The 64,852-nt window shown below is 45.0% G+C and overlaps 1 protein-coding gene and 3 non-coding genes across 7 annotated transcripts; 3 read left to right on the forward strand and 1 right to left on the reverse strand.

The window, feature by feature from the left end:
- Nucleotides 1–5,555: 5,555 nt before the first annotated feature.
- Nucleotides 5,556–5,648, forward strand: trnar-ucg (transfer RNA arginine (anticodon UCG)). Its single transcript has 2 exons — nucleotides 5,556–5,592; nucleotides 5,613–5,648. It is a non-coding gene; the product is annotated as a tRNA-Arg (tRNA).
- Nucleotides 5,649–8,156: 2,508 nt separating this feature from the next.
- Nucleotides 8,157–8,228, forward strand: trnae-cuc (transfer RNA glutamic acid (anticodon CUC)). Its single transcript has one exon. It is a non-coding gene; the product is annotated as a tRNA-Glu (tRNA).
- Nucleotides 8,229–13,632: 5,404 nt separating this feature from the next.
- On the reverse strand, nucleotides 13,633–13,714 carry trnas-uga (transfer RNA serine (anticodon UGA)). Its single transcript has one exon. It is a non-coding gene; the product is annotated as a tRNA-Ser (tRNA).
- Nucleotides 13,715–30,169: 16,455 nt separating this feature from the next.
- LOC140206921 (uncharacterized) lies at nucleotides 30,170–60,413 on the forward strand. Of its 4 annotated transcripts, none has more exons than XR_011888427.1 (3): nucleotides 30,170–30,300; nucleotides 33,412–33,579; nucleotides 57,976–60,413. XR_011888427.1 is itself a non-coding variant. In XM_072275204.1 (3 exons), exon 3 carries the CDS (start codon nucleotides 45,877–45,879, stop codon nucleotides 47,431–47,433), a length of 1,557 nt encoding a protein of 518 aa, XP_072131305.1. In that variant the 5' UTR covers nucleotides 30,170–30,300; nucleotides 33,412–33,579; nucleotides 45,558–45,876; the 3' UTR covers nucleotides 47,434–50,464. The 4 variants fall into 4 exon arrangements, 2 of the variants coding, with proteins under 2 accessions (XP_072131305.1, XP_072131306.1); XR_011888428.1 differs by lacking the exon at nucleotides 57,976–60,413 and adding an exon at nucleotides 50,474–55,066; XM_072275204.1 differs by lacking the exon at nucleotides 57,976–60,413 and adding an exon at nucleotides 45,558–50,464.
- The last annotated feature ends 4,439 nt before the right edge of the window (nucleotides 60,414–64,852 follow it).

The raw sequence follows: 64,852 nt of genomic DNA on the forward strand, positions 1-64,852 counted from the left end.
GAGTGACCAAAACTCTGATCATCCAGGTACTGAAGAAGATTGTGAGAAAAAGAGAGGTTCGATTATGAAAGGCCATTCTACGGGTGGATGTGGTCATGCATGGGTGCATACCACACAGTGTGTTCAACATTATTGTATGGGGTTTGATTTTGTGGATGTATGCCCCGCTCGCTCTATATCTGCCCAACAGGGACATTGTGCTGGTGTGGGGGGATTTATCCTGTGCACTGCCATTTTCCACAGGGAAATGTTGCCATTATATTCCTGGGAACTCAGCTGATATCTCCAGCTCTCGTGGAGCCTTCTTCACACATGGAGATGGTTCCTATAAATTCAGCTCAATATTTATTTTCAAAGGGACGCTGTCTAATTGCATAAGGAGAGATGGGAACAGTTAATGTGACCGTCACTTGAAAGGGGCGTGGTTAATGTAGCTGGTACAGATTACAAAGGCAGGCTGGGTCTGCCTGGTTTGAATGGGCTGTTACTGCGTGAGTACATTTATTAAAATTGATAATAAATTCCTACCCCACGACGCAGTCAATTGCCGCAGTTGATCCACCTATGATCTTGCTTCGAGCACTTTGAATTTCTTGCTGCCTGTTACAGTTTCCATAGGTCATTTTCCAATCGGAATCAGATATATCGTCACTGACCTGTCAGTCGTAAAACTATTTGTTTTGCGGCAGCAGTATTTACCTATGCGGTGTTTGTTACACGAAGTTGTCAGACAGAGAAAGATGGAGTCACCAAGCGGAACACAGAGACAGAGACAACATCTGGTGAAAATTCACAAAACCATTGAGCAGTATGGAGACATGAGAGACTCCAGATACGTAAATCAAAAATATCAAATTGCTGCAGAAACTCAGAAGGTCAGGCAACTAATCCGTACGGGGGGAATGGACTATGAATAGTTTGTGTCCAGACACTTCCCAAAGACTTTGAACAACCGATACAAATGAGACTGAGGTGAAAGAGGGACGATGGACTGGGAGAGGTGTGATTTCCCTCTGGATATCGCTGCTGCCCAGCCCTGTTTACTTTATCATCCTGGAGGTAAATCCTCCAACCCTTCCCTTCAAGTCCTTGTGTTCTGAGTTACCAGCCGAGATCCCTCTTTCTCTTTAGACAGGAACATAAACAAATAAATGCAACTGTAGGCTGTTCAGCCCATCAAACCAGCCCTGCGAGTCGATACAATCTATGAATCTTTCTCCTCTCACAATTTTTCTCCTCTATGATGTCCACATTGTTTTAAATCCCTAGTCTTTGAAAATGTATCCTCTATTTCATTATGTACAGCCAGTGATCTAATCTCAGCAAACCTCTAAGGTAGAGAATTCCAGCCATTCGCTCTTTCTGTAGGAAGAAATTACGAACTACCTCAGTTGTAAATCAGACCCGTTATGTCCATTTTTGAAAGCTGTACTGCAAATGGAAACATATCCCTTTGGTGGGAGTAAGTGGAGATTACACGAAATTCGCGTGATGACAGGTGTTTAACCTCGATGTCCCAGTTTCCTCCAACATCCCAAATTTATGTGTGATTTTGACTTACTTTATGCGTCGCTTTAAATGTAGGTGAGCGGCAGCATGCAGACAAGAATAAGTGGTCATGTAAGGGGAATATAAAGGACTGGGACATATTTAGATTTATAATAGTCCTTGATGGCTATCATGAAGTTTACAGGTTGAGGAGCCCATTTCCATGCTATTAATCTCACTGCTTCCTTCTCAACATACACCCTGCTGCGTCCTCTCAGCTTCTGTCTGGTTCAGATAGATCACCCCTCATTCCATCGTCCTTAGCCATTCGTGATAGGACAACACCTTTGATCCAGGAACCTGCTGAGGTAATATCTTCTAGACTGTCAACGTGAACGTATTCTCTCTTAAATAAGGAATTCAGAACCGTACATAGTGGTCGAGGTGTAGCTGTGCTAATACTCTGTACAGTTGTATTCCCAATCCCCAGCCCTGTTGTAATAAATACCATTGTGGCATTTGCTGCCTTGACTGATTGATGCACAATCAAACTAACTATTCTATATCTCAGACGCAAGAACATCCCTTTGAACATCACTTACGTGCAATCTTCTCTACTTGATTCTTCTTCCCTCACATTTGCCACCATTAACCTCCACATGCCGACTTTTCACTTACTGTTTCTATCTATCAGAACATAAGTCCAAATTTGTGCGTTAAAACCGGCCCCCTCACCTTCTTTCGAGTTATCAGAAAACTTGGAAACACACTCTAAGTCAAATGGAAATACAGACGACGCCGGTGTCGGGTACTGGCCGAATCGAAGCGACGAAATCCGATCTCGAGGGCGATCGAAGTAACAGAGAGCGAGGAATGTCACAAAGTTTTGACAATTTGAGAAAAAGGCTGGATAGAAATGGCCCGTTGTTACAGGCAAGGGACTGCTCGGCTCCGCTTATTGCTCCGCGGGGTTTTGCTCGTCTCTGTGTTAGCCTGAGGCTGTGAACTGCAACTGGTGGATTGTTTGTCCGGCTGCAGTGATGCCTGGCTTTGTGACCTGAAAACTGTTTTCGTGGTTTTATTTTTCTACGATATATTTCTCTCTCTCTGCACACTGGGTGTTTGACAGTCCTCTGTTGTTTTAATGAGTTTTATTAGGTTTATTTTCTTCGTGGCTGACCGTATGCAGCCGAATCCCAGGGCTGTATAAAGTCTCCACACTTTGATGATAAATGAAGGGACAGACACAGAGAGAGCGAAAAAGAGAAACTAATCGCCATGGCATATCGTGTCGACATTCACGCCAATCTACTTCTCCCAAGATATTGTGGAGGCATTTATAGTGATCCTTCGAGAAGCACAACATTCTCGAATAGTTTTGAAAATTGGAAACGTCATTCACTCGTTAAGAAGGGAGGGAAGCAAAAGAGAGAATATCAGCCTGTTAGCGCGACCTCAGTGTTTGAGACGATGTTGCAGGCTATTATTAACGATGAAGTTTCACGGCACTTTGAGGCACATAATAAAATAGGCCGAAGTCACCACGGTTTCCTCAAGGGGTAATCTAGCCTGACAAATCGCTTCAAATTCTTTGAGGAAATAACAGGCAGAATATGCAAAGGAGAGTCACTGAATGTTGTTTACTTGGATTTTCAGGAGGTCATCGACAAAGTGCAGCACACGAGTCTGTTAAAAAATGATAAAGGCTCCTCATAATACTGCAAAGATACCGCCGTAGATAAATGGATCATTCTTTGGGTGGAAACAGTTAGAATAAAAGGGACTTTTTCTGGTCGTGTTCAAATGGTTAAGGCGTTCGTCTAGTTGCCTCAACGTCGCTAGTTCGAGCCTCAGCTGTGGCAGCGTGTTTGTGCCCTTGAGCAAGGCACTTAATCACACATTGCTCTAATCTGTGCGAGGAGTGGCGCCCCACACACACTTCCAATCTGCGCCTTGTAAGGCATGAAAATGCCCGACACAGGCCTCACATGGTCTGAGTCGGCGTTCCCTCCCCTCCCTCCCTCCCCTTCCTTTTCTGGTCGGGATGCCGGTGACTAGTCGGTATTAGGGCCGCATCTTTTCAATTTATATGCCAGAAATTGGTGACTTTGCCGCCAAAATTGCGGACAATCCAACGAAGGTTGAAGGGTAGGTGGTCTTGAGGAAGCAAAAAATTTGCGGAAGACCTTGGTCAGATGAAGAGATAGGCAATGAAGTGTCAGATGGACTATACGGTAGAAAGGGAGGCAAATGGAATGTCAAGATTTATTTCTAGAGAACTAGAAAATAAAAACAAATATGTAATGCGGAGCCTTTATAAGACTTTCATGTGACTGCAGCTGGAATATGGCGAACGGTTCGGGTCCCTTATCTAAAACGGATGTGCCGGCGAAGGAGATAGTCCAGAGGACCGTCACGGTAATGATGCCCGGAATAAAAGAGTTACATGTGAGAAATATTTTAGGACCTTGGGCTTTGGTCGATGGAATTTCGAAGAATGAGTCGGGGATCTCAGTGAAATCTATCGAATATTGACAAGTCGAGTTAGAATGGACCTGGAGAGGATTTTGATGTCGTGCTAGAGTCGAGGACCAGCGGGCACAACCTCAGATAAGGACGTCCCTTAAGAAAAGGGACGAGAATCAATTTCTGTAGCCAGAAAGTTATGGATTTGTGGAATTTATTGCCACGCATAGCCGTGAAAAGCAAGTAACTGGGTATATTTAAAGCGGCAGTTGAGGAGGTGGACAGGTAGTAAGGGTGTCAAATGTGACAAGGAGAAGGCAGGGGAATTGAGTTGAGAGGAATGATATGCATGACCATAAGAGCATAAGAAATAGGAGCAGAATTCGGCCATCTGGCCCATCGAGTCTGCTCCGCCATTCAATCATGGCTGATCTTTTTTTTCTCTCTCCTCATGAACTCCAGCTCCCAGCACTCTCCTCATAACCTTTGGTGCCATGTCTAGTCAAAAACCTACCAATCTCTACCTTAAATACGCCCAGCGACCTGTCCTCCACAACTGGATGTGGCAATAAATTCCACACATTCACCACCATTTGGCCAAATAAATCTCTACGCATCTCTGTTTTGAAAGGGCGCCCCTCTATCCTGACGCTGTGCCCCCTTGTCCTAGACTCCCCTACCATGGGAATCACCCTTTCCACATCTACTCTGTCTAGTCCTTTCAACACTCGAATAGTTTCAATTAGATCCCCCTCTCATCCTTCTGAATTCCAGCGAGTACAGTCCCGGAGTCATCAATCATCCTTGTGAACGTCCTCTAGACTCTCTCCAGTGCTAGCCCATATTTTCTAAGATGAGACACCCAAAACTGTTCACAATACTCAAGGTGAGGCGTCAGCAGTGATGCAATGGCGGAGATCGGTGAGCCGAATAGCCTAATTTTGCTCCGATATTTTGCGGTATTGAGGCCAAATTTGGTGATAAATGAATGATGAATATCGCTTTTCATGACTCACATAACAAACCGCCTGGCGTCCCTGTGACAAAATTTGGAAGCTTGGATGTTTTAAAGTGACAGTTTCAAAAGTGGTCCTCCCGATTAACACTTCGCGGCGAGGATGGGATTCGAACCCACGCGTGCAGAGCACAATGGATTAGCAGTCCATCGCCTTAACTTCTCGGCCACCTCGTCTGCTCTTCTCTCTCTTGTGCTCCGAAGTTCTGATTTTCTTCACAGCATTTAAAACTTCTGCTTTAGGCCCACCCATGTGTGTTCAGATTCTAGGCCGAATTACTTTGCTCGCCGTGCTTACCAGAATTCATGGAGTTGGATAAGGACAGTTTAGAGAGATATGTGCCAACCACAGGAAACATGGAAATAGGTATTTCATGCACTTTGGACCCCATGGACGTGCTGTGGCATACCTATCGAATCCGTGCTCTGTAACTCGGAGAAACTGTGAATGTTTGGAGTTGTAAAATGAGATAAATTTATGTCGAATTAAATAAAATTTGATTAGCTTTGTTAGCTCGGTCAGGAAGCCACTTAACAGGTGGAAACTCCTTGCAGCATTCAGCATGTTCCCTTTCTCACAAAATACGGCCGTGTGGCCTAATGGATAAGGCGTCTGACTTCGGTGCTTGACATGGTGGAAGTTATCAGAAGATTGCAGGTTCGAGTCCTGCCACGGTCGTTTTGAAAACCTGGCGGATTCGGTTCCATTCTGTCTCTCACTCCCTGCAGCCAACTGATTTTCTCAATTCCGCGTGAGGATTAACCGGAGTACTACACCCTCGGTGAAAACGTAATGCCTCATCTTCACAACATATAATATTATGTGGTATTTCTGCAGACACTTTCATAAACAATTGGTTGGAGCTTCTCAGACGCTCAGGCGGTGCTGCTGGGAAGGTGAAGTTTATTTCCCATTGATCTCCGTCTCCGAGCACACCTTATCGGCGAGGGTTCACCACCCAGCAGTGACGGTACATTGTCCTGTCTCCAACCCTCCTCCTCTTCTTGGACTCAGCGCACTGGTCCTCTGCCTGTTCTGGGATATCTTCATCACTAATTGCCAACTAGACATCAACCGCCTCAGCATCAGGTCACCCTCTGAATACGCTGCCCTCCCGAATCTCAACCCCCATCCCCAAATTTACCTTCAATCATGCAGACAAAGTGCTGCTGTTGTAGAGTGGCGGACTGACCTCTACCTTGCTGAGACAAGGCGGGAACTCTCAGACACGTCTTCATCCGTACACCTTGAATAATCCCGACTGCGGACAATCACAGAACTGTCTCCGGGGTGCGGACGATCACAGAACTGTCTCCGACATTATTACAGACGTCATCAACTCTGGAGAACCTGCATTCACTGTAGAAAACTCATGGTTCCATTGCCCTGAACTGCTCGCTCTACCTCCTACTCGATTCACAAATCTGATTGTCCAGGTAGGCTCATTGTCTCGGCCTACTCCTGCCCCACTGATCCTGCGTTCTCATAGCTCCAGTCCGTCCTATGCCCCATACTCAGTCCCTTCCCACCTGCATTCGCGAACCTTCCCGAGCTCTTGATCGACTCACCAAATTCCAGTTCCCTGACTATGACCGTCTCATATTCTCTGTGAACGTCCAGTCCCCGTATTAAAAGGCCTTAAAAATCTCCACATTTCTCAAGGAAAGAACCAACCAGTTCCCCTCTATCATCACCATCCTCCGTCTGGCAGAGCTGGTCCTCACCTCAACAGTTTCTGCTTCGGTTCCTCCTACTAACTCCAAATTCAATGTGTAGCCATGGACACTCGCATGAGTCCAGACATGTCTCCCATTTCGTTGGCTAAGTAAAACAGTCCATGTACCTGTGATGGTCCGGTCCGTGAAATCCGCATTCCCGTTCACAGTCCGGTTCATCGATCCTTATTCCGGGTTTTCCTGTGTTCCCTTGTTCCATTGAGTGCCTTAATTGAGGCGCCTGATTCTAGTTTTGGGCTGGCACATAAATACCTCTGGAAACCAAGGATTGGCTGCCGGATTGTTCCCTTACCCTCCCAGTTTGAAACCCTCACAGTACCTCGACGGTTTCCTCGGCAGTCACCTCGGCAAGTATCCTCGACAGTTATCCCGGCACTGCGTCCTAGAAGGGACCCGCCTGTGTGTCCCAGAAGGGTTCCCGCCCTGCGTCCTGGAAGGGTCCGTACATTGTGTCCTAGAAGTGTCCCGGCCCTGCACCTTAAAAGTGTCCCGGCCTTGCGCCCTGGAAAGGTCCCTGCCCTGCGTCCTAGAAGGGTCCCGGCCCTGCGCTCCAAGGAGGGTCCCGGCCCCGTACGTAAGAGTCTAATCAAGCCGAGTCCAAGAACAGAGCCAAATCTACTCCAAGAGCCACGTCCTGCGCTGGATTTCCTCGTCCTGCGCTGCAGCTCCTCGCCCAGCCCAGGAGTCGCCGCCATTCCAGGAAAGCCTACCATTCCATCCCCAGACCATATTTCGGGCATTCTGTACGTCTGCTTTTCTTTCTCCTACCTCCATCCAGGCGGAGGGATGCTCACAAAGCGCGTTGGCCACTTGCGTAGGTTACGGCGTCGAATTGACGCAGAAGTATAAATCAGCCTTTAGGAAGAAGCCACCAGATGTATCGGCAACAGTGATGTGGTTGCAGGATCGTAGGGCCGACCACTGAATTGCTTCCAGGCGATAGACAGAAATAAAAATGACCCAGGGCTCATAAGAGAATCTGAATGTCACAATCTTTATAACGACACGGAGAACGAGTGTTTACCTCAGATTCATTCAGAGTCCAGAGTGTTCCTTAACCAGAAGCACTGGATGAACAAGGGATCTGCAAAATGCTGAGCGGTGGATTTGTGGCAATACTTATCACATTTACTCATTATTATTATTTATCTATAGGATTTGTTTTATATTGACCCGCATCTGGGCCGTACCCTCCAAATATCCGGACCTGCCTCTCGTTTTTTTTGCACTACCTTACTTTCCATTTTTCTATTTTCTATTTATGATTTATAATTTTGTTTTTAATATTTACTATTGATTTGTAATCCAAGGAGCGGGAAGTGCACAATCAAACATCGCTGTGATGATTGTACGTTCTAGTATCAATTGTTTGGCGACAATAAAGTATGAAGTATAAAGTATTTTGCTCATTTGATAGTTGTCTATTGTTGTGTGCAGCGCTTTATCAGCTTCCCTGGTGGTCTAGTGGTTAGGATTCGGCGCTCTCACCGCCGCGGCCCGGGTTCGATTCCCGGTCAGGGAATCAAAATATTGCCTGCTGTAATTTAATGTGCTAATTTTAAATTATGGTGTGGATTAGCCTGCTTCCACTATAACCCCATTCCTGTCTATGCTTAACCTGCATTGGCCTGAGTCAGCATCATAAAACCACAAAATATAGGAGCAGAATTAGGCCCTCGGGCACATCGGGTTTGCTTCGACATTTCCTCTGAGCCCCATTCTCCTGCTTTTGTATCATTTCATGCCCTGATCAATCAACAATCTATCGATCTCTGACAATTATACAAAAAGACTTGCACTCCACAGGGGCTCGTGGCAACGAATTCAACAGATTTACCGCTCTATGGCTAAAGAACTCACTCCTCATCTCTGTTCTAAAAGGACGGTCCCCTATCGCGAGGCTGCGTCCTTTGGTCTTATTTTCTCCCACCATAGGAAACATCCTCTCAACATCCGCCCTATCAAGGCCTTTCACCATTCGATAGGTTTCAATGAGGTCACCGCGCAACCTACTGAATTCCAGTGAATGCGGGCCCGGTGCCAGCAAACGCTCTTCATATCACTAGCCAATCCATCCTAGCATCATTTCTCTGAATCTCCTTGGAACCCTCTCCAGGTTCAGCAATACTTCCTCAGGTAAAGGAACTAAAACTGCTTACAATACTCCAAGCGAGGCCTCACCAGTGCTTTGTAAAGTCTCTGAATCACATCCTTGCTTTGTATTCTAGTCCTCTTGAAATGAAAGCGAACATCGCATGTGCCTTTATCACCACAGATTGAACCTACAAATTAGCCTTTGGGACATTATGGTGCAAATTGTGTACGTCGCAATTGGAGGCCTGTACAAGAACTCCCAAGGCTCTTAGCGCCTCAGTTTTATTGCTTGCATTTTCTCTCCTTTTAGAAATTGTGCTCCTTCATTTTTGATAGCAAAGTGTTCGACCATGTATCTCCCTGCACTGCATCCCATCTGCCACTTCTTTGTCCATTCTCCCAGCCTAAGTTCGTCTGTACCCTCTCTACCTCCGAGAAGGACATCCTGCTCGTTTCGCTCTGAAGAATCTGTACATGGTGAGTGGAGTGATTCGACTATTCCAGGTTCCAGGTCCCTGCAGTGGAACTGTTGGAATGTTTCATTAATTTCATCTGCTTTACCGGTGAGATCAAAAACCGTTTCATGACAATATGCTGTGCCCGTTTAGCGCTCATGTAAGCTTCTTCATCTAATCTATTTGCTATCTGTCTACCTGTGCACCAGCAAGACACGTTTAATTGGAAAGAGGACAGTCAACGCACCAGTGTCTACTCTGATTCTGACTGTTGGTGGTTGATCGAAGTCTTCGTGTTTACACATTCGTCCCGGCGGTGAATGCATCACAGGATGACATTGTTCCGCATTGCCTGTAAGAAGTGAAAAGTGAGTCAGAGACAACATGATTGTTCAGCAATGCGTCTGTATCTCCATCGCCTGATCACAGCGGTAGTCGGCTTAGTAACCAAGCATTCTTCTTTGCCATTGCCTTCCATATCATGTCTGTCCAGTGATATCTGACATAACCCACTGATACGAGTCGTGAAGGAATTATGAATTGATACAGGCTCTTCGACTCAAAGATCCATTCCGACCACCTTCCCACCAGAGTAAGTCCCAGTTTCCTGCGTGCGGATCATATTCCTCTAGGGCCCGCCCTTCCGTGAAACTGTTCTACCTGCCTGATCTACTTCTGGCAGCTCATACCACATATTCACTGAACTCTTCATGGAAACGTTGCTGCTCACGTTCCTTTCAAATATTCCAATGTCAAATAATTTGGTCTCCTTTGCACAGAAAAAAAGGCTGTTAACATTCATTTTATCTCTGTTTTAAATCTCAGTCTCCTCGTCTTGGAATGAACAAATGGCAGGCTTGGACAAATTCTTTATATAACCCAGTTCCTGTGCTGAAAACGACATTGTATAACTTACTTGCACTGTTTCTATTTTATTGGCCTATTTTCTATAATGAAGCGTCCGAAACTCTACATGGCACTCTATCCACAAACTCAACAACGACCTATCATAATGTCTTACTTTTCGTTCCTTCCTGTTGCCCTGAATGAGGAAGGCCGGAATGAGAAAAGGCTTTTCACTATACTTCCGAATTCAGCGAACAGTGAGCTTGTGCCTCTGGGTCCCTCTTGTCAACCGTACTCCGGAATGCCCTGCTATTTACAGCACAAGTGCTTTGCAAGTTTTATTTCTAAAATGTACGACATTATACATATCTACGTTGGATTACATTTACAACACATCCGCCACTTCTTTAACTGAACCAGGTACGCTTGTAATCAAGAGTAATCTCCCTCATTATCAACAGCACCGTCTAATTTTGTGTCATGCAGAAACGTCCTGATCAAGACGCGATTTTGCATCAAAATTACCGACATAAATAACAATTAACGAACAACAGTGACCATATCGAGCTGACCACCACACATCCTCAATTGCACCCTTCAGTTCCTTCCCAACTCTTTCCCCATTCTTAGCTCCCCACTCTAGTCATCTACTCTCTACGTTCAGTTCAGCGGCAGTGTGTGAATCGGAATTGTGTACTATCTCCTATCGTCCAGAGATGTTACCTGACCCGCTGTCCACTATTTCTGCAGCGATTCGTTATTTGTTCTGTATGACATTTGTTAGACAAGGAGAACATGACTTTGACAAAAAAAATATCGCAGATGCAGTCTCAATAAAGCCCGAAATAACTGTGTGAGGTCTTACAGACAATAACTTACAATAAATACAATGTATAATTTGATCTTCATCACGACTCACTGCACCTCAATCCCTCGCCTATTAAACACACTCAGTGATGCTGTCTCTCTGTAGAAGAAGGTGACCATATATTTCCCATATTGGACTCCAGTCGTAATCACTCAGTTTGACTACATCACCTTGACTCATCTGGACGGGTTCATCACTGCTCAAATCTCAGTGACTATTGCCTGGTCCAGTCGACTTTATTGCCGTGTGCCCAGGGACGGTAAGGTACAGGTACAATAAAAAACTTGCAGCATCATTGCAGGCTCGAAGAGACAGAGAGCCCGCAAAACATAAATCATACAGCTCTGCATTATTAACAAAAGTTAGATATAAATCTTGTGTCATTTTTAGACTTGGAAATCATCCCTCGGGCAAACTGATGATATAGATTGCGAACAACTGATCTCCAAGCATCGGTCCCTATTATATCCACTGAGTTAGCATACTGACCCAAGAAATGCCTGTTTATTCCTTTTCTTTAAACACATAGACAACAGTAAGAAGAGCAAGACTCTAATCCTCTTCAGCCAGCCCTGGCATTCAAAAAGATCAGGCTGGACCAAACTTGCTCTCAGTCCTACTCCCCATACCACACTTGCCGGTCAAAAGTTCTCCACCAAATCTTCTTCCGTCTCCCTAGGTGAGAGGAGATAATCTTCTGTCGTCTGCCTTTATTTCTATGCCCTGATAACGCCCCCAGCTTCCGATAAAAGCATATGGATATAAATCTTTTAAAAAACGGGACATTGTTCTGAGATTTTGCTCAGGATTGAGAGGACTTTGGGGACGCAGAGCCAGTCAGGGTCCATGGGAGAGAACAAACACCGGGTGAAACCCTTTTCCGCCATTGGTCAACATATTAGATTGACATCTGCACACACCAATGGGAGCTAGGTATGTTGCATGACTTTGACGAGGGTTGGTTTGTGGGTTGTTGGCTGATGGCGGGAGTGTGCACAGTCGCTACACCACACCAGTCACAACCGGCGAGGGCGATATTGACGGAAGATCAGCGAACCAGCTTATGTACGACAATGTACTGTCGCTTGCTGGTCAAGAGTGTATTGGGGAGTCTGCAGAGCGAGTGACATGAAACTGCGAAAGCTTTTCCCTTTCATGGACTCGTCTGCCCTGTTCAGCGACTGGGTCATAATCTCAATCCCCCTCCCACTCTCGGCTGAACAATATTTCTTATTGAAATAAGCAAATATTTTATTGGTTCAAACTTCGATTCTTTTCCAGCTCAAATTCATATGGTGGTCGTATCTTAACGGAGGATTGAACTGAAGTTCTGGGAACAGATTTATTGGAAAATCGCTACTCCTTCATGCCTTGTTACCTGTTCGCCCCTACGTTGCCGCACCAGTTCACGTCTCCTACCCTACACCCCAGCTGTGTTGTAAAGGAATATCTATAAACTTCCCACCCCAAACAGGCAGTCCTTTCTCTGAACACAGACATTGATTATTGATTGCTGAACGCTTGCTTCAGCCTTGAGAGGATTGAGAGGAAAATGTGAGAGTTAGGAGGAAAGAAGAATGTAGAGAGAGAGAGAGAGGGGGAAAGAGAGAGAAAGAGAGAGAGAGAGAGAGAGAGAGAGAGAGAGAGAGAGAGAGAGAGAGAGAGAGAGAGAGAGAGAGAGAGAGAGAGAGAGAGAGAGAGAGAGAGAGAGAGAGAGAGAGAGAGAGAGAGAGAGAGAGAGAGAGAGAGAGAGAGGAGAGGAGAGGAGAGAATGTGTGTTTGTGTGTGGGGGGGTTTGTGTATGTTACAGAGAGAGATAGAGAAAGAGCGAGTCGTGGAAGTGAAGCAGGGGAGAGAGTCACATCGTAGACAGGGCAAGAAAGTAAGCGGGGGAGTTTGAAAGGCAGTGAAAGAGAGTGAGTTACACGGCAGTTTATCAATTTAATGTTCACTTTGGGCCATCGTTTTCCTCATAGTGTTTTCTTGACCATCAGAATATTTCACCCCAGCGAGAAAACGAAATGTTACTTTCCATCCCTTCATTTAAACTCGGAAGCTAGAGGGCTCGTAGGAATTGTCACCGTTCGGACGGAGGAAGGAAAATGGTTCATGCGTTTACACATGATCCTCCAACAGAGGGAGCAAGAGAGGGCGCTACGTTATACTCATTGATGCTACTTCTCCCAGTTTCTTCAATTATGAAGATAATTAACATTAAATTGGTGCCATTAATTCTAAAATTTCCAGAGTTACTGTTGATTTGGATGCAGGAATTCTGCTCAGTGCGATAAATCGTCCCCAGTCTAGCTGAAGGAAGTAGACTGGTGAACGAAGTGGGGCGCTCTGTATCCATATAGCTGTAGAACTCGCCGACATCAATCGCTCTGTTTCTACCCGAAATCTATTGTTAGATACTCGTTTGCAAAATAACAATGCGTCGCTAAGTAAACTCCGCGAGAAAGGGTTGTTTAAGCTTCCTCGCCGAGATTGATCAGAGTCGGAGTGAAAATGAACTCTTGGCACTGAGAATGGAAGAGTATTGAAGAGTGTAAGAATCTTAACATTTGCCGCCTGGATTTGGCAGAGAATGTAGCGTTCAGACAGCAGCCAGGGAGTTATTGACAGGCAGGTGGAGTTCTGGTCCCTCGTGCCTGTAGAGTGAGCGCTGCGAGCAGGGCTCGAACCTGCGCGGGGAATCCCCATTGGATTTCAAGTCCAACGCCTTAACCACTCGGCCATCGCAGCTCTATCAATGTTAATCACTCACCGTAGCACTGCACCTGAAGTGATTTATTGTCAGTGATGGGAATGATAAATCACCATTCCAATACAAATAGTATGATTGGACAATGTGGGAATTTGTTTCAGGATAGGTAGGTCAGAACGTGAGTGTAGATATATAACATTGGCGTCAGTATCGTCAATGAAGGAGATTTCCACTGCTGGGGATAAAGGTCAGGATTAGAATCAGGGTTATAATGACGGATATATGTTTTTTTTTGTTTTATGGCAGCTGTACTGTGTAACACATATAGAATAATAATATAAGATCCATAGGTCCATAAAACAAAGGAACAGGAACAGGAATTCGCCACATCGAGTCTGTTTCGCCATTGTAGCAGAGCTGATTTATGATCCCCTCAACCCCATTCCACTGGACATGGACATTGACGTCCTTAACAAACAAGAAATTATCAACCACTGCTTCAAATACACCCAATGACTTGGCTTCCATAGCCGTCTGTGACATCTAATTCCTCAAATGCAGCACCCTTTGGATAAATTTATTCTGCTTCATCCCTGTTCTAAACTATCATCTTTCTATTCCGATTAGTCCACACTTGGAGTACTGTGTCCAGTTCTGGTCACCTCACTGTAGGAAAGATGTGGAAGCATTGGAAAGGGTACAGGGGAGATTTATCAGGATGCTGCCCGGTTTATAGAGTATGCATTATGATCAGAGATTAAGGGAGCTAGGGCTTTATCTTTGGAAAGAAGGAGGGTGAGAGGAGACATGATAGAGGTGTACAAGATAATAAGAGGAATAGATAGAGTGGATAGCCAGCGCCTCTTCCCCAGGGCACCACTGCTCAATACAAGAGGACATGGCTTGAAGGTAAGGGGTGGGAAGTTCAAGGGGGATATTAGAGGAAGGTTTTTTACTGAGAGAGTGGTTGGTGCGTGGAATGCACTGCCTGAGTCAGTGGTGGAGGCAGATACACTAGTGAAGTTTAAGAGACTACTAGACAGGTATATGGGGGAATCAAAGGTGGGGGCTTATATGGGAGGCAGGGTTTGACGGTCGGCACAACATTGTGGGCCGAATGGCCTGTACTGTGCTGTACTGTTCTATGTTCTATGTTCTATTCTGCGGCCCCGCTCTCTAATCCTAGACTACGCCACTATTGGAAACACCCTCCGTACTTCTACTCTAAGTAGGCGTTTCAATATTCGATAGATTTCAATGAGATGCCCCTGCAGTGAGCACAGGCACGGAACTATCAATCTCCCCTCGTTTGAACCCGATAACCCATGCGTTCCCGTGTCATTCCCGTGAGCCTCCTCTGGACTCTCCGAGTGTCTTCTGACCAACGTCTTATATCTGTCAACATTGCATTGTTGCTTTTATATTCTACTCTTGAACTGAATGTTAAAATTGCATGTTAAAATTCCTTTACCTATGACTAAGCCTAGAAGTAGGCAAGTAGAGAATACTGCGCAAGGTCTCTTTGTATCTCTGGTTTCTGAAAACTATCCTCTTTTAGAGATGTTTGTTATCTTTTTTTTTCCAAGGAGCATCACCGTACTACACGATGATCTATTTGACAAATCTTCGCCCATTTTCCTCAATTGTTCCTTGAACCTTGGAATACGTTGAAGTCAGGCTACCCAGTCAGTATATTATTTCCTTTTCTTAGCTTCCTTCGCTTCTTTCAGAGTGCAGTGACAATTGCAATTTTTCAGTCATCAGGAACCATTCCGGAATGTGGTGATACTTGAAGGAGTACTACTAATGCCTCCAGAATCTCTTCAACTACCTCTTTCAGAACCCTGGGGTGTAGTCCTCAGGTCCAGGTGACATGTATCTTCAGTACTATTAGCTTCAGCAGCACCTTCTCCGTTGTCTTAACATCTACTCTCACTTATGTCCTCTCCTACACGTTTATTGGTGCCATTATGCTGCTATCTTCCACAGCGCAGACTGACGCAAAATATTCATTCAGTTAGCCCATCTTTTAATTTTCGTCCATTACTACTTCTCCCGCCTCATTTTCCAGCTTTCTGATATTCACTCCCGCCTCCCGTTTATTCATATGTCTGAAAAAATGGTATTTTCATCTCTATTATTTTCCACTTAATCTTTCCTGTCATCAATCTTTAATTCCTTTTCATTGATTTTTGAAAGTGTCTGAAACCTTCAGCTTCCCACTAATGCTTGCTGTATTATCAGCACCGACTTTTGCCTTTATGCTAACTTTACTTTCCATTTTCGGCCACGGTTGCCTCATCCTCCCCTTCGAATATTTATTCTTATTTGGGATGTATCTATCCTGCACTTTCCCAATTGCCCCCAGGAACACCAGTCATTGTGGATCTGCCGTTATCCCTGCTCCAATCCACTTGGCCATCTCCAGACTTCGGGCGCTGTTCTTTTCTGCGAGTGAAAGCGGCGAGGGCAGGTATCGTCAGTGATTTTATTTTTGCGAGTGACGTGATCGGGGACTGTAATTTTCGCTACTTTTTTTGCTGCAGAAGAGGAGGGTCTGCGAGGTTTATTTTATTTTACTTTTTTCGGGCCGGGGTTGATGTCTGCCCTTACATGTACACCCATTGTCTCTCTGTATTTAATAGCTATCTGGAGTAGAGAGATCTCAGAGTTGTATTGTACATGCAGATTTTGACAATACAATTAACCTTCTGAACCTTTTTATTTTCCTCTCTCGTGCCTCTGTAGTTCTACTTACTGCACGTAATTCTCATATGTGTGATTTTAGCTTCTCGCTCTCAAACTACACAGTGAATTCGATCATATCATGAGCATTCCTGTATCTTAAACTTCCTAGACAAATCACAACACAACACAACACAACACGCAATTCACAATTGTTTTTTTTTTTCTAATGGACTCAACCAAAGCGTGTTCGAAGAAGCCATCTAGTAGGCTTTGCCCAAATTCCCTCTCTGGGGATCCAGCGCCAACTGGACTTTCCCAAATTATCTTCATATTGAAATACTACAATGACCATCGCAATACTGTCGTTTTCACATGCCTGTGTATCTCCCGTTGTTATTTGTACTCACAGTCCACTGCTGGAGGCCTGTATATAACTCCCTTCCTCTGAACCTATGATACCTCTCTCTAAGAACTTGATTTATTTTCTATATATCACTATAAGTTACAATACAATAAATTAAATAGATATTTAAAACTGAATCTTTAGTGTTAATGTGTTGAGACATGTCTGAGGAGTTTGGTTTGGTGTAGGTCCTGAATGATGCACGCAGCCTTCTCTTGGCATCATATTCTGAGCATCATATCCGCGATGGTGGCGAGGCGTGTGCCCGTGATTGAAGTGACTACGGCTACAGCACTCAGCAGCCTCTTTCGATGCTTTACATTAGATACCCGCCCCACACCAGCCTGTGAAGCAACCACTCATAAAGCTCTCCACATAGGTCCATAGAAATTAATTGAATAACTTGCCGGCTCTAAATCTAGTCAATGAGTACTTATCGCGACTGTTCCGTGACTACGTCAACATCTTGGAACCAGTATGGATCCTTTGGGATGTTGAGGCACAGGAACCTGAAGATGTTCACACTTCTGAACCCTCAATAAGGATTGGTGTTTGTTCATCTGACGTATTTTCCTGGAGTACGCAATCAATTCCTTTGTCTTACTGACATTGATTGCAAAATTGTTGCTGCGATTCCACCCAACCAGCATATCTATCTGGTGCTTGTACGCCTACCGGCTCCATCACGCGCAACATCCTGGAAGAAATAGAATGAAAACCGCGAACGTGTAAAGCAGGAATATAGCTTACGTCACCGGCATGGTAAGGACTCGCCGTCGTCGTCGTGGCTATCCCTCGAGATCAGGATGATGGTTTTCGTTCCGTACAGAGCGAGACGCCTGTGCGTGTATTTGTATAACGTGTACTTGATGTTGCACTCCAAGAAGCACACGATACTTCACAAATCAACCAACTGATTCCAGTGGCATGGAAACCACAACGACTGGAGCTGATAGATTTGTTGCAGCCTTCATCCGCCTTCACAGCCGTTGAGTTCGAAGTAACTTCTTCCCTCGTTCCACCGTTGAGTTCTTGGTTGGATTGTACTTTGTCAGGGACCTCACCCTCGACCTTACCGCCATGGGTGACCCTACCAGGAGCATAGCTCCAGACGGCATTGCTCTCGGGATCACAAGACCACAAAAACTTCTCCACTGCGACAAGGTGACAATCCACGGAGAAGTAATGGCTTGCACTCAGTGTAGGAATTGAGAAGATATATACTTTGATATTAGTTGAATGTATGAAATGTTAAATCTTCTAAATTGCTTCTGATGTTCCTCATGTTCGACATCATTACCGTGAAGGGGGCGTGCTGGAATCATGATATTTCAAGGGCAATTTGTGTTTACTATATGCAATTGGAAAGATGTACCGATGTGATGTCAAAGCAGAGCGAAGCTAGGCTGAAACAAAATTAAAACTTATTTACATTGTGGGCTTGCATTCATGCTGAAACCAGAAAGCTTCCGCCAGACAGAACAAGGACAGCAAATTTCCCAGTAATACGCTGGTACAGCAGGCAAACTGGAACATTAATTACAGGGAAAACACCGAACAAGGGGGAAAGGGAATGGGTGTCGGGATCGGCTGCCATTGCATTGTCGCTCCAAAGGTGGAGGTAATGGACAATTAGAGAATGGATCGACGTGTTCTCAGTATTGGATCTGGGATCTGGGATCTGATACCGAATCTGGGCCGTACCCTTCAAATATCTGGACCTGCATCTCGGTTTATTTATTTTTTTTTTTGCACTACCTTACTTTCTATTTTTCTACTTTCTATTTAAGATTTATAATTTAAATTTTTAATATTTACTATCGATTTGTAATCCATTAAACGGGAAGTGCAGAATCAAATATCGCTGTGATGATTCTATGTTCTAGTATCAATTGTTCGGCGACAATGAAGTATAAAGTATAAAGTAAAGTAAAATATTGTATACCTGGGTAATTTAATGTGCGAGGTAAAATACAGTTTACAGAATGAAAATTACCAAACAATTTAACAGGAAATGAGACTATTTTACCGGAAGAAAGGGAAAGCAGATCTGTTAGAAACAAAGGTATTGCTTAAAAACAGAAACGTTTTCGCGGAGTTTAATTTATTAAATTGCTCGCAAAGCAGTTGTGAGTTTATTTCCATGATTGGAAATTTATTCGACGCTTTCATCTGAGAAGAATAGTTTTCTAAAACATTTCAAAACTAAATTAGCGGGTGAGAGCAGAAGAACTTTCAACTGCTCTCTGAATTTTGCCTGGGTCACTCCGTAAATAAAAGTATTTGTGCAACTGCTGAAATTCTGAATAACAGAACCCCAAAACTGTGCCTGATAAAGCCGAATGGACATTTCTAGACCTGTGTAGAGGCATCGCATGAGAATGAAGACCAGAGTGCCTGTCGCCCAACACAGAAGCAAGCTCGCCGCCAGGCTGAAGAGCAGAATGATGGATTGTCTCCGACTCCCCATCTCCGGATCTCGCTGTTTCCCATAATTTCCCCGTCCCTTCAGCTCCCTGCGGACTCTGCTCGCCGCCAGTATCTGTCCGACGGTCAGAGCATTGCGGGTCAAAATGAGGAAGAAAGGAAGTAGCGGATTCAACAGACGGTCTACCCAATAAAACCCCTCAAACGATGGCGAGAAAGGAAGTAGGGGTTTACTGAAACAGACCCAGTTACCCCTCACCAACAACGATATTCTTTCCATATACATGAAATAAAATGGTATGTTTTAAAAAAAATAAACTTGTAGATACTGCGCCAATCACCACACCCGCAATTTTGGGGATGCAGTATTTTGTTTTTAAATTAACCGAACAAATAGCCACAAAGCGGTCGAAAGTGAAAGCGACAGTAAACCACACGGAACAATCAACGGCCACGTGACACATGACGTAGTGGACAAGGCAGTACGGAGCGTTGTCCAGGAATCTGTAAAATCCGTCTGCTCGACCCATCTGGGAGAAAAGGACTTCAATAATCATCACCATTAGATCCGCCGCTGCCATCGCCACCAGGTAGCGCGTGACGCATTTGGAGAGACCGCAGTTTCCTCGGCAGAGAATGATGATTGCAACAAGGTTAACTACAGCGAAACAAAAAGAAAAGGACCAAAAATAAGAATAAATAAAATCAAACGCATTTTGCATAGAAATACAGCCATAATTTGTTCGCTTGAAGTAATACCATCTCTTCCGGACATTATCAGTGGAAGTGAAGGATGCCTGTGTTGATGCGGTGTGTTTGAAAACCTGACCGCAGAATAAAGCGCTTTACCGTAGTACATGCTACATTATCTCCTCACGATCACGGATGCAGCAGCGATGAGTAGAGTCCAGGAATGTTAGAGCACAGAAACGCGTCGTTCGGCTCAATATCTCCATACCGACTGACATGGCCATCTGAGCTGGTACCGTATGTTCGCGTTTAGATCACATCTCTCTAAGCCGTTCACATTTGTCAAACTATCCAGGTGTATTTTAAATGTTGTTAATGACCCTGTATCGCTCATTTCCTTTGTCAGGCTCTTCAATACACTGAGCAACCCTTGTGTGGGAAAACGTCGCTCGGAATCCAACTGTACTTCTGCTCTGATTTTAAATATACCCCCTTTTACTCACGATTACCCAACCCCACGGAGATGAATGACTGTATCCGTACATTATCACGGTTTTATGCACCTCCACCAATCACCTGCCTTAAGGAATAAAATGCCACTCGGCCGAACCTCTCCCTGTAACTCATGCCCTGGATTCCTGCAGCTTGTTTGTAAATACTGTCTGCTCTCCTTTCAGCGCACTCCTGCCTTTCCGATAACAGGGCGACCAAAACTGTTCACACAACTCCAAGCAGAGAGGTAGTGTGATTGAAGTGCTCATCTCACTTCCTTTATGAAGGGTTTAGTTATTATTCGATTGCAAGGTCAGATTCTGAAACCAGGATCTTGCACCCCAGCAACCTTCCGTCTATTTTCTTTTACTGATTCATGGGCAAACCATTGCACTGAGTAGAATAGTTTTGCACGGTTTGAAAAGTGCACGGCGCTTCAATATGCATGTCGAACAATGACAAAACATAATACACCACACAAGTAACGCTGTTAGACAGTCACCTCTGACAGGGAGTGTGCCAAAGTAAACTGTTTTGACTGAACGGCGTTGGTGGTTTCTGTCTCTATTGTGACCATTTTTGACAGTGTTGTAACTTGAAACAATGACAATGCAAATACGTTGAAGCTCTAAAATGTTCTAACGTAAATGTGGTACGTTTAGTATTTAGCACATTTATGGATTATATTCAATAATAGTTAATTTCCCAGTATTTCATAATTATACTAACAAAGATTTTTAAAAATATATTTACAGAGTGACCTATTTCAGTTATGGCGCAGCTGCGTACACGAGCATGAGGGAACAGTGCTGACACCAAGAAACATAGATAAGAATTCGGTGACTGGAAAAAACTTGGGAATTGTTAAAGAAAAGGATAGAACATCGAGCGTCCTTTAATCGAGCAGTGTTGGAAGGGGAAAATAGAAGGGGAAAAGATGAGTTTACCTTTCAGAAAGAGGGAAGAGAAATTTTTGGTGGAAATTGGTAAATTTCCAACTGGGCGCTCAACCGCTGGAAGTTGCGCGTGTGTTTGTGGAGCGACAAGTGTCTCTGGATCACAGCTGTGGCGGCGCATCGTTTACGCTGAAATGGAACCCTACCGCCCGGCTGCGTCATTGGATTTCCTGTCTTTAGACGAGTCTCTTTCGCCCTTCCATGACAAGCCGGCCTCGGTGACGAAGCACTCCACACGACTAAGTTGCTGTAAAGCCTCATTTGTTTCACAAATGTCCTTTGGGGAAGGAGAATATTGGCCTTTATCTGGATTTTATGTGGCTGTAGAGACAAGAATCCTGTGGATTGTTACATTAATCCTCTGGTCGGGAAAATTAGAGAGGCGCTAATAATATCAGAATTGCTTGTGATGCTCACTTCCCGTGAACCCGAACAAGAAGAGGGAATATAATTTCGCATATTGAAATCAAAGCTATTTACTGTGAGTTTAAGCGTTAATCTACTGCTCACGAGACAGGGTTGGAAGGAATGAGGTTCGCTAATGACAGGAGGTTTTGATAGACACGGATTATGTGTGTTGTGTCTGTACAGTTCGACGTCTCAACGCCACAAATGAGAGGATTACATCAGTTCCAGTGACAAGTCTGTATGACCCAGGTTAAAATATTAACAGGGCAGGAGGCTGAGAGGAACGAGACGGCATTACAGGGATTTTTAATAAATACTATTAAAATCACATGAGCAGCAGCTGAGAGCAGCGTGAGGTCTCTGCTTCAGTATAAAGTAATCGAAAGGTACTTACCCGGGATACCGACAATTATAATCACTGTGTAACAGATGGTGCTCTCTGGAAGCATTGCTAATCCAAGGCTGTTAGTATTTACAATTCTGTTCGGAATGTTCCCAATTTCTAAATGTCATAAAAGTTGCAAATAACCAGTCAATAAAGTCAAACAGTTATAACAAAGCCCAGATAGTAAACTTATTTTGCGCCTAATGCGTAAAATTCTTCACCGGTCACACGTTGTTGCGAGTCCTCCGCGTCTAAATGTTTCTGTCCTAACTGTAGCTGAAGTACATAATGGCGAACTTTTATAGAATAATCGGTTACCAATGATGAAAACAACTTGTACATTGACTGGTGCTAATTACTGCTAATTAGCAATTATTTCCCTACTTTAGCGAAGCGGAATGCCAATGGAGAAAGAACACGCCTTATTTCATTGAACTGAACTCAACACCAGTCTTGACGCCCCAAGAGACAGCTGACGCTGGGACTGCAATGCTTGATTGTTGTCAAACTACTCTGTGTAATGATAGGACATTATCTGAGCATCGCTGGTGGCGACAATAGTCTGTAATCCTTTTGGTGAGTCCACCTCATCAGCGCTGATTCCACTCTGACATGAAGTCTCTGCCTTGTTATTTCTCTGTGATGACGCACCTTTAGTATGATTCACTTACTTTGCTCCGGTGATTTTTTTTCTGGTCATGATACATTAACGCTAATGGGTATTTTTTGGCGCAAACCCTCACTGTTTGCACTGTTACCGATTCAGTCGCAAACACAGATGTTGGCAAGTATGCGGTGCGAAATGAAAAGCAATGACCACAGCATTACAGACATTATCCGCTGCAGTAGCAGAGTCAGAGACAAATAGAAAGCATTGTATCAACACTAGGTTTAATGCAAATAAGTACCAGTAAGGATATTACAGAGTCACCAGGTGATTTTCGAAGTTAGATTTCAGAAAGAAATTGATTCAGGGAAAGAGTGCTTCTTAAGCAGTTACAGTTACGTTTGTAAGTGTGAACCTCTTATATATCTTATAACGAATATGTATAAAATTTCCTACTCGTTCTGTGGATTTTGAAACGGTAAAGTGACGGACAAAGCCGACGTTGAATCCACCTGAGGAACAGTTAGATTCTGAAATATTGTCAATTAGCTGTAGAAATACAATGGGCTGATACGACTGCCATTCACTGTCCTGGGGGTTAAGAGCACAACCATCAACACGTTTCTCCCAGGTGTGAATACGGGCATAATTTAATAAAATACTTTCTGCCAACTATAGATTCCATTCCGATTCTTCTCATGGTTAAACATAAAAAATGTCCGTGTCCTTGACATTACCTTCGCAGTGCCCTGCAGAAATGAATGCAGGACCGACAAATAGGGCTATACCATCACATAAAGCCATATGAAAAACCGCTATTAGCAGATACACACAGAAACACACACACACACACACACACACACACGCACGCACGCACGCACAAATACACACATACTCTCTTTCCCTCACACACAGACAGATGCACACAACACACACACACACACACACGCACGCACAAATACACACATACTCTCTTTCCCTCACACACAGACAGACAGATGCACACCACACACACACACACACACACACACACACAGGCAAATGAACGTCAGTACATTTATTAAATTCTTTGTCGATCTCCCAGTTCATGACTTTCTCTTCTCCGTCAGGAGGAGTCAGCACATCGATGAAGCGATCGAAGAAACAGAAGCGACATTGAAACAGCTGCAAGACCATGTTGTAGAAACAAGAATTATTCACAGCAGAATGAAAGAAGAAGAACAGAAAATTGGGAGAACAGAGTCACAGGCCAGTTTGCCAGAGAGAGGAAAGGACTGAGCATGCAGTCGGTTTCAAGGTGAAAATGAAGAGGAGGTTAATATGCAGTTAACATAAAATGCGGAATTAGTGAGAGAGAACGACAGCAATGAGAGACAATCGACAAACCGGAGACATTCAGTCGGATAATATAAGAGTCTGGGTTTCATTCTCCACCTGCCTGTCGCCGGTAGAGTGTGGAGTGGTGGTTAATTCTGTACCCACCTGTCTCCGGTAGAATGTGACGGTGTGGGGATAATTTTATGGATATCAGTCCCTGGAACAGAATGAGAGCGTGGCGTACTTCAGTTCCCACTCTCTGGTTCATTGTGAGAGTGTGCATTTCATACTGTACATACATACCAGTCTCTGCTACAGTGTGAGAGTGTGGGCTTCAATTTGTATCTGTCAGTCTCTGTTACAGTGTGAGAGTGTGGGTTTCATTCTGTATTTGTCAGTCTCTGCTACAGTGTGAGAGTGTGGGTTTCAATTTGTATCTGTCAGTCTCTGTTACAGTATGAGAGTGTGGGTTTCATTCTGTATCTGTCAGTGTCTGTTACAGTGTGAGAGTGTGGGCTTCAATTTGTATCTGTCAGTCTCTGTTACAGTGTGAGAGTGTGGGTTTCATTCTGTATTTGTCAGTCTCTGTTACAGTGTGAGAGTGTGGGCTTCAATTTGTATCTGTCAGTCTCTGTTACAGTATGAGAGTGTGGGCTTCATTCTGTATCTGTCAGTCTCTGCTACAGTGTGAGAGTGTGGGTGTCACGGTACGGTCCGTGGAGTCAGGACTCCGGGTCTTCCAGCTGTCCCGTTTTATTTGAGTTAATCATAGGCACCAGTTTCGCATCTTGAGGCTTGGAATATAAGTAGCCTTGGGGACGACTGTGGGTTGCTGGTTTGTCTTGTCAAGATCCCCTGGGAGCAATCTGTCGGTGGAAGGCTAGAGCGGCTATTTGCCGTCTTTAGGTCGCTTTGGGGAATCATCCCCTCATGGAGCCTTGCTGTCAGTAGTCGGAGCTGTCTTTGCGGGATGGATTCGGCTGTTCCCTGGGCCAGCTGAGTGGCCGTCAGTCACTGCAAGCTAGGTACGGATCCGGCTGTTTCCATAGCTAGCCAAGGTTGCTGGCCGTAACTACTACTCGGAGCAACCCCGATGCAGAGATGGAACTGTCTGCCGTTCTTTGGTGTTTGACTCTTCTTGTCCTTGCCTCCGTGAGGTAAGTCAGGCCGTTCAGCCGTTGCCCTGCGGGATATCTGTTTTGTCTTTGCCTCTGTTGGGTAAGTCCGGCAGTTTTCGTGTGGAGATGAAGTTGAGTCCCGGCTTGTCTAAGTTCCAGCTCTGTGTCTATGTACTGTCCAGTCTCATGTTGGTGTCGTGTTAACGATGAGTCCCAGCTTTTCGAAGGTTAGTCCCTGCGCTGTGTTGATGTACAGTTCCCAGTTTGTTTCCGAGTACCTGTGTCCGAGTTATCAGCCTACGCATCTCAAGAGCCAAGACGCCAGCCTCAAGCCTCAAGAGCGAAGACCCCAGCCTCAAGAGCGAAGACCCCAGCCTCAAGCCTCAAAAGCCAAGTCCTTAGCCTCAAGCCTCAAGAGCCCAGTACCCAGCCTGTCTCCCAGCTCAAGCCTCAAGACCCCAGCCTGTCTCAAACTCAAGCCTCAAGACCCCAGCCTGTCTCAAACTCAAGCCTCAAGACCCCAGCCTGTCTCAAACTCAAGCCTCAAGACCCCAGCCTGTCTCAAACTCAAGCCTCAAGACCCCAGCCTGTCTCAAACTCAAGCCTCAAGACCCCAGCCTGTCTCAAACTCAAGCCTCAAGACCCCAGCCTGTCTCAAACTCAAGCCTCATGCCGCCTGCCTGTCTCCAAGCTCAAGCCTCAAGACGCCAGCCTGTCTCCAAGCTCAAACCTCAAGTCCCCAGTCTGTCTCAAACTCAAGCCTCAAGACCCCAGTGGTCGATGTTTAGAGATCTCTTGCAGGATGTTAGAGATAAATTTATCCCGGTGAGGAAGATAAAGATTGGTAGGGTGAAGGAACCATGGGTGACAAGTGAGGTGGAAAATCTAGTCAGGTGGAAGAAGAAAGCATACATGAGGTTTTGGAAGCAAGGATCAGATGGGTCTATTGAGGAAGGAGCTTAAGAAGGGCTGAGGAGAGCAAGAAGTGGGCATGAGAAGGCCTTGGTGAGTAGGGTAAAGGAAAACCCCAAGCCATTCTTCAATTATGAAAAGAACAAAAGGATTACAGGAGTAAAGGTAGGACCGATTAGAGATAAAGGTGGGAAGATGTGCCTGGAGGCTGTGGAAGTGAGCGAGGTCTTCAATGAATACTTCTCTTCGGTATTCACCAATGAGAGGGAACTTGATGATGGTGAGGACAATATGAGTGAGGTTGATGTTCTGGAGCATGTTGATAATCAGGGAGAGAAGGTGTTGGTGTTGTTAAAATACATTAGGATGGATAAGTCTCCGGGGCCTGACGGAATATTTCCCAGGCTGCTCCATGAGGCGAGGGAAGAGATTGCTGAGCCTCTGGCTGGGATCTTTATGTCCTCGTTGCCAACGGGAATGATACCAGAGGACTGGAGGGAGGCGGATGTTGTCCCCTTGTTCAAAGAAGGGTTGCAGGGATAGTCCGGGTAATTATAGACCAGTGAGCCTTACGTCTGTGGTGGGAAAGCTGTTGGAAAAGATTATTAGAGGTAGGATCTATGGGCATTTAAAGAATCATGGTCTGATCAGGGACAGTCAGCATAGGTTTGTGAAGGGCTGGTCGTGTCTAACAAGTCTGATAGAGTTCTTTGAGGAGGGGACCAGGCATATAGATGAGGGTAGTGCAGTGGATGTGATCCACATGGATTTTACTAAGGCATTTGACAAGGTTCCATACGGTAGGCTTATTCAGAAAGTCAGAAGTCATGGGATCCAGGGAAGTTTGGCCAGGTGGATTCAGAATTGGCTTGTCTGCAGAAGGCAGAGGGTGGTGGTGGAGGGAGTACATTCAGACTGGAGGATTGTGACTAGTGGTGTCCCACAAGGATCTGTTCTGGGACCTCCAACTTTCGTGACTTTTATTAACGACCTGGATGTGGGGATGGAGGGGTGGGTTGGCAATTTTGCAGACGACACGAAGGTTGGTGTTGTTTCAGATAGTGTAGAGGATTGTAGAAGATTGCAGATAGACATTGATAGGATGCAGAAGTGGTCTGAGAAGTGGCAGATGGAGTTCAACCCGGAGAAAGGTGAGGTGGCACACTTTGTTTGCAATTTCAGCTAATTTCATATCATTTTGGATTCCCTATGCAGCTAATTCCCTGAAATGGCTAAAGGAAGATTACTATTACTTGGACAGATATTTGAGTTCACCGGTATATATACTACAGCAGTTTGGGTTCATGTTGCAGACTCTCAGTGTGTGCACCAATACTTGTATCTATACACTGACCCGGAGGAAATTCAGACAAGAGCTGAGGAATGGAATGAAGTATGTGTTTACTTTAAATGGCCATCTGTGTAGATAAAACCCACTCCAATTGCAATTCAGAGAAGACTTAGAATAAAACAGGTTTTTTTTTGCTGTTGGACTCCGGCCATATGATTTGCCAAGGGAAATCTCACATGCAAAAGAGAATGCTGTCCAAATTGCATGCTATCTTGGACAAAGTCTCCCATCCACTACATAATGTACTGGTTGGGCACAGGAGTACATTCAGTCAGAGACTCATTCCACCGAGATGCAACACAGAGCGTCATAGGAAGTCATTCCTGCCTGTGGCCGTCAAACTTTACAACTCCTCCCATGGAGTGTCAGACACCCTGAGCCAATAGGCTGGTCCTGGATTTATTTCCATCTGGCATAATTTACATATTTTTATTTAATTATTTATGTTTTCATATGGCTATATTTATACTCTATTCTTGGTCGGTGCAACTGTAACGAAACCCAATTTCCCTCGGGATCAATAAAGTATGTCTATCTATATATCTATCTAAAATGCATATTTTAATATTGATCAGGACACAATGTATTTTATATATTGTTAATGACATAAAACGTATTTATAGATTGTTACTGACAGAGAATCGTATAATTTGTGTTCCGTGTGTTATCTGAGTGTACTTGTCTGTGATGCTGCCACAAGTCAGTGTTTCTCTGTACCTGCACCTTCCCGTACTTGTGCACTTGGCAATAAATTCAACAGGACATGAGAAATCTCAATGAGATTTGATTAGTGATGATCATCTTGGCAGCTCGGTTGGTCGAATGTATGAGACAGTACACTGTTAAATGTAAAACCCTGAACAGTGTTGATGATCAGAGGGATCTTAGACTCCAAGTTCACCGCTCCCTGAAAGAGACTGCACAGATTGATCGGGTGGTTAAGAAGGCAAATGGCGTGGTTGTCTTTATTAGTTGAAGCACTGAGTTGAAAAGTCGGGAAGTTGTGTTGCGGCTGTTGCGAGCCTGCGGTCGGACGGTGACTGTGTCTTTAAGAGCGCCGGAGTGAGGAGGCGGGGCTATGACGTCAGTCACAGGCTGACAGCGCTAACTGTGGATTTAACCATAAGAGAGAGAGAGCGATCTGCAGACAGGCAGTCGGCCAGTCTATCTGTCTATCTATCTATCTATCTATCTATCTCTATATATATATATATATATATATATATATAGAGAGAGAGAGAGAGAGAGAGAGAGAGAGAGAGAGAGAGAGAGAGTGTGAGACTGAGACTGAGACTGGAAAAGCTGATAGCTTCAGTTTGTCGCAGCTGAGGCTTGGAGGTCTCCTATGCCCACAAGAGTGGGTTGATCATCGGTACACGGAACCACAACGAATGTATGTGGCTATCACTTTGTATAATCCATAGGACTGAATTTTGGAATATCTTGGGGGACCGCTTGTGTTAACCCTTGCCTGGGTGTGTTGTATAGTAACCCCTGGAAGACGGTATTCCCGTGACTCGTCACTTTCGCTGATAACTCGTATGTGGACGGATTCAACGGATAAGAACTTCGACGACAGTTATTTTGATGTAACGGCCTTTTCTTTACGTTTCACCCTGGATTACAAATATCTCTCCCCCATCATTTATTCCGTGGATTACTGAATTTTCCTACTTTATTATCTCAAGACTCAAAGCTTTGTTCCCTCAGTCTCCCACCCGAGGCAGGGACTCCAGCTACCCACCACTCTGTGCAAAGAAATAAACTTGCCGTTTATAAGATTACGAGATGTATAGATAGAGTGGATAGACGATATATATTTTACTGGGGGTTGAAATGTTTCATACAGTTAAGGTGAGAGGAGATGTGAGCGGCAAGTTTGGCTGTTATATTTACACATATATACACACATAACACTGTTAACTTTCCTTTAGTTCGTTCAGTTACTATATAATAAGTAGATACTAATAAAGATAGTGGTTTTAACATCAAAACCAGACTCCAGCTGCTGGATCGTTTCTAAAACGTTACAGTTTGTAACACAGCTTTATAAAACTAGTTAGACCATATCTGGAGTATTTCACACAGTTCTGGTCGCCCCCACTCTCGGAAGGACGTCGGGGCTTTGGAGAGGGCACAGAGGAGGTTTACCAGGATACTGCCTGGATTAGAGGGCATGAGCCATAACGAGAGGTTGTTTTCTCCAGAGCGGCGCAGGCTGGTGTGACCTGTCCCATGATCCTCTCATATGCCTTTTGCCAATCACCTGTCCAGCTCTTGGCTCCATCCCTCCCCCTCCTGTCTTCTCCTATCATTTTGGATCTCCCCCCCCCCCAACTTTCAAATCTCTTACTAACTCTTCCTTCAGTTTGTGCTGACGAAGGGTCTTGGCCTGAAACTTCGACTGTACGTTTTCCTAGAGATGCTGCCTGGCCTGCTGCGTTCACCAGCAACTTGGAATGTGTGTTGCTTGAATTTCAGCATCTGCAGAATTCCTCGTGTAGACGTTTATAAGATTACGAGAGGAATAGGCAGAGTTGACAGATGATATATTTTCCCTGGGGTTAAAGTGTCGAATACATTTAAGGTGAGTAGTTGGTAGCTGGAGTCCCCGCCTGGGTGGTAGACCCCATTGATCACGTGATCGCGTTTGCCCCTTAACCACAGCTGGGCAGCATCTGCGCGTCTTTTCCAAGGCCCCGCCCTCCGGATGATGTAACACTCACTTTGCGCATGCTCACAGTGTCCGGGTGGGCGGTGTTTTCCTTTCCGCTCAGTGCTGAAGCCGATCGTCTGCGGGATCGGGTAGGGTGTCCTTGCAACCTGAGTGGGGATCACTTCTGCGGGCCGAAGATATCACTTTCCCATCGGTGAGTATTGAGACCGATCCCGAGCGGGGAGATCTGATGCTGGCCGTGAGTCCCGAACTGAGGGCCAATTACTCGTTTATTTTCGAGTTATCTGGGCTCGTCAGAAATGCGTAGACTTCACTTAATCTTCATTGAACAATCCAAACCAGGATCCCAAGCTGTCTATTTCCACAGAATTGAAATGGAAGTCCCGCCAACAAGTCACGTGAGGCTGTGTGCCGCAGATCTGCCCCGCCCTCCGCTTTGTGACGCAAGATCACGTGGTGTGTACTCAGACACCCTGAGCCAATAGGCTGGTCCTGGACTTATTTTCTACCTGGCATAGTTTGCATTTTGTTGTTTGTTTGTTTGTGGTTTTTGTATTGCTATACCTATAGTCTATTCTTGGTTGGTGTGGCTGTAACGAAACCCAATTTCCCTCGGGATCAATAAAGTATATCTATCTATCTATCTATCTATTATAGTATCCCCGGATGGGTGATGATGCTTCCTCCATATTGTGTTGGGAAATATGATGTTGGCCACTGAGTCCCGTTAACTTTCCCCAACTCACCTCGCTTCCTGAGGCTCCTCGCATTTGTTCTTGAGCTTTCTGGCTGTTGTGTCTTCTCTCTGAATGGGGTGGGTGAGAAAGGAGTATGTCCCAGGTTATGGGGATCTTTGATTTCACTGCCTGGTTTACCAAGGGACTGGGAAGTCCAGGGGGGAGAATGGTTTCTGTGATGTGCACACGGCCAAATGGTTAAGCTGTTGAACTAGCAATCTGAAGGTCGTGAGTTTGAGCCTCAGTTCAGGCAGCGTGTTGTGTCCGTGAGCAAAGCACTTAACCACACATTGCTCCTGCACGTTAGGAGCCCAGCGACGGTGGTTGGTGCAGTATGCACAAGACAAGATCTGTATCCAAAGGTCTCTGCAGTTCCTCGTAGACACGGGCAGAGTAGTTACCATGCAAAAGGGAGAAGTGTCCGGATGGGAAATTTTCTATGGTGTTTTGTTAAAAATTTGATGAGGGTCAAAGTATATATGGCAAAGTTCCTGTTGTTTGTTCCAGCTTTGTTATTTTAGAATCTTTTGTACTATTCATTCAGTATCTGTGTATTGCTGGAGGACCATCATTGATTGTCCTTGATCCCTTCTCCCACCTGGTTCCACCTGCACATTCCTGCCCATCTTGTTCAACCTCTGTCCAGTCTGCTAACCCCACCTGCCCTGGTTCAGTGATATGCATCAACCATCTGGGTCAACCTCAGTCCACCCTGTGTCCCACCTCCTCAGTGTTATATATCAGCAATCTTTCTTCTAACCTTTGTCTTGATTGTGAAGTGTTCCTTTGCACATTAGGGCTTGATGAGTTACTCCCAGAATCAGTTTTTGTTAGCTGGAATGCCAGAGGGTCATCAGGTTCCAGTTCTGTTGTGCATTGGTGTGGGATTGCTAGTGTTTGAACTGTGACTGGCTGACACACTGCAGTATTTTACTGGCAGCAAAGAGTACTGGGAGAGTTGGTGCTTGGGCTATTATCCTGTGATCAGCTTTCCAGGCATATGGAACTGTCGGTGTTTTGGTTTTGACTTTGGTTAGTGCTTCTACAGGTGGGGCTGGATGGTCATCCTTCTGCAGTGAAGCAGAAATTTCGAGCAGCTGGACATTGGTTGTGGGGAAATCCTGGATTGCACTACCCAGTGTGAAATGTGGGGATGATGTGTGAGACTCTCAGGGTCAGTGAGTGGCAGGTTCAGCTGTGTGACTCTGTGAGGTTGGGTCCTGGGATATCACAGTTTTTGATCCAGGTAAAATGGACCTGGGGATCGAGCTGCTTGGGCTTATGAGGTGTTGAGTGAGTATTTCTGGTCTGGGATCAGATGCTTGTTTCTGGAGTTCCTTTGGAAGCAATGACTGCTAATCTGAGGAGAGGATGAGCTCCCATTCCATCCTCAAAGGGAGAGTCCATGGGTAAATGGGCTATTCCATGTTTACAACAGTAGAAATAGACCCGTGAATTTGGTGTTCAAACTGTGTTTGGAAATCCCACCCACACCGCCCCCCCCACAACTCACTGTCACCTCTCTGTGACTCGGTGGAAATCAAGCAGAATCTCAAGTTGCTGAAGATCTGCACTAAAAGCAGAAAATGTTTGAAGTCATTCTGATAAAACGTTATTAACCTGAATTGTAAAGTTTGTTCCTCTCCCCACGGTTGTTCCTCACCAGCTGTGTGTTTCTGGAAATTCCAGTGTCTTTCTATTACATTCACCCTGGAATGGTTTATAATTCCTGAAATGAACCTGTTTTAACCTGGAAATGGAACTGGCTCGTTCTGTGACAGTAGAACAGTAAAGAAAGCACAACTTTTCCCTGTAAATTATCCTCGTACCAATCTGTCTGTTCTTCCTGGTAATGTGTTCAGTACAGTTGTTGCTAACGAGGTTTACAAGAATAATCTCAGGAATGATCAGCTTTATGTATGAGGAGCATTTGATGGTTCTGGACCTGTGCTCAATGGAGTTCAGAGGGACGGGGGGTGGGGGGGGCGGTGGAGGAACATATGGTTAAGTAAACCTACTAAATGCTGAAAAGCCTGGATACAGTGGACATGGAGAGGATATTTCCATTAGATGGAGCGTCTGTGGTCTGACAGCAGTCTCAGAATAAAGATTCTTCCCTTTAAAACGGAGATGAGAAAAAAAATTGACTAAAAGATGTCTGATCTGTGGAATTTGTTGCCGCAGAGGTTGGTTGAGGCTGCCATTTGTGTATATTTATGACAGAGATTAATGTATTCATGATTACGAAGTAGCTTCAGGGTTACAGATGGAAGGCATGAATATAGTGTTGGAAAAAAAATCAGCCATGGTTGAGTGGTGGGGCAGACCAGATGGATCCAATCACCTAATTCTGTTCCTGTGTCTTATGTCTTACCATGACTGAATGATGGCTCCTTCTTATCCCATAGCATTTTGTGACATGTGAGGGACAATAAAAGATTGTTCACTGAGATCATTATATCTGCCTTCAACGTTTCATTTTCAGTGAGTTTTGTTCTTAGTAACATTAAGCAGAAATGTTTGCTTCTTTGTATTGTTAATGTGCTTCATTATCTTTCATGTTAAAGATAGACCTGCAGTGAGAGATTCATTGGAAGAAAAACCCCAACTGGAAGCAAACCACGACTGAAGACGAGGGAACAGCAACAAGTGAACCAGCCCGAGGATTGAGAGCATCAACTGGAGAGAACCCTTCTGACTTGGAGAATCCAGTGATTCGGTCAGGAGAAAGTTTGGTGAGTCTCATTTGCTCAAACACTGGTCCTTTAGACATTACATATTTGTACAAAGGATGGTAGGAAATAGTTGGAGTGAGACTGAATGTGCCCAGAAGAACCAGTTATGCCTCTGTCGACGCAGTTGTAATCACTCCAGGTCTGGTAATGTGCTTCCAGCAGCCCAGCCCTTTAAAACCACTCCCATTCTGTGGAAGTGGAATCCAGATAAAGTCACTCAGAGACCGCATAAGTACCAACTGTTTATTCCACGCACTCGGGGCTTACTCAGTTAGTCGCTCAAACAGGAACAGTCTATGACTGTACCTGCCCTATCCAGTAACTGACTAACAATTCCCCTTAAATAACAGGAATATCTGTCCAGACACCCCAAACACAAGACAGGCTGGAGCAAAAGTTATTTACTACAGGACAGCCCCTAAAGGCAAATTACAAATAGTCATAATGGCTTACACACACAGAACAGACTGAAGCTGTCCTATCTCTATGCATGACTGCACAAGGAGATAAGCATCCTGAAACCCTAGCTAGCTACCCTCAAGAAGAAATATGGCTCAGCACATCTGTTTGTCATCAGCAGTTTCTTTCAGAAGAACAGGTGATTGTTTAGCAAAGCATTAACCCTTTTACATACTTTACCATTCCCTCATTTTGATCATTACATGATCAACAAAGCAGTAATTTTTTTACAGAGAAAGCAACTGAGTACAGCATTGACTTATCAGTGGGTAAAAACAGCGTACGACAGTAATTATAACAATGATATCGACAACTATTAAGCCATAATGCAATATCATGCCCCACATATTACAGAACAGGCCTTCGAAGACCACCATTTCGACCCTTCGGTGAACCCGTGTCAATCCTGCCCTACTCTCTTGATACTGTCAGTCTCCTTGGCAGTGTGCTCGGAGAGGGATGTAATGTTAGTAGAGTCATCAGGGATATAGGTGCAGCATTCTGTGTCAATAATAGCACAGGTTCCCCCTTTCTCAGCCAGGATAAAATCTAAAGCCATATGATTCTGTGGGACTGTTTGCCGGATTGCAATCATTTCAGTGGATATTTCTGTTACTTGGGCCTGTGTTTCTGTCAGGGCCCCTGCAGTATTGTGGCCAGCTCCTCAAGTGCTGTAGCCAAATTGATTATCTCTCGAGAATTCCTGGCTACTCCATAGGAGAGAAAAGCGATCATCCAAAATCGCTCAGTCTCAGTTATTCCTCTCCGCTGCTGGGCACCTGCAAGTATGGCCAGGATGCATGTTTCCCAGTACAGGAAGTTCTGTTTGGTGGGGGCCTGAGATACCATCCCTCAAAACACTGACAGCCACAGTCATCTCTGACTGAACCACAGTTCCTCACCTCACTTCCCCGGGTGCTATTTGAGAAAGCCCATGCTGGGAGTTCCTCACTCTGGTTGAGCGGGATTACTAACATTGGAATCATAGTTTTACCATGCTGGGGAATTTCAGCACAAACCTAGCAGGCCCCCAGTTCTATCTGTTTGGCATAGGTGTGACAGAGCAACAGAAAGTTATTAACATGGGAGCCCCTGCATGCTGGGGTGAGCCCTCTCAAAGACATAAACACGAACACCACTATCAACTAATACATTTTCCTTTAGTCCAAGAGAGTCCTTCGACTCAGTTCCTTCAGTAACACGTTTGTTGTCTGTTTGATGTATCCACTGAGATTGCCCCTTCCGTTTCACAGCCGTGGGAGTGGTCAGTAACTCCAGATATGGTCCTCTCCACCGAGGTCCGAGTTTCCCTCAATCCCAGTTCTTGATCAGGACAAAATTCCCAGATTCTATGGTGGGATAGTCCCTCCTCTCTGTAGGGTAGTTCTCTTCCTTGTAAGCCTGCCATACCTGTGAATGTAATGCTTGGACATTTTTGGTTAGTTGGCCCATAGTCATGTACAACTCCAAATGCATAACGGGAGTCTGTGTAAACGTTCGCACTTTTGTCTGTTGCTGGGATACAGGCACGAGTCAGAGCAAACAGCTCAGCCTTCTGGATGAAGACAGCTGCTTCAAAAGAGGCCTGCACAACTATCTCACTGTCCGTCACTATCGCATAGCCAGAATATCCTGCTGGATTCACAAACAGCTTGCATCCTCATAAAATATTGCCTCAGGATTGAGAGGCTATTGCTGAATGGGTGGGAGAGTCTGTCCTTCTCTCAAGGTGATCCGGATAGGGGGGGTGAAATTGCCCAGAGATGGGGTACAACGTCTTGGGTTCGGTCAATATTAAAAGTGTGCCTTACCAGATGTCACGTCTTCACCTCAGACTCCTTCCAGTATCGCAGTTGGCCCACGGCCAAGTCTTGCCAGTCTCCCTTGGTGCTGGATGCTTGTTTCGTCAAGGTGTAGGCAAAGAACCCAGGCTCTTCCCTAGGCTCTTTGGCTTGAACCCGGTATCCCTGATGCCCTCACCTACAAGATGTGCATTCAGCTGCAGCTTGTAACCCTGCACTTTAAGGAGTTGGAACTTGAAGTGGAGGAATTCCGGATCATCCAGGAGTTGGAGGGTGTGATAGATATGACATGAAGAGAGGTGAGTTACACCCAAGGTGCAGGACACAGGAAACTGGGTGAGAGTCAGGAAGGGGAATGACGTTAAATAGCATCGCAGAGTACTCTTGATGCTATCCCGCACAACAACAGGTGGACCACTTTAGAAAATGCTGGGGGAGGAATTGCCTGGCAGAGAAAGGTCAAAGGGGTGATAGGGGATTCATTAGTTCGGGGAACAGAACAAGAAGGGACTAATATCCTAGTGGTAAGGCTCACTAGTGCTAGTGTGTGGGGAGATGGTGATGAAGTTAAAATAAGTTGAAGGGGAAATGGGAGCCAGCATGACAAAACAGATCGTGTCGATGGTGAATTGAATTCAATTGACTTTATTACATGCATCCTTCATACATATGAGGAGTAGAAATCTTTATGTCTCCATCTAAATGTTCAATATGTAATTTATAGTAATTTATAATAAATAGTTTGACAGAGGGCAGTCAATATAACACAGAAGTGCAATTGTATCAGCATGAATTAATCAGTCTGATGGCTTGGTGATGTCCCGGAGTCTGTTGGTCCTTTTGCTATGGTACCGTTTCCTGGATGGTAGCAGCAGGAACAGTTTGTGGTCGTGATGAATTGTGTCCCCAATATCCTTTGGGCCCTTTTTACACACCTGTATCTGTAAATGTCCTGAATAGTGGGAAGTTCACATCTATAGATGTGCTCAGCTGTCCGCACCACTCTCTGCAGGTTCCTGCGATTAAGGGAAGTACAGTTCCCATATCAGGCAGTGATGCAGCCAGTCAGGATGCACTCAATTGTGTTCCTGTAGAAAGTCCTTAGAATTTCAGGCCCCATCCCAGACTTCTTCAACCATCTGAGGTGAAAGAGGAGCTGTTGTGCTCTTTTCACAACACAGCCGGTATGTAGAGACCATGTGAGATCCTTGGTGATGTTTATGCCGAGGAACTTTAAGCTGTTCACCCTCTCAACCCCAGATCCATTGATGCCAATAGGGGTTAGCCTGTCTCCATTCCTCCTGTCGTCCACAATCAGCTCCTTTGTTTTTGTGACAATGAGGGAGAGTTTGTTTTCTTGACACCAGTCAGATGTTGTTCAGACATCAGATAGAGTCAGCAATCAAATGTTTGAGCATGATGTGATGAATGTGCTGAGCTGAGTATATCACAATGCAAGAAGCATCGTAGGAAACCAGATGAGCTCAGGACAGGGAATTATCATATTGTAGCTATTATCGGGACTTGGTTGCACCCAACAGTCTGAGGGATTTAGAGAAACCAAATTTGTAGAGAGATCGCAGACTATGCCAGAAACAAAGGTTGATTCAGTAAGTGATTTTAACTTTCCATGTATTGACTGGGACTTCCATACTGTAAAAGGACTAGATGGGGTAGAGTTTGTCAAATGTGCCCTTAATCAGTATATAGAATTCCCAATGCAGAAGTGTGCAATAAGCTGTTAGGAAATGATCCAGGGCTGGAGACAGAAATCAGTGATCACAATGCCATGAGATTCCAAGTAAATATGGAAAAAGAGAGGTCTGGATCATGGGTTGAGATTTTAAATTGGAGAATGGTCAATTTTGATGGTATCAGAAAGGATCTGACAAGTGTGATTTGGGACAGGCTGTTTTCTGGCAAAGTAGTACTTGTGGGTGGGAGGCTACAGAAGTGACATTTTGAGGATGTAGAGTTTGCATGTGCCTGCCAAAATAAAAGTTGAAAGGTAACTGGTGCAGGGAACCTTGGTTTTGAAGAGATATTGAGGCCCCAGATATTTTGTACCTGCAAATGCCTCAGACTTTTGGGTGCTACCAAAACACATTAATGACTGCAATATCAAAATTCCACACACTGAGCTTGTCTGACTTTATTTTTAGTCATCTTCTGTTGGATTCTAAAAACTTCCCAACACTTTTTGCTCCTTTGTTTGCCCTCTCTTTGACTTTTATGTCGGCTTTGGCTTCTCAGTTTAGCCACGGTTGTGTCCTCCTGCCTTTCCAATGCTTCCATTTCATTCGGAAGTATCGATCACTCAGCTTCCGAATTGTTCCCAGAATCTCCAGCCATTGCTGCTCCGTCATCACTCTTACCTTTCTCTTCCAAACAAGTCTGGCCGGCTTCTCTGTCATAGAAACATGGAAAAGTTCAGTACAGAAACAGGCTATTTGGCCCATCTAGTCAATGCTGAAAAAACATTTAAGCTGTCTAATGCCACTACCTGCACCAGGACCATCACCCTCCATACCGCTGCCATCAAGGTACCTATCAAACTTCTCTTAATTGTGAAATTGAGCTCATACTCACCACTTGTGCTGATGTCTAATTCTACACTCTCACGACCATTTCAGTAAAGAGCTTTTCCAAATGGTCCAAATTTTCCAAATGTTTCCTGAGGTCTGAACAACATCTGTCTCAAAACCCCTCCACTCTCTGTTCTGTTATTCAGGCTCCCATTCGCCCTGCAAATTTATTTTGACACCTCCCCCCCCAACCTCCCACCATGCAGCTCCATCACCCCTTTGACTTTCGTCTCCCAGATCAATAAAAAGGAAGCGCATACCAGGTACAGGCAGACAGGAACAAATGAGGTATTTATAGACAATAGACAATAGGTGCAGGAGTAGGCCATTCGGCCCTTTGAGCCAGCACCTCCATTCACTGTGATCATGGCTGATCATCCACTATCAGTATCCAGTTCCTGCCTTGTCCCCATAACCTTTGATTCCGCTATCTTTAAGAGCTCTATCCATCTCTTTCTTGAAAGCATCCAGAGACTTGGCCTCCACAGCCTTCTGGGGCAGAGCATTCCATATATCCACCACTCTCTGGGTGAAAAAGCTTTTCCTGAACTCCATTCTAAATGGCCTACCCCTTATTCTTAAACTATGGCCTCTAGTTGTCGACTCACCCATCAGTGGGAACATGCTTCCTGCCTCGAGCGTGCCTAATCCCTTAATAATCTTATATGTTTCAATAAGATCCTCTAAATTCCAGAGTATACAAGCCCAGTTGCTCCAATCTTTCGACATATGACAGTCCCGCCATCCCGCGAATTAACCTTGTGAACCTACGCTGCACTCCCTCAATAGGAAGAATGTCCTTTCTCAAATTTGGAGACCAAAACTGCACACAGTACTCCAGGTGTGGTTATGAAATACAGGAAATTGAAGTGAACACTTATGAAAGAAATAAAGAAGGCATGAGATTGTCTCAGCAGACAAGGTGGAGGAGAATCCTCAGGGATTCTGCAGATTTGTTAAGAGCGAAAAGATTGCAAGGGAAAAAGTTAATCCTCTGGAAGATCAGAATGGTAATCCATATGAGGAGACAAAATAGATGGGGGAGATTTTTGTTTGCATCCATAATTACATGGGAGACGGACACAGTCTATAGAAGTGAGGCAAAGCAGCATCAACTTCATGGACCCTGTACAGATTAAGGAGGTGGAGGTGTTTGCTGTCTTTAGGCAAATTAGCGTGGATAAATCCCCAGGGCCTGACAAGTTGTTCCCTAAGACCCCGGGGAAGACAAGTGCAGAAATTGTCGGGGCACAAGCACAGATATTTAAATCATTCCAAGTGACAAGGGAGGTGCTGGAGGATTGGAAGACAGCCAATGTTTTTCCACTTTTCAAGAAAGGCTCTAAAAATAAAGTAAAATATTGTATGTCGGTGAGCTTGACATCAGTAGGGGGAAAGTTATTGGAACGTATGTGCAGGAACCAGATATATAAGTATTTGGATAGATGTGGACTGATTAAGGATCGGCAGCATGGCTTTGTGCATGGTAGGTCATGTCTAACCAATCTTATAGAGTCTCTCGAGGAAGTTATCAGTAAAGTGGATGAAGGCAATGCAGTGGATTTTGTCTACGTGGACTTTAGCAAAGCACTTGACAAAGTCTAATGTTGGAGGTTGGTCTAGAAGGTTCAGTCACTCAGCATTCAAGATGAGAGAGTAGATTGAATGAGACACTGTCTTTGGGAGAAGCCAGACTGTGGTAGCAGATGGCTGCCTCTCTGACTGGAGGCCTGTGACTAGTGGTGTGCCACAGGGATCAGTGCTGGATCCGTTGCTGTTTGTCATCTATCTCAGATATCTGGAAGATAACATGGTTAGCTGGAATAAACAAATTTGTGGATGACAACAAGATTGGTGGTGTAGCGGACAGCAAGGAAGACTATCATGGCGAAGTGAGATCTGGACCAGCTGGGAAAATGGTTTGAGAACTGGAAAATGGAATTTAAAGCAGACAAGTGTGAATAGTTGCACTTTGGTATGACCGACCAAGGGAGGACTTTCACAGTGACTGGTCAGGTACGGAGCAGTGTTGTAGAAGAAAGGGACCTGGGAGTACAAGTCCTTAATTGACAGAAAGTGGTATCACAGTAAGATAGAGGCGAAAAGAAAGATTTCAGCCCATTGACCTTCATGAACCAAAGTACTGACAACAAAAGATGGATGTTATGTTGACTTGTATAAGACATTGTTGAGGCCTAATTTGGAGTATTCTTTGCAGTTTTGGTCACCAACCTACAGGAAAGATGTGAAAGAGGTTCAGAGAAAATTCATAAGGATGTTACCAGGTCTGGAGGACTTGGGTTAAAAGGAAACATTGAACAGGTCAGGACTTTATTCCTTGGAATGCAGAAGATTGAGGGGAGATTTGATTGTGGTGGTGGGTTATAGATAGGGTAAATGCAAGCTGGCTTTCTCCACTGAGATTGGGTGGGACTACAACCAGAGGCCATGGGTTAAGGGTGAAAGGTTAAACATTAACAGGAACATGAGGGGAAACTTCTTCACACAGATGGTCATCTGAGTGTGGAATGAGCAGCCAGCACAAGTGGTGCATGCAAGTTTGTTTTCAACATTTAAGAGGTTTGTGTAGGTACCTGGATGGTAGGGATAAGGGAATAGAAAGCTTAAATCAGGGGTCCCCAACCTTTTGTGCATTGCGGACCAGTTTCATATTGACAATATTCTTGCGGATCGGCTGCCCGGTGGGGGGGTGGGGGGGGGCGGGTAGGGTTGTCAACAGACGAGTAGCAGTCAAATACGCTGGGTTTTCCCTGAAAAGACTACAATGACCATGAAGCCTTGCGCGGGCACCAGTGTGCATGCATAACTTGCGCACGCGTGTACGATTTCTTTCTACAAATCGTTTTTGGTGATTCTGCTCGGGGGTGGGGGTGTGTTAATCACGACCAGAATATAGATGATAATTAGCTAATACACTCAATTTTGTTTCTAAAAGGGTTTATCTAACGATTTTAATTTTAAACACACAGCGCATATTTTCCTCGCATGAATATAGTGATAAGTCAATTATCAGGGGAGGACAGGGGAGCTTGAAGTGAATGTTGAACGAACTTCCAGTAGAAGTGGTAGAGGCAGGTTCGATATTATCATTTAAAGAAAGAATTGGATAGGTATATGGACAGGAAAGGAGTGGAGGGTTATGGGCTGAGTGCAGGTCGGTGGGATTAGGTGAGAGTAAGCGTTCAGCACGGACTAGAAGGGCAGAAATGGCCTGTTTCTGTGCTGTAATTGTTATATAGTTGTATAAGTCAATAGCATCATAACATTTTAAGTATTGTTTGGATATTAAACACGCAGCACATATTTTCCCTGTATGAACATATAAAATCATTGCAACACACCAATATCACTGAATCAGTGGGAGCCCTGGGCTTGTTTTCCTGCAACAAGATGGTCCTATCGATGGGTGATGGGAGACAGCAATACTCGAAGGAGATTCCTAATGTCCAGTATATTCCGCAGTTTAGTTTTCATTGCATTCATTGCAGAGATACATTGGAAATGGAAGCAACGTTTTCAGTGCTTTTGTGGCCATCTCAGGATATTCAGCCTTGACTTTGATCCAGAATGCCAGCAGAGATGTTACATCAAACATCAGCCCGCCGTCATTTGCAAGCTCGAGGAGTTGATCTCCTTCCCGCGCTGACATGGGTGACGCGTGGGTAATGACCTCACGTGCATAATGGCTCAACAGTGGACGTGACGGGGAACGAGGAAAGGTGCAGCTGACTCCTATCGCCAAATCATATCGTTTCCTCGCAGCCCGGTAGAACATGCTCTGCGGCCTGGTTCCGGTCCACGGCCCGGTGGTTGGGGACCGCTGGTTTAAATAGTTCAGCACAAACCAGATGCCTCAAAGGGCCTGTTTTTGTGTTTTAATTTTCCATGACTGTGAGAAGAACCTGAAATAATCCAAAAATTCACATTGTCCTTTTAACAGCTGTGCGGACCAACCATTCATCTCAGCAGGAATTTTTTACATGGTGTTAAAACTGTGGCACTTTAAATTAACAGTACATAAAAGAAAATCCCAGCTGCACGTCAACAAAGGCTATTTGTGTGAGAGTGTTTCGGTTACTGTGGGGTCAGGCGCCCATGCAGCTCAGTGGGAACAGGGAATAATAGCAATGGAGAGAGTCAAACTGAGCCAGGTCACAAATTGGAGACGGCAGAAATGCCCCATTCTTATAGAGACATAGATATCGACATAGAATAGTACAGCACATTACAGGCCCTTCGGCCCACAATGTTATGCCAACCCTCGAACCCAACCTCCCATATAACCCCCCACCTTAAATTCCTCCATATACCTGTCTAGTCGTCTCTTAAACTTCACGAGTGTATCTGCCTCCACAACTGACTCAGGCAGTGCATTCCACGCACCAACCACTCTCTGAGTAAAAAAACCTTCCTCTAATATCCCCCGTGAACTTCCCACCCCTTACCTTAAAGCCATGTCCTCTTGTATTGAGCAGTGGTGCCTTGGGGAAGAGGCGCTGGCTATCCACCCTATCTATTCCTCTTATTATCTTGTATGCATCTATCATGTCTCCTCTCATCCTCCTTCTCTTCAAAGAGTAAAGCACTAGCTCCCTTAATCTCTGATCATGATGCATACTCTCTAAACCAGGCAGCATCCTGGTTAATCTCCTCTGTATCCTTTCCAATGCTTCCACATCCTTCCTATAGTGAGGTGACCAGAACTGGACACAGTGCTCCACTTGTGGCCAAACCAGAGTTTTATAGAGCTGCATCATTACACCGTGACTCTTAAACTCTATCCCTCGACTTATGAAAGCTAACACCCCATAAGTTTTCTTAACTGACCTATCTACCTGTGAAGCAACTTTCAGGGATCTGTGGACATGTACCCCTAGATCCCTCTACTCCTCCACACTACCAAGTATCCTGCCATTTACTTTGTACTCTGCCTTGGAGTTTCTCCTTCCAAGGTGTACCACCTCACACTTCTCCGGGTTGAAGTCCATCTGCCACTTCTCAGCCCACTTCTGCATCCTATCAATGTCTCTCTGCAATCTTCAATAATCCTCTACACTACCTATAACACCACCAACCTTTGTGTGGTCTGCAAACTTGCCAATCCACCCCTCTACCCCCACATCCAGGTCGTTAATAAAAATCACGAAAAGTAGAGGTCCCAGAACAGATCCTTGTGGGACACCACTAGTCACAATCCTCCAATCTGAATGTACTCCCTCCACCACGACCTTCTGCTTTCTGCAAGCGAGCCAATTCTGAATCCATCTGGCCAAACTTCCCTGGATCCCATGCCTTCTGACTTTCTGAATAAGCCTACCATGTGGAACCTTGTCAAATGCCTTACTAAAATCCATATAGATCACATCCACTGCAATAGCCTCATCTATATGCCTGGTCACCTCCTCAAAGAACTCTATCAGGCTTGTTAGACATGATCTGCCCTTCACAAAGCCATGCTGACTGTCCCTGATCAGACCATGATTCTCTAAGTGCCCATAGATCCTATCTCTAAGAATCTTTTCGAACAGCTTTCCCACCACAAATGTAAGGCTCACTGGTCAATAATTACCCGGAGTACCCCTACTACCTCTTTTGAACAAGGGACAACATTCGCCTCCCTCCAATCATCTGGTACCATTCCCATGGACAACGAAAACATAAAGATCCTAGCCAGAGGCTCAGCAATCTCTTCCCTTGCCTCATGGAGCAGCCTGGGGAATATTCCGTCAAGCCCCGGGGACTTATCCATCCTAAAGTATTTTAACAACTCCAACACCTCCTCTCCCTTAATATCAACATGCTCCAGAATATCAACCTCACTCATATTGTCCTCACCATCATCAAGTTCCCTCTCATTGGTGAATACCGAAGAGAAGTATTCATTGAGGACCTCGCTCACTTCCACAGCCTCCAGGCACATCTTCCCACCTTTATCTCTAATCGGTCCTACCTTCACTCCTGTCATCCTTTGTTTCTTCACATAATTGAAGAATGCCTTGGGGTTTTCCTTTACCCTGCTCGCCAAAGCCTTCTCATGCCCCCTTCTTGCTCTTCTCAGCCCCTTCTTAATCTCCTTTCTTGCTTCCCTATATTCCTCAATAGACCCATCTGATCCTTACTTCCTAAACCTCATGTATGCTGCCTTCTTCCACCTGACTAGATTTTCCACCTCACTTGTCAGCCATGGTTCCTTCATCCTACCATTCTTTATCTTCCTCACTGGGACAAATTTATCCCTAACATCCTGCAAGAGATCTCTAAACGTTGACCACATGTCCATAGTATATTTCCCTGCAAAAACATCATCCCAATTCACTCCCACAAGTTCCAGCCTTATAGTCTCATAATTTGCCCATCCCCAAATTAAAAATTTTCCTGTCCTCTCTGATTCTATCCTTTTCCATAATAATGCTAAATGCCAGGGAGTGGTGGTCACTGAACCCCAGATGCTCACCCACTGAGAGATTTCTGATCTGACCCAGTTCATTACCTAGGTTTAGATCTAGTATGGCATTCCCCTTAGTTGGCCTGTCCACATGCTGTGACAGGAATCTGTCCTGGACACACTTATCAAACTCTGCCCCATCTAAACCCTTGGAACTAATCAGGTGCCAATCAATATTAGGGAAGTTAAAGTCACCCATGATAACAACCCTGTTATTTTTGCACCTTCCCAAAATCTGCTTCCCAATCTGTTCCTCTGTATCTCTGCTGCTACCAGGGGGCCTATAGAATACCCCCGACAGAGTAACTGCTCCCTTCCTGTTCCTGACTTGAACCCATACTGACTCAAAAGAGGATCCTGCTACATTACCTACACTTTCCGTAGCTGTAATAGTATCCCAGACCTGTAATGCCACCCCTCCTCCCTTTTCTGCCCCCTCTCTATCGCTTTTAAAGCACTGCAATCCAGTGAGACAGGAAGAGCATCAGGGAATTGATGGTCATTCCAGATACCAGCACAGTGCCAGTCAGAAGATGATTTCTCTCTCCAACTTGGGTTCAACCTCACTGTAACAGTGTGATACCAGATCAAACCTTGGCAAGTCAAGTACCCTCATCTGAAACGTTGTCCTACATCCATTAATGGATTTTTAAAATCTTTTTACAGGTTAAAAACAAGAAGGAATTTGTCTCCAGGGATCTCAAACATGGCACACCAGTTTTGCTGTCTCTGTCTAGCTGTTTAAGTGGAGCAAGGGATTCAATCAACCATCCTTCCTGCTCAGACAGTGGGAATGGATTCACTCGGTCATCTCAATTCAAGGTCCATCAGCAAGTTCACACTGGGCAAGGCCATTCACCTGTACTGTGTGTGAGAAAGGATTCATTTGGTCATCCCACCTGTGGACACACCAGTCAGTTCACACTGGGGAGCAGCCGTTCACCTGCTCAGACTGTGGGAAGGGATTCACTTGCTCGTCTACCTAATGGCACACCAGCAAGTTCATACTAGGGAGCGGCCATTCACCTGCTCGGACTGTGGGAGGGGATTCACTTTGTCATCTCACTTACTGACACACCAGCGAGTTCACACTGGGGAGAAGCTGTTCACCTGCTCAGTCTGTGGGAGAGGATTCACTCAGTCATCCCACTTACTGGCACACCAGTCAGTTCACACCGGGGAGTGGCCATTCACCTGTCCAGAATGTGGGAAGGGATTCACTCGGTTATCCCACCTACAGATTCATCAGCGAGGTCACACTGGGGAGAAGCCATTCACCTGCTCAGAATGTGGGAAGGGATTCACTCGGTCATCCATCCTACAGAGTCATCAGCGAGTTCACACTGGGGAGAAGCCGTTCACCTGCTCAGTCTGTGGGAAGGGATTCACTCGGTCATCCAACCTACAGAGTCACCAGCAAATTCACACTGGGGAGAAGCCATTTGCCTGCTCAGTCTGTGGGAAGGGATTTACACTGTCATCCACCCTACAGAGTCATCAGCAAGTTCACACTGGGGAGAGGCTGTTCACCTGCTCTGAATGTGGGAAGGGATTCACTCAGTCATCCCACCTACATATTCATCAGCGAGGTCACACTGGGGAGAAGCCGTTCACCTGCTCGGACTGTGGGAAGGGATTCACTCGGTCATCCATCCTACAGAGACACCAGCGAGTTCACACTGGGGAGAAGCCATTCACCTGCTCAGTCTGTGGGAAGGGATTCACTTGGTCATCCACCCTACAGAGTCACCAGCAAATTCACACTGGGAAGAAGCCGCTCACCTGCTCAGTCTGTGGGAAGGGATTTACACTGTCATCCATCCTACAGAGTCATCAGCGAGTTCACACTGGGGAGAAGCCATTCACCTGCTCAGAATGTGGGAATGGATTCACTCGGTCATCCACCCTACAGAGTCATCAGCGAGTTCACACTGGGGAGAAGCCGTTCACCTGCTCAGTCTGTGGGAAGGGATTCACTCGGTCATCCGACCTACAGAATCATCAGCGAGTTCACACTGGGGAGAAGCCGTTTACCTGCTCATTCTGTGGGAAGGGATTCACTCGGTCATCCACCCTACAGAGTCACCAGCGAGTTCACACTGGAGAGAAGCTGTTCACCTGCTCAGTCTGTGGGAAGGGATTTGTACTGTCATCCACCCTACAGAGTCATCAGCGAGTTCACACAGGGGAGAGGCTGTTCACCTGCTCAGACTGTGGGAAGGGATTCGCTCGGTCATCCCACCTACTGGCACACCAGTCAGTTCACACTGGGGAGTGGTCGTTCACCTGCTCAGAATGTGGGAAGGGATTTACTTGGTCATCTGGTCTCTTGAAACACCAGCGAGTTCACAATGGGGAGAAGCCATTCACCTGCTCAGAATGTGGGAAGAGATTCACTCAGTCATCCAACCTACAGAGACATCAGCAAGTTCACACTGGGGAGAAACTGTTCACCTGCTTAGAATGTGGGAAGGGATTCACTGAATCATCCCAACTACTGGCACACCAGTCAGTTCACAATGGGAAGAGGCCGTTGTTATGAATCCCGAGGTTTCATTTGCTGTGGACTGTCATTTTAAGAGAGAGAGCGAGATTAAGAAGGTGAATCAGTCTGACTTGCAGCTTGTTTGGTTTTAACCAAGGACGCAGACACTCAAAGTCAGACGGAGACAGAGGAAAAATGGAAGGATTGAAAAAAGGGAAATAGTGGCCAAGGGTCACTGTTTAGAACTCTTCTATGCCCACAAGGGTGGGTTAATTATCGATTCAGCGAACATCGAATGTGTGTTTATCACCTCGTTTGATCCATAGGAGTGGATCGGATTTGGGGTACCCTGTGAAGACCACTTACGTGTTATCCCTTGCCTGGGTGTGGTCTGGTAATTCACTGGAAGACGATACCCCTTGTGACAAGTCACTTTAGGCGATAATTTGTAAGTGGATTTGGAACAAAGCCGGATAAAATCTACGGCGACTGTTATCTCATTTTACCACCGTTGAACCTGTGGAATTCGACATAATTGCCTTCTCTCGACATTTACCCGGGATTACAAATATCTCTCTCTCATCACCTATTCCGTGGATGAACTGAATTTTCGTACTTTACCATCACAAGACTCTAAGGCTTGTTTCCCCCGAGCTCAATAGTCTGGAAGTTATATTTACACACATATATACACATAACACTGTTAACTTTTGTTTATCTTTCTGAAGTTACTGTATTATAAGTAGATACTAATAAAGATAGTGGTTTTAACATCAAAACCAAATTCCAGGTGTAGTCTACTGCTGCTGGTTCATTTCTAAAATGTTACGGTTCGTAACAAAATTGGGGTCTGCGTCTAGGATAGGAACAAAATTGGGAGTGTATTGATTAATTATCAATTTCATTGGGGAAATCCTTTTTGGTTTACTTGTGTGTGGAAAATCAGCAGCAATGGATGTCGATAGATTTCTGCAAGCGCCAACCTCTGAGGCGTTAGAGTACGCCAGAAGGATTGACTTGTTGAGAATTGCTAAAAAGTTAGAACTTGCTAAGGTGAAATCGACAATGAGGAGGTCACAGAGGCAGAGGATAATAGCTGAGTATTTTGTATCTGAGGATGTGTTTAAAGTGAAAGGGTTGGAGCTGTTTCCTGAAAGTAAACCTAGTGAGCTTGAGCTCCAGTACAAGTTAGAAAAATTAAAGATGGAGGATGTGGAAAGACAAAGGCAGTATGAGGATAGACAAAGGCAGTTTGAGGCTGAAGAGGCAGAAAAGCAGAGAGAAGAAGCAGAAAGACAGAGGCTGTTCGAGTTAGAAAAGATAGAGAGATCACAGAAAAGGGGTCTAGCTTTAGACTTCGGTGATAAGTTTGAAGCCAGTCAGGAAGTTAAATTGGTACCTCCATTTGACGAGGCAGAAGTTGATAAATACTTTGCTTTTGAGAAGTTTGCTCAGAGTGTAAAGTGGCCAAAAGAGGGTTGGCCTATTCTCTTACAAAGTGTAATTAAGGGGAAGGCTCAGCAACCCTATTCTGCTTTGACAGTTGATGAAGCAGCTGATTATGACACAGTGAAACAGGCTGTGCTCAAAGCTTATGAGTTGGTCCCAGAAGCATACAGGCAAAAGTTTAGAAATTTGAGGAAATCTGTGAATCAGAATTATATGGAATTTGCTCATGAGAAGTTTGTGTGTTTTGACCGCTGGTACACATCTAAGAACGTAAATGATCATTTTAACAGCTTGAAAGAGTTGGTCTTAATTGAAGAATTTGAAAGGTGCGTCCCTGATGACATAAACACATATTTAGATGAAAACGATTCTGCCAGTTTGCAGGAGTCTGCTTGATTAGCAGATGAGTTTGCTTTAACTCACAAGTTTACCCGAATAAGAGCTACCAAAAGAGTATCAGGGATAACCAGGGTAAACCAGAAATTTAAGCTGGGATGAGTGACAAGAGTAAGGATGGAGGGAAGCAGTTGAAGTAGAAATATTTTGTTCTTACTTGTTACTATTGTAAGAAAACTGGTCATGTTATGGCTAATTGTTCCATCCTGAAGAAGAAAAAGGAAAAGGAGACAGTCCCAAATGCCTGTGATCAATATGTTGAAGCACTGATAAACCCACTGGGTTCTGAACATTCTGTTGAGGCTCAGTTAAGGACTGAGAGGTCTGACCGAGTTAAGAAGGGATTTGATCATTTTGTGTCAGATGCGTTTGTATTAGTAAAGGAAGGGTCAACCCGGTACCAGTGAAAATTCTTCGAGATACTGGGGCTCCTCAGTCACTTATATTAGACAGTGTTCTAAAGTTTGGTGATGAGACTGACATTGGTGAGGTAAATCTTATTAAAGGCATTGGGGGTGGCATGGTTTCTGTGCCATTGCACAGGGTAACTTTACAGTCAGGGTTGGTTTCAGGACCTGTTAAGATCAGATTATGCTCCAGTTTACTGGTGGAAGATGTTACTTTGTTGTTAGGGAATGATCTGGCAGATGGTAAAGTTATTCCTGCAGTGCAGTTGACAACTAAGCCAACCACTGATGACCCACAGATGGACTTTAAAGTTTATCCTTCCTGCGCAGTAACTTGAAGTATGGCTAAAAAGTCTGCCAACGCAGGCTGTTCTGTGCAGCACGATTCCGATATCCATGTCAGCCAAAAATTGGGATTCAGTTCATGATGACCTGTCAGGCACTTTTCTGCCTTCATTGTTTCAACAGGATTCAGGTAGTAAGTCTGATGAGAACGTTTTATCTCTGTCTAGGAAGGAGTTTATAGCAGAACAGAACCGAGACCCTGATATTGAAGCTTTAAAAGAAACAGCTCTGTCAGATAATGAGATTGAGAAAGTACCAGTTGGCTATTATCTCAAGGATGGAGTGTTAATGAGGAAGTGGAGGTCGCCTGCTATACCTGTGAGTGAGGAATGGGCAGTTGTTCACCAAGTTGTAGTCCCTAAAGTTTATAGGACTAACATTTTAACTTTGGCCCACGGTATGCCCTGAGGTGGCCATTTCGGAGTGAATAAAACTGTAAACAGGATTATGAAAGAATTTTACTGGCCTAATTTGAGGAAAGATGTTGTGTTCTTTTGCAGAACTTGTCACACTGGTCAAGTTGGATGTAAACCTAATCAGGTCACCCCAGTGGCCCCACTCCGGCCCATACCTGCGTTCGGTGAACCCTTTTCCAAAGTTATAGTGGATTGTGTTAGCCCATTGCCAAAGACTGAATCTGGCCATCAGTGTTTGCTAACTATTATGTGTACTGCATCCAGATTCCTGGAGGCAATACCTCTCAGAAATATTAAAGCTAAAACTGTGGCGAAGGCTCGTACCAAGTTGTTTTACTTTATTTGGTTTACCTAAAGAAATCCAGTCTGATCAAGGAAGTAACTTTACATCTGGATTGTTCCAGCAGGTAGATTATGAACTGGGAGCTAAACAAATTACAGCGTCTGAGTACCATCTGGAATCGCAAGGGGCTTTAGAAAGATTTCATTCTACCCTCTAAACAATGATTAAGACATACCGTGTTGAAAATGGAAAAGACTGGGATGAAGGAATACATTTGCTTTTGTTTGCAGTATGAGAGTCGGGACAGGAATTACTGGGCTTTAGCCCTTTTGGACTTGTATTTGGTCATAGAGTGAGGGGAACTTTGGCCTTGTTAAAGGAACAGTGGATTGATGGGGATGTACTTGTTAACTTGTTAGACAATGTTTTGAAGTTCAAAAATAAAGTACACCAAGCCAGTAGTCTAGACCGGATAGACCAAAGCTTTTTCTCTTCATTCTCTTCATTTTGACCCTCTGTCCACACTGAAACGGTGTTTTCCCCCCTCGAAAACAGAGATTTTGTACAACGCCCTCCTGAGCGTGTAAATTTGAAAACGCCGATTGTGTAGTGCAGCGTGGACGGGCTAAACAGATATTTTTAAAAACGCTGTCATGACGTGCCGGAACAAATGGCGGAAGCATGGCATTTAATTGTTTTCTTGAATGCAACCCCCCACACAACCTAACAATTTCAGAACAGACGGCAACAATACTGAAGCCAGAAAAGTTAGAAATGTACTTACCTAATACTTTGACCCATAGCTTACTGAATAAATAAGTATACTAACTTTGCCCTGTTTTCTGTCCTTGCTTGTGTGAAGGTAGTTTACCTATTTATGCAAGTACTTCTTTTACAATAGATGTGTAACAGCCTAATGTAACATTGTATGGAAATACAAGATAACACTGATGCAGACATGTTTTATACATTTAACAAGGCGCTTTATTTGTCACGGACTCTTCTGGCAATCCACCACCTTACTATTTACCTCAGGAATTGGGCTTCAATCCCCTCGTTTAATTTCCAATCATTCCCAGGTTCCACTACCTACACACACCTGTTTTCCATCAGAAAATGCAGGATAAAGGAAGGCTGTGGAAGCATTGGAAAGGATACAGAGGAGATTTACCAGGATGCTGCCTGGTTTAGAAAGTATGCATTATGATCAGAGATTAGGGGAGCTAGGGCTTTACTCTTTGGAGAGAAGGAGGATGAGAGGAGACATGATAGAGGTGTACAAGATAATAAGAGGAATAAATAAAGTGGATAGCCAGCGCCTCTTCCCCAGGGCACCACTGCTCAATACAAGAGGACATGGCTTTAAGGTAGGGGGTGGGAAGTTCAAGGGGGGTATTAGAGGAAGTATTTTTACTCAGAGAGTGGTTGGTGTGTGGAATGCACTGCCTGAGTCAGTGGTGGAGGCAGATACACTAGTGAAGTTTAAGAGACTACTAGATAGGTATATTTAGGAATCTAAGGTGGGGGCTTATATGGGAGGCAGGGTTTGAGGGTCAGCATAACATTGTGGGCCGAAGGGCCTGTGCTGTGCTGTACTATTCTATGTTCTATGTTCTAAAGACACTGTGATCACAACAAGGAGCTGCCAGTTCATTGGTCGACTCTGGTGTGAGTAACCTCATTTCATGGTTCTTAGGGCCATTAGTTCTAAGTCTAGCATCACTCCTGGATTCTCTCCAAACCCAAGACTTCAGCTAAAGACTCTCCTGGAAACCGATTCCATGCTTGCTACGGCGATAATGCCTTCTGACTCTGTCCCCGCGCCCGTGTTCTGCACTTGGGTTTGTCCACCACCACACTCGTGTAATGTGATTAATGTATTGCTTGTGCAAACAGTCAATAGATGCAATTATCACCTTTGCCCAGTAACTCATTCTATTGCACATGTTAAACACAGAAAAAAATAATACACAAAGACATGGCCAAGGTAAAGGCAAACAAATGAGGTAACAGCAAATGTCACTTTTGCCCAGTGACAAGCCTCATTGCATTTAGTTGTAGCTGTCGTCCCTTACATCGGTGAAGAGACTATGGCTGCAGAAAATGTTTCTGGACAAACGCGCACCAAGTACACCTTTTCTTCTTCGCTTGTTTTCCGTGTGTCTTGAGCATGCCCAGTAGGAGGAGATTCACCCAAATATCCATTCTAATGTGGACGGAGGTATTTTGAAAATCATTGTTTTTATGCCAAACCGATGTTTTCAAAATTATCCTGTCTAGTGTGGACGTAGCCTGAGACTTTTTACAAGCCCAACATGGTCCCAGTTAGGCTAATGAACTTGGTTGTTCTAGAAAACATTGATAACAAGTTGGCTCATCTGCAGCCAAAGCAAGAACAACAGCTGAAGGAATTAATTCTGAAGTTTAAAGATTTATTTCCCGGTGTTCCCAAGCAAACGACGGTTGCAGTACACGACGTAGATATTGGTCAAGCCAAACCGATTAAACAACACCCATATCACATGAACGTAGAAAAGTGTAAATTGGCTGAGCAACAAATTGAATATATGCTGAAAAATGGTATTTTTAGGCCTTCAAAATCAGATTAGAGCTCACCTTGTGTTATAGTGCCCAAACCTGATGGTAGTGTTAGATTTTGCACTGATTATAGGAAGGTAAATGCAGTAACAAAAACGGATGCCTATTCTATCCCTAGGGTGGATGATTGCATCGATAAGGTTGGAAAAGCTAAATTTCTTATAAAGATTGATCTGTTGAAAGGGTATTGGTGTGTTCCATTGATGGACAGAGGTAGAGAAATTTCTGCGTTTGTGACAGCTTCTGGGTTGTATGACTACAATGTTTTGCCACTTGGAATGAAAAATGCTCCAGGAACATTCCAGAGAATGATTGATTCTGTAATTCGAGGGTTAGAACACGCAGTTGCCTATATTGGTGACTTAGTCACAGGGGGTGACATTTGGGAAGAGCATATCTCTGCAGTAGAAAAGCTGTTTGACAGGCTTTCCCAGGCCAACCTTACAGTTAACTTTAGCTGAGAGTGAATTTGGCCATGCCACTGTGACCTATCTTGGCTATGTTGTGGGTCAAGGCAAGTTGGCACCTGTTCAGGCAATTTCTGAAGTTCCTATTCCAACTGGTAAGAAGCCTCTTAGAAGATTTCTGGGAATGGTTGGATATTATCATAAGTTCTGTCAGAACTTTGCAGATATCGCTCTTCCTCTGACTAATCTCCTGAAGAAGGGTGAAAAGTTTGTTTGGACCGAGCCTTATCAGGAGGCATTTGATTGATTGAAAGTTATTGTTTGAGATTAGGTCAATCAATGTAGTGTCATCAGCAAATGTAATTAGCAGATTGGAGCTGTGGGTGATGACACAAGTCATGGGTGCACAGAGAGTAAAGGAGAGGGCCAAGGAAACAACCCTGTGGGGTTTGTGTGCTGAGGGTCAGAGAGACAGAGGTGAGGGAGTCCACTCTTACCACCTGCCGGCGATCTGACAGGAAGTCCAGGATCCAGCTACACAAGGGCAGGGTGAAGGCCGAGGTCTCTGAGCTTCTTGTTGATACTTCACGCCTTCATATGGCTACTGCTCTGCTCATGACTGCAAGGAACTGCAGAGAACTTTGGAGAGCAGAGAACATCAGAGAAACAAGCCTCCCCACCATGGACTCTTCCTACAGTTCCCCTGTCTCGCAAAAGCAGGACATGTACTCAAAGATCCTCACAACCTAGACATCCTTGCTGCAAACCTGCTCCCCCATCGGGGAAGAGATTCAAATGCCTCAAAGGGCGTACCACCAGGCTCAAGGACGGCTTTCTGTCTGCGGTTGTAAGCCAAATGAATGATAACATGGACTCGACCTCACAGTGTAACTTGACGTGACCCTGCACCATATGTCTATCTGCACTGCACTTTCTCTACAGCCATAATGCTTTGTTACAGTTATTGTTTTGTCATATATCAGCTCAATGTACTGTAGTAATGTATCGATCTGTGTGGAAGGTAGGTCAGGCAAGATTTTCACTGTACGTGATGATAATAAACAAATTCCCTATTTTAATCATGTGGAAATATTAGACAGACTGAGCTGCTTTGGAGCCACAGAAGGAAACTTAACTGTTGTAATTTCTGAAGAATGCAAATAAATGGAAAAGGCTTCAATCTCGCATTACGATCTGCGGTGACTGGGATCAGGTGACCGGTGGTGGGTCTCCCATATCAATATCAGAATCAGGTTTAATAGCACCGGCATATATCATGAAATTCATTGTCTCTGCAGCAGCAATAGAACCTAATTCATAACAATAGATTTTAACAATTGTGATTTAAAATAAGAACATACATATTAAATAGTTAAATTATGTAAGTAGTACAACATAAAAATAAACTATTTTAATTGTGTGGAAGTATTTGACTGACTGAGTTGTTGCTTTGGAAATTCTGGAGTGAAGCTTAACTAAACTGCACACATTTCTGAGAAGCTCAGATAAATAGAAAAGGCTAAATTCTCACATAAATGGGTCATACACCCAGAAACATTGGCTGCACTTCAGCAGGTAAAAACAGTGGAATGAAACATGCTGAAAATATTGCAGACAAAAACATATTGTCCACCCACAACGAGAGGACGTGACAGATCCAGATCTCACTGCCTTGTCTGAACAGGCAAAAGATGAAGCTACACGGACACGTAGAGCAGTGACCGGAAGATGCTGCAGATCTGCGGGGAAAATGTGAACAGGAAACGGGATCAGGTAACGGGTGGAGGGTCTCCCACCTGAACCGGTGACTCTGGTCCTCGCCCATCACACGCTGCCCAACCCATCCGCTGCATTTCCCATATTATTCCATATTTACACTAGATACGTATTTAGTTTTTCACTCCATATCTTCCCCGTCCCTTTCCATCCACCTCCAGGTCACAGAGTCACGGGCTCGATTCCCATCCCGGTCCGACACACAATTCAGATGCAAACTGGAAATGTGCAGGTTTCATTTAAATCAGTCTTATGTTCATAAACACTAATTTCCATTCACATTCCTCCGGCCTCACTGGACAGTAACACTGAAACAGCAGATGGTGGCCATTCACCCCCTCTAACCATCAACAAGATGGCGGCTGCTCTCCCATCTCAGTCACGTGTTTCTGCCCGATCCTCATTTCTTCGATCCCTCCGGTCTCCACACATCTGCTGGCCTCTGTTTTATGTCAGGACGATCACTGGGTCTTCACCACCCTCTGTGGTGGGAATTTACAGACATTCACCACCCTCGGAGTGGAGACATTTCCCCTCATCTCAGTCCCGGACAGTCCACCCCCTTTTTCAGAGACTGGGATCCCTGGTTCAACCGGTAATGATGTTGTGCATTTCAATGTGTTCAACTCTCAGTCCTCGATTCTCTAAATGAAAGTGTTAGCGCATTTGATCTTTCTTCATATGATGACCCCACCACTCCAGGGTTCAGTCTGGTGAATCTTCATTGCACTCTCTATAACAAATACTCTCTAACCTCTCTGTTAACCCTCTATGGAATTAATTTCCATCTTCTGCAGCCCCGTGTTGCCCCAACCACTCACCTCCCACCCCTGTCACTATTTCCACCTTCCCACCTCCCCCTCACCTGGACCCACCTCTCACTCCCCAGCTCTTGCCCCATCCCCACCCCTCACCTCTTTTCTCGGACTATTTCCCGTCCACTCTCAGTCCAGAGGGAGGGTCTCGGCCCGAAATGTTGACGGTCCATTTCCCTCCACAGATGCTGCCCGACCCACTGAGTTCCTCCGGCAGTTTGTTCTTTGGTCTGTATAACCCGTGTTAGTGTGGGGAGCGGGATTTTACACCATATTCCCGGTACAATCTCAACAAAACACAAATAATTGTCACTTTGCCCGGACCATCGGCCCCGCTTGCAGGGCAACAGTCTGCCGGTGTTTGCCCCCAATGTGGTGAATCGCCACCACCGTGGGCTCAGACATTTCCACAGATGAGCCCCTCCTGTCCCCACCGGGACAAACATCCTGTCCGCCCCCTCTCTCACCGTCTTCATCCTCTCCCTCCCCGGGGAACCGGCATCAAACCGACGGGCCGAGCGGTCTCCTCCTACCTCTCAGCGATACATCAGACTCCGGCCGCAGGAGACGCTTCACAAACGCCCCAACTTCCCTCGGAGAGAAATGGAAATAAATCAGAAAGCGGACATTTACTTTGGGATTTGTTCCGCTTTGACGGGCAGTTCGCACTGCAGCAGAGACGGGGTAACGCCCTCTCGGCTGGTCCGCCTCCACTATTGGTTGTAACCAGTGATTGACATCGCTTCGCACCAATGGGAATAGCGCAGCTCTGCAATCAGTCCAATTCCTCTGTTGACTGTTCGGGGGGTGGGGCGTAGCTCGAGCTCAGTTGCCGTTAAACCGAAAAAGCTCGAGCACAGCAGCGCGTGTGTGACGTAAGGCACCGTGCTCGTGACAGCAGATGCAGATACGGGGAGACCATGGGTGACGTCAGGCGTGTGGGGGGAGGGGGGCTGCTGTGTGACGTCACGTGAGGGGGAGCGCTTCAGTTTTAAAACACCTTTTGTTGGGTCCGATCTGGAACAACAAAATTAAATTCGGGTTTCATCGGGACCGGATCCGGTGTTGTGAGATGTGTCCGGCTGTGCCGTGTTGTTGGTGGAGTGGGCAGCGGGGTGTTTGTCTCCGGGCTCTCCTCAGCCCCGGTTTTCACTTTGCGACCGAGCCCGGGCCGTGGATCAATTCCTTGTGGTTCTGCAGGGGGTTTGGGGCGAAGGGACAGTCTGTCTGTCTGTCTGTCTGTCTGTGTGGGTCGGGGTTATGAGTGGGTCCCGGGACACATTAACTTGTAAACACCGGACCATCTGGTGAATTGGATCAGACAGCTTCGCTCGCCTGTCCTTTCAGGAAACAACAATTCTCTCTTCATATTAATGACTGTCTAAACTTGCTGTGAACAAGATTATGTGTTACAAGATTGTGAGGTACAGAGTCTAGGACAGCTGTCACCGTCATGGGCTGCGAGTGCAGACAGGGATTGGGGTCACTGAGCTGTGCATCAGAGAAGGACACGGGTTTGTACAGCCTCCTGTGGGGTAGAAATGTCCACACGGTGAATTCGGATCTGCTGGCACATCGGGAGTCTGAAAGGGAAAGGGAATAGGGAAGGGGCTGAGCAGAGAGTTTTAACAGGGGAACCTGTTCAGGGGTGGAGGGGTACAGGAGCTGTCTGATAGATCGTTTTAATTGTTTTTTATAATCTCACAGATGGTGACTGAGGAAGAAGCTTGTTGACGGAGGATACCCGGAGGCGAGCAGCTCAGACACCAAGTGAAGAGTAAACCTGCAACCTCGTGGACAGTGAGGAAATGGTCGGTGGAGGCTTATGAGGCGCTCCAGGGTCGTTTTGAGGTGACAGACTGGCAGGCACTCTGTGAGCCACATGGAGAGGATATTGATGGGTTCACAGAGTGCATCACTGATTTCATCAACTTCTGTGTGGACTGCAATGTTCCGACAAGAACTGTCCTTTGTTATTCAAATAACAACCATGTGTAACAAAGGACATTAAGGACATCCTGAACGCTAAAAAGAGGGCGTTTAGAGATGGAAATAGGGAGGAGCTGAGGGCAATACAGAGGGACCTGAAAGCCAGGATCAGGGAGGCTAAAGACAGGTACAGGAGGAAGCTTGAGTGGAAACTCCAGCAGAACAACATGAGAGAGGTCTGGAAGGGGATGAGGACCATCACTGGGTTTTGGCAAACTAACAACAGAGGAGCTGAAGGCAGTGGGGACAGGGCCAATGAACTTAACCTGTTCTTTAACATTTGACATTGTGACCCCTGCCCATCCCCCACATGAGCCATCTGTTCTCGGCTCCCAACCAACACATATTCCACTCTCCCCTCCTACCCCTCCTCACAGTCCCCCACCCTGCTGTCATGACCATACCCCTCCCCCACACAAAACCACCACAGTGGCCTTCACGACTGAACAGGTGAGAAGACAGCTGAAACGTCTCAACCCAAGCAAGGCTGCAGGACCCGATGGTGTCAGCTCCAGGGTGCTCAAAGCCTGTACCCCTCAGCTATGTGGAGTACTTTGCCATGTATTCAACATGAGCCTGAGGCTCCAGAGGGTTCCTGTACTGTCGAAGACGTCCTTCCTCGTTCCTGTGCCAAAGATGCCATGCCCCAGCGGCCTCAATGACTACAGACCGGTGGCATTGACCTCCCACATCATGAAGACCCTGGAGAGACATGTTCTGGAGCTCTTCCGGCCTATGGTCAGGCCACACTTAGATCCCCTCCAGTTCGCCTACCAGCCCCGACTAGGAGTTGAGGATGCCATCGTCTACCTGCTGATCCATGTCTATGCCCACCTGGACAAGCCAGCGAGCACTGTGAGGGTCATGTTTTTTGACTTCTCCAGTGCGTTCAACACCATCTGCCCTGCTCTGTTGGGGAAGAAGCTGACAGCGATGCAGGTGGATGCTTCCCTGGTATCATGGATTCTTGATTACCTGACTGGCAGACCACAGTACGTGTGCTTGCAACACTGTGAGTCCGACAGAGTGATCAGCAGTACTAGGGCTCCACAGGGGACTGTCTTGTCTCCCTTTCTCTTCACCATTTACACCTTGGACTTCAACTACTGCACAGTCTTGTCATCTTCAGAAGTTTTCGGATGACTCTGCCATAGTTGGATGCATCAGCAAGGGAGATAAGGTTGAGTACCGAGCTACAGTAGGAAACTTTGTCACATGGTGTGAGCAGAATTATCTGCAGCTTAATGTGAAAAAGACTAAGGAGCTGGTGGTAGACCTGAGGAGAGCTAAGGTACCGGTGACCCCTGTTTCCATCCAGGGGGTCAGTGTGAACATGGTGGAGGATTTCAAATACCTGGGAATACGAATTGACAATAAACTGGACTGGTCAAAGAACACTGAGGCTGTCTACAAGAAGGGTCAGAGCCGTCTCTATTTCCTGAGGAGACTGAGGTCCTTTAACATCTGCTGGACGATACTGAGGATGTTCTACAAGTCTGTGGTGGCCAGTGCTATCATGTTTGCTGTTGTGTGCTGGGGCAGCAGGCTGAGGGTGGCAGACAACAACAGAATCAACAAACTCATTTGTAAGGCCAGTGATGTTGTAGGGATGGATCTGGACTCTCTCATGGTGGTGTCTGAAAAGAGGATGCTGTCCAAGTTGCATGCCATCTTGGTTAATGTCTCCCATCCACTACATAATGTACTGGGTGGGCACAGGAGTACATTCAGCCAGAGACTCATTCCACCGAGATGCAACACAGAGCATCACAGGAAGTCATTCCTGCCTGTGGCCATCAAACTTTACAACTCCTCCCTTGGAGAGTCAGACACCCTGAGCCGATAGGCTGGTCCTGGACTTATTTCATAATTTACTCGCATAATTTACATATTACTGTTTAACTATTTATGGTTCTATTACTACTTATTATTTATGGTGCAACTGTAACGAAAACCAATTTCCCCCGGGATCAATAAAGTATGACTATGACAATGACTATGAATCAGGAATTGAATTGAATTGACTTTATTTCTTACATCCATCAGGAGTAAAAATCTTTACATTAGGACTCCATCTAAATGTGCAACGTGCAATCATAGTAATTTATAATAGTTTATAATAAATAAAACAGACAATGTAATATAGATTACACTCAAATCAGTGTGAGTTCATCAGTCTGACGGCCTGGTGGAAGAAGCTGTCCCGGAGCCTGTTGGTCCTGGCTTTTATGTTGCGGTACCGCTTCCCGGATGGTATCAGGAGAGTGACAGTGATGTGATTTCCTGTGTCACGGGTACAGACAGTCGTCTCAAGTGAGGAGTTTGTGTGGAGATGCAGCTTCTCTGGAGGTGGAGGAAGAAGAACACACCAACAGGTGGAACCAGCTGTGGGAAGACATGGTTTGTCAGGTCTGAACATGAGCTGAATGTACCACAACCTTCAGACTGAATCAGAAAACCATTCTGAGGGTATTTGAAATGTCAGAATCAGGGGAGATGTGATCACATGTGCAGAGGGCAGGGGTTGTGTCTCCATCAGACCCTCAGTGAGATGGTTCAAGTTACAATGTACAGGGATGAAAGCACAGTGTTTGGGGCCGGATTTAATCACTGATTCTTACACAGTGACAGGGTTAGTTTTGCTGTAAGGAAGCAACATTAATGGAAGACGCAGGGACTTCATCAATTGCCAGTTGTTTAGCAGAAGTGACCAATTTGTATGTTACCTCGACAGAAACAGATTTTCACAGTGGTGACAAAAGGGTTCAGTCTGGTTTATTTCAGGTTGGAAAGGGGTGAGAGGTTTTGAAATCAATGCCTTGCGGTGCCACCATCGTTAATTTGTCATGTCCGGAGTGGTGGATCACACAGCACGGAAACAGGCCTTTGGCCAGCCATACCTGTTCTGACCATCCACTCACTGTCTACACTGGTCCCATTTATCAGCACTCGGTTCATAGCCGACTGTATCTCAGCAGTTTCAATGCTCATCCACTTCGTAATGTTGTGAAGGGACCTGTCTCCACCACCACCTCGGGCAGTGTGTTCCAGATTTCAGCTACTCTCTGAGTGAAAAATCTCCTCTTCAGATCCTTCTAAACCTCTTCGTCCTCTTTAAATCTATGCCCTCTGATCAGTGACACCTTTGTCCCAGGATCGTGGCCGACATGGGCATCAGTGAGGCCTTTGACAAGGTTCAGCATGGTAAGTTGCTGTGGAAAGTTAGATCACATGGGATCCAGGGAGAGCTGGCTAACTGGATGCACAGTTGTCTTGATGGTAGGAAGCAGAGAGTGATGGTGGGAGGCTGTTTATTGGACTCAAGGCCCGGCCCAGTGGGGTTCCCCAGGGTTACAACCATTGCTCTTGTTATTTATTGATATTTAATTATATTTGCAGTTACACAGTTTGTTGAATTATATGCTCTACTTGATCTTTCATTGATCCCGTTGCTATTCTATAGATTTGCTAAGTGTTCCTGTAGAAAAAAAGAATCTCACGGTTATATGTGGTGACATATATGTACTTTAATGAAGGCTATGGTGCAGGTAGTTGGAAATAGGCAGTAAAAACAAAAGCAGGTCAGCATTGACTAGAAGGGCTGAAGGGCCTGCTTCAGTGCTGCTGGATTCTGTGACTCCAATAATATTCTGATTTGTAATTTCCACAGTCAGTGCTTTGCTACTAAACACTGAACCCAGAAATTTACCCAAATGAGAATTGAAAGTCTCTTAGCTGGTGACAAAAAGCATTTACAAGCTGTGATACTTGCCAAAGGGGGTGTTACTAAGTACTGACTATGCAGGGTGCCCAAACTTTTACTTTGGGCCCTTTTCCTTTTTTGCTATTCTGAAACTGTAAAAAATGGAAATAAAAATGTAATCTTGTTTAAAATATTCAAGAAATGTGCCATCTTTATCTATATGCCTTTTGGAAATCAGGTCATCTTTTATTCGCTTAACTATTCACAGTAACAGAAATTTAACCAGGGGTGCCCAAACATTTGCATGCCACTGTATATATCCTGTGCCTTCCGAATTGCTTCCAGAAATTCCAGCCATTGCTGCTCTGTTTTCATCCTTGCCTGTGTTCTTTTCAAATCAATTTTGACCAATTTTTCTCTCATGCCTCTCTAATTCTCTTTATTCCACATCTGACTTTAGCTTCTCCTTCTCCAATGTCAGGGTGAATTTGATCGTATTAAGATCACTTGCCCTTGAGGGTTCTTTGAACTTAAGTGACCTAATTAATTCTGGATCATTACAACACCCAATCCAGAATAGCTGATCCCCAAGTGGGCTCAATCACGAGCTGCTCTAAAAAAACATCTTGTAGGCATTCTAGGAATTCCTCCTCTTGAGGCCAACACCATCCTAATTTTCCTAATCACCTGCATGACAATCCCCCATGACTATTGTAACATTGCCCTTTTGGCACGCACTTTCTATCTCCCATTGTAATTTGTGGCCCACATACTTACTACTGTTTGGGGGTCTCTATACAAGTCCCATCAGGGATTTTTTTTTTGACATTTGCTGTTCCTTAATTCTACCCACAGATTCTACACCCTCCAACCCTATGCCATCTCTTTCTAAAGATTTTATTTAATATTTTACCAACAGATCCACACAACCCCACTACCAGCTTGTTCTTGGCTTGTTCTTTCAAGAAACATACAAGTATCTGGGAAACAAGAGGACCTGCAGATGGTAGAAATCTAGGGAACTACGCACACAGTGCTGGAGGAGCTCAGCATGTCAGGTAGCATCTATGAGTGGGAATCTAAGACCCTTCATCAGGACTCCTGATATCCATGTATCTGGAATATCAACAAGCAAAGAAAATAGAAAGTCGTGCAAAATAGGGAGAACCTTTGACAAAATTTAGTTCAAGGCTTAAAAAAAAACCTGCCAAACAGCTCAATAGTTAACAAGTACAACAAAGACAATAAACACTTTCATCAACACCAACACTGATTTTTTAAAATAAAAATATCTTGGTCCCATTTCAATCAGTAAAATTTAAAGATAAATAAGAACTGAAATGATAACCTTAGAAACGACTATTTACGCTCAAACCCACTTAGATTAACACTACCTTGGACAGAAGGAAGAAGAGAAATAACACACATGAAAAAAATATCACACAAAGGTCAGATAAAACTTCTAAGTATATATTTTCAACAAAAATGAACAGGATTCTGCACTCCATGTGTGTATATGCAATCGTGATAAGAAATACAGACCAGAAAACTTAAATGAGAGGCCAACTCAAAGAAATGAATCATCACTATGGAAGAAAACATTAACCAGTGGAATGAGTACGACCCTCCATGGGAGACATCCCAATGATCTGAGCAGACCAGATGTTGACTAGGAAGCATCGAGCACCTGACTGAGAGTTGGAGACCTCTTCCCAGAAACAGAGGGGTTCTTTGCAGAAATACAGGACAAGGTGATTAACAAAAGGAAAAAAAATTGAAAGTACATGAAATACGCACGAACACGGCGGGAGGAGAAGATGGCGGCACGCCGCGCGTGCGCAGCCCTCCGGTGAAAAATGATATTGTATCTGTTAAATAGGGGCCGTGGGCAACTCTGATTTGATGGAGAGGAACGTGAAAGCACAGAGGAACATCTGGAGAAATTTATGAAATGCCCGTTTGCTGCTGTCATTACTGTGTGGTCGGGGATCTTTCGGAGGGTAGGCCTCAAAATCCCTGGCCTTGCCTGCTTTTGGTGACCGAGAAGGAGGTCAAATCGTTCGGACAGAGATGGCGCTCAGTACTCGGTGTCAGAGAGCTGATCAGAGCTCGAAGTTTTCGCATGACTCAGAGTCAGATTGTGGTTGGCATGGCAGGGAGAGTTTTTCTTCCTTCTCCCGTCTGCGTGAGATGTGGGACATTTGAGAAACTTTGAACTTTACTATGCTCACGGACTTCTTCATCAAGTTATGGTATTCTTACACTGTTTGTAACTATATGTTATAATTATGTGGTTTTGTCAGTTTTTTCAGTCTTGGTTTGTCCTGCATTTTGTGATATCACACCGGAGGAAATAATGTATCATTTCTTAATGCATGCATTACTAAATGACAATAAAAGAGGACTACGTGTCTTCATAATCATATAATAACAAGGCAGTAAGTGCAGAAAATGATAAGAGAAACCAGACACAATCCAACACATTCCAGGATCCTGCTGCAGTTTAAGTCAATCTGATTACTAACAAAGGTACAATCAAGTGGCAAGTATCATTCACCAAAATCTTGATTTAAAATACAGACTCACAAAGGCCCTCCATCACTTCATAAAGCCATCAGATTTCAAGCCTGATCCAGTTCAGAGCCAAAATATTACAAATTATATGATAATCAATACATTATTTCAGATAGTACAATCCATAATAACCATCCGGATATAATATTACAGGATAAACAAGCAGAAACAGCTCTCTCAATAGATAAAACCATTCTCCACACACATGTTCCTCGACCAGTGGAGCACCTCACCACAGGCATTGTTTGTGTGATCAGACAGACAACCGAAAGATTTTCTCTCTCAATCAGCTTCCAAATGTTGTTACTCTGTCATTCG

Source organism: Mobula birostris, chromosome 13 (assembly GCF_030028105.1).
Source record: "Mobula birostris isolate sMobBir1 chromosome 13, sMobBir1.hap1, whole genome shotgun sequence".
Classification (NCBI taxonomy): domain Eukaryota; kingdom Metazoa; phylum Chordata; class Chondrichthyes; order Myliobatiformes; family Myliobatidae; genus Mobula; species Mobula birostris.

Coding starts and splice junctions, on each gene's coding strand:
- LOC140206921 (XM_072275204.1), top strand. CDS start 45,877: ATGGCACACCAGCAAGTTCATACTAGGGAGCGGCCATTCACCTGCTCG.